The sequence below is a fragment of the Loxodonta africana genome, unplaced genomic scaffold, assembly GCF_030014295.1.
Source record: "Loxodonta africana isolate mLoxAfr1 unplaced genomic scaffold, mLoxAfr1.hap2 scaffold_138, whole genome shotgun sequence".
Classification (NCBI taxonomy): Eukaryota; Metazoa; Chordata; class Mammalia; order Proboscidea; family Elephantidae; genus Loxodonta; species Loxodonta africana.
The window spans coordinates 219,113-291,201 of NW_026974894.1; the positions used below are offsets into that span (position 1 = coordinate 219,113).

At 42.2% G+C, this 72,089-nt stretch overlaps 1 long non-coding RNA gene across 1 annotated transcript; it reads left to right on the top strand.

Moving 5' to 3' along the window:
• Window positions 1-13,903: 13,903 nt before the first annotated feature.
• LOC135229199 (uncharacterized) lies at window positions 13,904-40,903 on the top strand. The gene is made up of 4 exons (XR_010319976.1): window positions 13,904-14,522; window positions 33,176-33,323; window positions 33,576-33,676; window positions 40,420-40,903. It is a non-coding gene; the product is annotated as an uncharacterized LOC135229199 (long non-coding RNA).
• Window positions 40,904-72,089: the final 31,186 nt, after the last annotated feature.

Genomic DNA, 72,089 nt, shown 5'->3' on the forward strand with positions numbered 1-72,089 from the left:
CTCTGTCCTATAGGGTCGCTATGAGTCAGAATTGACTCGATGGCAACAGGTGTGGTTTTTTTTTTTAGGTTGGAGATGAGGTGTCTCTCGGGCTGACATTTGAAGGTCTGGAGCTGACGGTTTATGAGGGCTTGTAAGGGTTTTAAGCGCTCCGGCCATGGGCACCAACCCGATCTTCCAGCCCCTGCGGACGGGCCGCCCCCCCCCCCGGGGGGGATTGGCTGCTCTGGGACCCTGAGCCCAGAGGGCGGTGAGAAGCTGACAAACGTGAGTGATGCCCTGCAGGCTCCAGTCGGCGGGGCAGCCCTGCTCACATGGTCTGAATACGGGCAATCGGCTTCGTGCCTGGGGGGTGGTTTCCGAATGTTTCCTCGTGCCCCCCCCCCCGTGCGGGGCGACAACTCTCCCCTGGGCGGTGACCTAGTAGAGGCCTGCAGGGCATCAGGGTGTGGAGGGGCAGAGCTTGGGCGGGGAGGGCGCGGCCCTGCAGGTTCCTGTACGTGACCACGGCAGGGGGGTGCGGGTCGTGAAGGCTGGGCCTGGTCGAGGACCCACTAGATCTCGCAGAAGGAGTGGGTTAGGATAATCGTAGCATTAATGGGAGTATTGAGAGAGCGCCCTGGGGCGTTGGGTCCCTCGGGAAGAAAAGCTTCTGCTGTCGCCACTGGAGCAGTACCCAGGTCGGTCCCGGCTTAGGTCCAGGAGGTTCCCGTGCTCGGAGGGCCTGGTGGGCAGAACAGAACCGGCGGTGCGCACACCCTCTCGCGGCCTTGCACCGAATCGCTGAGGTTCAGTGTCAGGTGATTCTAAGCCATGGTTTTGGAACTCAATAGTGAAGCAGAGCAAATAAATGATGCAGTGCCTTGATGGGACCGGTGGAGACAACAAGAAGCAAAGCACAGCTGAAACTTCAAAATTCCACTGAGTGTTAGTAGGATTTGGAGGGAGAAAATAGACGGAGAGTTGAGAGGCCCAGAGATGCAGAAGGGTTAGAGGATTAGGGTTAGGGGTTAGGGTTTGGTGTTAGGGGTTCAGGTTGGGGGGTTAGAGGTTTGGGAGTTAGGTTTAGGGGTATAGGTTTTAGGTGGCTGGGGGTTGGGGTTAGGGCTGGGGTTACTAGGCTAGGGCACAAGTGGTTTAGGGTTATGGTTAGGGTTAGAGTGAGGCTGAGGTTGATTCCCAGTCTTGTGTACCGTCTCTTCCTTCACCAGAGTTACCACATATCTGTCGTTTGGTTGGAAACCCTGATGGCATAGTGGTTAAGACCCACCAGTGCTAACCAAAGGTCTGCAGTTCGAATCCACCAGGCGCTCCTTGGAAACTCTATGGGGCAGTTCTAATCTGTCCTATAGGGTCTCTATGAGCTGGAATCGACTCGACGGCGGTGGGTTTGTTTTTTTTGGTTATTGTTTAGTTAGCTTTTCTCTACCCACTCTCCGTCTGCCTGGTGAACATCAAGGATTGTTTCTGTGTGTAAATGTTTTCATGAGTTTTTATGATAGTGGTCTCTTAGTGTATATGTCGTTTTGTGATTGACTTAGTCAGCATGATGCGCTCCAGATTCATCCATGGTGTGAGATGTTTCGGAGATTCATCATTGGTCTTCATTGTCGTGTAGTGTTCCACTGTGTGTATGTACCGTAGGTTGTTTATCCATTCCTCTGTGGACGAGCACTTAGGTTGTTTCCATCTTTTTGCTACTGTGAATAATGTCGCAGTGAACACGGGTGTGCATATGTCTATTCCTGTGACTGCTCATGGAAACCCTGGTGGCTAGTGGTTAAGTGCTACGGCTGCTAACAAAAAGGGTTAGGGTTGCTAGAGTTCTGGTTGTTAGGGTTTGGGGTTAGGGATTGGGGTTAGGGTTTTGGGGTTAGGGATGTTAGGGTTAGGGTTGTTAGGGTTTGGGTTAGGGTTTTTCGGTTGGGGTTAGGTGTTAGGCTTAGGTTTAGGGTTTGAGGTTAGAGTTTGGATTTACAGGTTAGGTGTTAGGGGTTGCAGTTTGGGGTTTACAGTTTTGGGGGTTTAGGGTTTTGGGGTTTAGTCGGTAGCGTTTGGGTTAGGTTTTAGGGGTCAGGATTTAGGTTTAGGGTTGGGGTTGGTGTTGGGTTTGTTTGGGATATGTGGTTTGGGGTAAGAGGGTGGGTGTTAGCGGTTTGGGGGTTAGAGATTGAGGGAGTTAGAGGGTGAGGGGTTAGAGGGTGAGGGGGTTAGAGGTTGAGAAGATTATAGAGTGAGGGAGTGAGAAGGTGAGGGTGTGAGGGGGTGAAGGTTAGGGTTTAGGGTTAGAGGGTTTAGGCTTAGGGTTCAGAGGTTTAGGGTTGGGGGTTAGGGTTTCAGGGTTCAGAGGTTGGGGTTGGTGTTGTGGTTAGGGTTAGAGAGTTAGGGTTAGAGGGTTAGGGTTGGAGGTTTAGGGTTAGAAGATTAGGGGTATGGTTTAGAGGTTTAGGGTTAGGGGTTAGGGCTAGGGTTTAGGGGTTCAGGTTTAGGGGTGTGGGATGGGTCTGGGGTAAGGTTTTAGGGTTTAGGGTTAGAGGGTTATGTTTAGGGCTTAAGGCTTAGAGTTTAGGGTTTTAGGACTTAGGGTTTAGGGCTTAGGGCTTAGAGCCTAGGGTTTAGGACTTAAGGTTTAGGGTTTAAGGCTTAGAGTGAGGGTTAGGGCTGGGGGCAGGGGTTAGGGTTTAGGGTTTAGTGTTAGGGTATTAGGGTTAGAGGGTTAGATGGTTTAGCGTTTAAGTTTAGGGTTTAGGGGTTGGGGTTAAGGGTGTTAGTGTTTAGAGCTTTGGCATTTAGGGTGTTAGGGTTGAATGTGTTAGGGCTAAGGGTGTTAGGGTTTTGTGTGTTAGGGTTTTAAGTGTTAGGGTTTAGGGTTTAGGGTTAAGTGATAGGGTTAGGCTTAGACTCATTCTTAGGTTTAGGGCTAGGGATTTGAGGTTTAGGGTTTGGCGTTGGGTTTGGGGGTTGGGGTTAGGTTTAGGGCTAGGATTAGAGGGCTAGGGTTAGAGGGTTAGAGTTAGAGGGTTAGGGTTTCAGGTTAGCGTTAGAGGGTTAGGGTTCGAGTGTTAGGGTTAGGGTTAGGGTCGTTAAGGTTAGGGTGGTTAGGGGTTAGGTGTTAGGATTTAGGGTTTAGGGTATAGGGGTTAGAGTTTGGGTTAGGGTTAGAGTTTAGGGCCTTGGGGGTCTTAGGGGCTTAGGGTCTTAGGGGCTTTGGGACTTAGGGCTTAGGGGCTAGAGTTAGAGGGCTAAGGCTAGAGGGCCAGGGTTATGGTTTGATTCCTGGTTGGCAATTTTTTTCCTTCAATATTTTGTATAAGTCATCCCATTGCCTTCTTGCCTCCATGATTTCTGCTGAGTAGTCCAAGTTTATTATTATTTACTCTCCTTTTTTGGTGACTTCTTTTATCCCTAGCCTCTCTTAAAATTCTCTTTATGTTTGATTTTGGCAAGTTTGATTATTATATGTCTCGGTCACTTTCTTTTGAGATCTACCTTATGTGGAATTTGATGAGCATCTTTCATGATATCAGGGAAGTTTTCTGCCAACAAATCTTCAACAGTTCCCTCTGTATTTTCTGTTAGCCCTCCCTGTTCTGGTACTGCAATCACTCATAGTTATTTCTCTTGATAAAGTCCCACATGATTCTTTGGATTTCTTCATTTAAAATTCTTTTATCTGGTTTCTTTTCAAATATATTGGTCCCAAGAGTTTTATCTTCATTCTCAGTAATTCTGCCTTCCAGTTCTTCAATTGTGCTCTTCTTACCTTCTGTCGAGTTTTCTAATTCTGTAATTTTATTGTTAATCTTCTGAATTTCTGATTGCAGTCTCTCTATGGTTTCTTGCAGCTTATTAAATTTTTAATTATGTGCTTGAGTAACCTTTTTAATTTCTTCAGCTGCTTTATCTTTGTGTTCCTTGACTTGTTCTGTATTTTGCCTCATTTCCTTCCTGATATCTTTGAGAGTTCTGTATATTAATCTTTTGTATTCTGTATCCGGTAATTCCAGGATTGCACCTTCATCGAGAAGATTCCTTGAGTCTTAGTTCTGAGAGCTTGTTGAAGCAATCATGGGTCAGCTTTTTTTTTTTATTTTAATAATTTTTATTGTGTTTTAAGTGAAAGTTTACAAATCAAGCCAGTCTCTCACATAAAAACTTATACACAACTTGTTACATATTCCCAATTACTTTCCCCCCAATGGGACAGCCCACTCCCTCCTTCCACTCTTTCTTTCCGTGACTATTTTGCCAGTTTCTAAGCCCCTCTACCCACCCATCTCCCTTCCAGGCAGGAGATGCCAACATAGTCTCAAGTGTCCACCCAAACCAAGTAGCTCACGCCTCACCAGCATCCCTCTCCAATCCATTGTCTAGTCCAACCCATGTCTGATGAACTGGCTTTGGGGATGGTTCCCATAGTGGGTAAACGGAAGGTGTGGGGGCCATGATCACTGGGGTCCTTCCAGTCTCAGTCAGACCATTAAGTCTGGTCTTTTTATGAGAATTTTGGGTCTGCATCCCATTGTTCTGCTCCCTCAAGGGATCTCTGTTATGTTCCCCGTCAGGGCAGTCGTTGGTTGTGGCCCAGCACTGTCTAGTTCTTCTGATCTCAGGATGATGTAGTCTCTAGTTCATGTAGTCCTTTCTGTCTCTTGGGCTCGTTATTATCTTATGTTCTTGGTGTTCTCCATTCTCCCTTGATCGAGGTGGGTTGAGAATCATTGATGCATCTGAGATGGCTGCTTGCTAGATCCCAGATGCCACTTTTCAAAGTGGGATGCAGAATGTTTTCTTAATAGATTTTATTATGCCAGTTGACTTAGATGTCCCCTAAAACAATGGTCCCCAAACCCCTGCCCCTGCTTTGCTGACCTTCGAAGCATTCAGTTTATTCAGGAAACTTCTTTACTTTGGTTTAGTCCAGTTGTGCTGATCTCCACTGTGTTGAGTGTTGTTCTTCCATTCACCGAAAGTAGTTCTTGTCTATCTCTTTAGTAAATACCCCTCTCCTACCCTCCCTCCCTCCCCCCCTCATAACAACAAAGGAATATGTTCTTCTCAGTTTAAACTATTTCTCAAGATCTTATAATAGTGGTCTTATACAATATTTGACCTTTTGCTACTAATTTCACTCAGCATAATGCCTTCCAGGTTTCTCCATGTTATGAAGTGTTTCACAGATTCGTCACTGTTCTTTGTTGATGTGCAGTATTCCATTGTGTGAATATACCATAATTTATTTATCCATTCATCCATTGATGGGCACCTTGGTTGGTTCCATCTTTTTGCTATTGTAAACAGTGCTGCAGTAAACGTGGAAGTGCATATATCTATTTGTGTAAAGGCTCTTATTTCTCTAGGATATATTCCGAGGAGTGGGATTGCTGGGTTGTATGGTAGTTCTATTTCTAGCTTTTTAAGGAAGCACCAAATTGATTTCCAATGTGGTTGTATACCATTTTACATTCCCACCAGCAGAGTATAAGTGTTCCAGTCTCTCCACAGCCTCTCCAACATTTATTTGTTTTGTGTGTTTTGGATTAATGCCAGCCTTGTTGGAGTGAGATGGAATCTCATTGTAGTTTTGATTCGCATTTCTCTAATGGCTAATGATCGAGAGCATTTCCTTATGTATCTGTTAGCTGCCTGAATGTCTTCTTTAGTGAAGTGTCTGTTCATATCCTTTGCCCATTTTTTAATTGGGGTGTTTGTCTTTTTGTGGTTGAGTTTTAGCAGAGTCATGTAGGTTTTAGAGATCAGGCACCGGGTGGAGATGTCTTAGCTGAAAACTTTTTCCCAGTCTGTAGGTGGTCTTTTTACTCTTTTGGTGAAGTCTTTAGATGAGCATAGGTGTTTGATTTTTAGGAGCTCCCAGTTATCTGGTTTCTCTTCGTCATTTTTAGTAATGTTTTGTATTCTGTTTATGCCATGTATTAGGTCTCCTAATGTTGTCCCTATTTTTTCTTCCATGATCTTTATCGTTTTAGATTTTATGTTTAGGTCTTTGATCCATTTGGAGTTAGTTTTTGTGCATGGTGTGTGGTAGGGGTCCTGTTTCATTTTTTGGAGGTGGCTATACAGTTACGCCAGCACCTTTTGTTAAAAAGACTATCTTCTCCCCAGTTAACTGACACTGGGCCTTTGGCAAATATCAGCTGCTCATATGTGGATGGATTTATATCTGGATTCTCAATTCTGTTCCATTGGTCTATGTGTCTGTTGCTGTACCAGTACCAGGCTGTTTTGACTACTGTGACAGTATAATTTGTTCTAATATCAGGCAGAGTGAGTCCTCCCACTTTGTTCTTTTTTAGTAATGCTTTACTTATCCGCAACTTCTTTCCCTTCCATATGAAGTTGGTGATTTGTTTGTCCATCTTTTTAAAAAATGTCATTGGAATTTGGATCGGAAGTGCTTTTGATAGAATGGACAATTTTACAATGTTGTCTTCCTATCCACGAGCAAGATATGTTTTTCCAATTACGTAGGTCCCTTTTGTTCTTTTTGCAGTAGTACCTTGTAGTTTTCTTGGTATAGCACTTTTACATTTTTGGTAAGGTTTATTCCTAAGTATTTTATCTTCTTGGGGGCTGCTGTGAATGGTATTCATTTGATGATTTCCTCTTCAATGTTCTTTTTGTTGATATAGAGGAATCCAACTGATTTTGTGTGTTTGTATTGTAATCTGAAACTTTGCTGAACCCTTCTATTAGTTTTCTTGAGGATTCCTCAGGGTTTTCTGTGTATAAGATAATGTCTTTGGAAATAGAGATAATTTTATTTCTTCCTTACCAATCTGGATGCCCTTTATTTCTTTGTCTAGCCCAGTTGCTCTGGCTAGGACCTCTAGCACAATGCTGAATAAGAGCAGTGATAAAGGGGATCCTTGTCTGTTTCCCGTTCTCAAGGGAAATGCTTTCAGGCTCTCTCCATTTAGGATGATGCTGGGTATTGGCTTTGTATCAATACCCTTTATTATGTTGAGGAATTTTCCTTCTATTCCTATTTCGCTGAGAGTTTTTATCATGAGTGGGTGTTGGACTTTGTCAAATGCCTTTTCTGTATCAATTGATAAAATTATGTGGTTCTTGTCCTTTTTTTATGTGGTGGATTACATTAATTGTTTTTCTAATATTGAACCAACCTTGCATAACTGGTATAAATCCTACTTGGTTATGGTGGATTATTTTTTTGATATGTTGTTGAATTCTACTGGCTCGAATTTTGTTGAGGATTTTTGCATCTATGTTCATGAGGGATATAGGTCTGTAATTTTCTTTTTTTGTGTTGTCTTTTGCTGGTTTTGGTATCAGGGTTATGCTGGCTTCATAGAAGGAGTTAGGTAGTATTCCGTCCTTTTCTATGCTTTGAAATACCTTCAGTAGTAGTGGTAAGTCTTCCCTGAAAGTTTGGTAGAACTTTGCAGTGAAGCCGTCAGGGCCAGGGCTTTTTTTTGTTGGGAGTGTTTTGATTACCTTTTCAATCTCTTTTTTTGTTATGGGTCTATTTAGTTGTTGTACTTCAGTTTGTGTTAGTTTAGGTAGGTAGTGTGTTTCTAGGAATTCATCCATTTTTTCTAGGTTTTCAAATTTGTTAGAATACAATTTTTTGTAGTAATCTGATATGATTGTTTTAATTTCAGTTGGATCTGTTGTGATATGGCCCATCCCATTTCTTATTCGGATTATTGGTTTCTTTTCCTGTATTTCTTTAGTCAGTCTGGCCAATGGTTTATCAATTTTGTTAATTTTTTCAAAGAAGCAGTTTTTGGCCTTGTTAACTCTTTCAATTGTTTTTCTATTCTCTAATTCATTTAATTTTGCTGTAGTTTTTATTTTTTCTTTCTTTTGGTGCCTGACAGTTCCTTTTGTTGCTCTCTTTCTGTTTGTTCAAGTTGTAGGGACAGTTCTTTCATTTTGGCTCTTCTTTAATATGTGTGCCTTTATTGATACAAATTGACCTCTGAGCACTGCTTTCACCATGTCCCAAAGGTTTTCATAGGAAGTGTTTTCAGTCTTGTTGAATTCTGTGAATTTCTTTATTCCCTCCTTAAGGTCTTCCATAACCCAGTCTTTTTTGAGCAGGGTATTGTGCAGTTTCCAAGCATTTGATTTCTTTTCCCTGGTTTTTCTGTTATTGATTTTTACTTTTATGGTCTTTTGTTCAGAGAAGATGTTTTGTAATATTTCAGTGTTTTGGGTTCTGCAAAGGCTTGTTTTATGACCTAATATGTGATCTATTCTAGAGAATGTTTCATGTGCACTAGAAAAGAAATTATAGTTTGCAGCTGTTGGGTGGAGTGTTCTGTATAAGTCTATGAAGTGAAGTTGTTTAATTGTAGCAATTAGATCTTCCATGTCTCTATTGAGCTTCTTACTGCATTTCCTATCCTTCACTGAGAGTGTTGTGTTGAAGTCTCCTGCTATAATTGTGGAGGTGTCTATCTCACTTTTTAATTCTGTTAACATTTGTTTTATGAATGTTGCGGCCCTATCATTGGGTGCATAAATATTTAATACGGTTATATGTACCTGGTAAATTGTCCCTTTAATCTTTATGTAGTGTCCTTCTTTATCCTTTGTGGTGGATTTTATTTTAAAGTCTATTTTGTTCAAAATTAATATTGCCTCTCCTGGTCTTTTTTGATTGTTGTTTGCTTGATATATTTTTATCCATCCTTTCAGTTTTGGTTTATTTGTGTCTCTTAACTCTAAAGCGTGTCTCTTTTAGGAAGCATACAGACTGATCGTGTTTTTTTATCCAGTCTGCAACTTTCTGTCTCTTTATTGGTGAATTTAGTCCATTTACATTAAGTGTAATTATAGATAAGTATGAGTTTAGTGCTGTCATTTTGATGCCTGTTTTTGACAATTTCATTTTGCATTTACTTTTTTGTGCTGAGTTTTTCTTTGTAGAATGTGTGTTCCTCCTTTTTATAGTAGTTGAATTTATTTTGGTGAGTCGTTATGTTTATCTTGGTTTTTATTTTGAAGTATGGAATTGTTAGACCTTGTTGTGGTTACCTTAATATTTACCCTGGTTTGAGTAAGTAAAAACCTAAGTTGTTTCGCCCTGTATCGCCTTGGTTTCCTCTCCATATGTAATTTCTAAGCCTCCTGTATTTAGTCCCTCTTTTTTCACTATCTTAATCTTTTATATAATCACATCAATGATTCCCTCTTTTGAGCATTTTTTTTAATTAATCTTATTTTGTTTTTGTGATTTCCCTATCTGTGTTGATATCAGGATGTTTTGTTCTGTGACCTTGTGTTGTGTTGGTATCTGATATTATTGATTTTCTGACCAAAGAATTTCCTTCAGTAATTCTTGCAGTTTTGGTTTGGTTTTTGCAAATTCTCTAAGCTTGTGTTTATCTGTAAATATCTTAATTTCACCTTCATGTTTTAGAATTTTGCTGGATATATGATTGTTCGCTGACAGTTTTTCCTCTTTCAGTGCTCTATATATGTTATCCCATTGTCTTCTTGCCTGCATGGTTTCTGCCGAGTAGTGCAAACTTATTGATTCTCCTTTGTAGGTAACTTTTCATTTATCCTCGGGTACTTTTGAAATTTCTCTTTATCTTTGGTTTTGGCAGGTTTGATAATATGTCTTGGTGATTTTCTTTTGGGATCTATTTTGTATGAGGTTCGATGAGCATCTTGGGTAGATATCTTTTCATCTTTCACAATGCCAGGGAATTTTTCTCCCATCAGATCTTCCACTGTTCTCTCTGTATTTTCTGTTATCCCTCCCTGTTCTGGAACTCCAATCACACGCAAATTATTCTTGATAGAGTCCCCCATGATTCTTAGGGTTTCTTCATAGTTTTAAATTCTATTTGATTTTTCTTCAACTATATTTGTGTCAATTGCCTTATCCTCCAGCTCCCCCACTCTGCGTTCCAGTTCCTCTATTCTGCTCCTCTGACTTCCTATTGAGTTGTCTGATTCTGTGACTTTATTGTAATCTTTTGGATTTCTGAATGCTGTCTCTCTATGGATTCTTACAGCTTATTAATTTTTTCACTATGTTGTTGAATAATCTTTTGGATATCTTCAACTACTTTATCCGCGTATTCCTTGGTGTTTTCTGTAGATTGCCTTATTTCATTTGTGAGGTCATTCCTGATGTCTTGAAGCATTCTGTATACAATTTGTTTATATTCTACATTTGGCAATTCTAGGAATGTATCTACATCTGGGAATGATTTTGATTCTTTGATTTGGGGGTTTGTAGAAGCAATAATGGTCTGCTTCTTCATGTGATTTGATGTTGACTGCTGTCTCTGAGCCATCTATAAGATATTGTAATATTTTCTTTTATATTTGCTCACTGAGTCTTATCTTCTTATTTTGTTTTGTTACAATACACCCAGACGGGCTACTAGATTGTGGTATCGTGATTGATGTAGCTTTTGAATCACTTACGTCCTGTTACCAGCTTGCCTGAGCTGTTACCAGGTATATAAGTGTATGAGTCCATTCACTATTCTTGAATAGAATCAGCTCAGGTGTCGTGATAGCTGGTCACCTAGTGTGTGGTGTAGGCTCTCACCTATTATCTTAGAGGAGTAGTGGTGATGGTTTATGCACCAGTTTCTATGAGTGGCATGGGGTCACATTTCGAGGAGGGCAGGATGCTGACAGCCTTCCTTCAAGTGTCAGTGAGGTAGGTGTGGCTCTATTCTCTAGAGCACTCTGGTGGGTGGGCTTTGCAGCTGTATCTTAGGCACCCAATGCTTGGGTAGGCGTCACTATTCTCAGACCCCTCTAGCAGGTGGCTAGGTGGTGTGGGTGGAGTTTCAGCCCTCAGTTCGCTGGTGTGGATCAGCGAGGGCTCTGTTTAATAGGTAGAGAGGTATCTGACCTCCAAAACTTGCCTTTCCACTGCTGAGCTAAAACAATTATGGTCAGATCTCTATCAGAATTGCCTTTACATTGTAATAGCCACCTAGTTACCTGTAGGGTGAAAGCCAAAGACTATGGGTCTGTTAATACCTGGATGGAGCTGATTCTGTACTGTTATTTCAGTTTAGGGAAGTCAGGGAAGGATTTTTTCTTTGATTGTTAAATGCTGCTTTTCTCAGGCCAGGAGAATGGGTTAGAAAAGAAAGAAGAAAAAAAATCCAGCAGTGCACGTCACTCTCTGGCACAGAGAATTCCAATGTTAATGAAGCTGGCTGGGGCAATGAGGGGTGGAATCAGATATATAGAAGAGAGTAGCCTGGCAAAATATAGAAAGTTACTTATGTTGTTTGGTGAGGACTGTTTTTTCTGAGATTCCAGAGCATTGTGTCGCTCGTGTGTGCTGGCTGGATCCCTGCTGAGACTGTCCCAGAGGGTTAGGGCTGCATCCATGCTCACACCATCTCAGGAAGCCACAATCGGCTCCCCCACACTTAGTCCAAAGCCCAGCACCAGGGTTTCCTTTCTGGGATGCTGCACTCCAGGCTCCAAAACCAGTCGCTGCTTCCCTATAGTTTTTCGTTTCCCTGTCAGCTGTGTCTGTTTGGAGCCTGCGTGTGCTGCCTGGGTCCCCTCTGAGGTTGGTCCTGAGGGTTAGGCCTATATCTCTTCTTCCCTGTCTCAGTAAGCCACAATCAGCCCCACCACTCTGACATGAGGAAACCGCGAGGGCTCAAGGCTGCGGCGTGGGACACTGGCTCTGGAAGCGGTCCCTGCTGCAGCGTGGCTTTTCACTCCCCCGTCACTCAGGTCAGCTCCTTAGTTCTGTGTTTGATGGTCAGGGTTTGTAGATTGCCCTTTATGTAATCAGTTCACTTGTTTTTTCGAGTCTTTGTTTCAAGAGGGATAAGCGGAATCTTCTACCTAGTCAGCCATCTTGGTCCTGCCCCCGTGTCTGCCTCTTTATGTGATTTGATGTTGACTGTTGTCTCTGAGCAATCTATAAGTTATTGTACTAGTTTATTTTATGCTTGCTTTTTATATCCTAGCTTCTTGCTTTGTTTAGTTTTGGTATACCCAAATAAGCTGCTTGAGTGGGCTAGGTTGATTATTTTCACCTTTGAAGCTCTAATGTACTATCACCAGATGGCTAGCACTGTTACCAGGTATATGAGCCTAGGAGTTCATTTAGTTTTCTTGTATGGATTCAACTCAGGTGCCCAGGTAGTTGGTCATAAAGTGTAAGGTACAGGCTCTGTCCTGCAGTCTTAGAGGGGCAGGGGTTATTGGTGTAGGCAGAAGTATCTGGCTGCAGTAGGGGGTCAGACTCTGATCAAGGCAGGGGTCTGACAGCTGTCCTCTGAGAGTCTGTGAGGAAAGCGCATCCCTGTTCTGTAGAGCACACGGGTGGGTTCTGCAGAAGGGCGATGGGTACCCAATGCTTTTGGTTGTAAGTTCTGGGCGGTACTACTTATCCTTGGAACCCTGTCACAGGTGGCTAGGTATTGTGGGTGGGGCCACCAGTCCTTAGGCCCCTGATGTGGGGAGGTGAAGACCCTGTTTAATAGGCAAAGCAGTGTCAAACATCAAACACCCATCTTTCCACCGTCCAGCTGAAACAGTTGCAGTCTGGCAACAAGGGCCTATTCTCCTGAAATGGGCCCACACAGGTCCATGCTGGGGTGAAAGGTATTCAAAGCCCATGGACTGTTTGTTCCTGAACAAGAGCTGCTTCTGTCCTGAGCTCCCCAGCTTAATTGAGCTGGCAGATTATCTTTCCCCCAGTTGTGAACTTATACCTTCTTCAAGGATGGAAAAATGGCTCAGAGCGCTACCAGGGCCTATCTCAGGCCCAGGGAAGTTGACAGCCACTGAAGCCAGCTTGGGGGCTGGGGGCGTGGTAAAATAAACACAAGTAATTAGCTTTCGCTGAGAGTGCCGTTCTTCTCTTGTTCTGGAGGTGTGAGTAGTCTGTGCAACTTGCTGTCTTTCCCTGAGCTAAGCGCCTCTGGAAGGCCACTGCCAGCCCCACTGCAGTCGCTCCAGGGAACGGTGCCTGAGGGTTCCTGGCTATTCATGTTCAGTAACTCCTCTCCGCTTCTGAATAGTCTCTCCCTCCCTCCGCTGCCTAGTCCGTTTTCTAACTTTACCTTTGATGTTCAGGGCTCCTAGCTTGTCATAAATATAATCGCTTCACTTGTTTTTTCTGGTCTTTTTTGTAAGAGGGATCACTGGTGGCGTCTCAATACTCAAAACTTCATCATTTCTTCCTTTCACTTTAGCTACTCGACATTCAAGAGCAACGTTCAGAGTCACTTCCGACATCCGTTTTGGTCTTTTCTTTCTTTCCTGTCTTTTAAAGGATCTCTTGCTTTCTTCATGTGTGATGTCCTTGATGTCATTCCACAACTCGTCTGGTCTTCAGTCATTAGTGTTCAACACGTAAAATGTGTTCTTGAGGTGGTCTCTAAATACAGGTGAGATATACTCAAGGTCATATTTTGGCCCCTTTTGACTTATTCTAATTTTCTTCAGTTTCAACTTGAACTCCCATGTGAGCAATTGACAGTCTGTTTCACAATCGATCCCTGGCCTTGTTCTGACTGATGATATGAGTTTTCCCATCTTCTCTTTCCACAGATGTAGTCAGTTTGATTCCTGTGTATTCCATCTGGTAAAGTCCACGTGTATAGCTGCCGTTTATGTTGGTGAAAAAAAATATTTGCAGTGGATGAGTCACTGGTCTTGCAAAATTCTTTCATGAGATTTCTGGCGTCATTTATTTCAGCGATGCTGTATTTTCCAACTACTTTTCCTTCTTTGTTTCCAACTTTAACATTCTAATGACCAGTAATTATCAATGCATCTTGATTGCATGTTTGATCAATTTCAGGCTGCAGAAGTTGTTTAAAATCTTCAATTTCTTTGTCTTTGGCATTAGTGGTTGGTGCATAAATTTGAATAGTCATATAAACTGGTCTTCCTTGTAAGTGTATGGATTTTAGCCTATCAGTGACAACATTGTACTTCAGCCTAGATCTTGAAATGTTCTCTTTGATGATATGTAACGTCATTCTTTTGACTCTGGTGGAATATCCATGTTTGTAAGACTGCTCACAGACTGTTTGACCAGAGAGTTTTCTGGTACTGCAACATCTACCACTAATCTCTGTGATCCCTGTGAATTGGCAAAATAAGAATAGTGCTATAGATTTCTTCCAAATACAGAAAACATAAGTATGAAAATGTTCTTGCTGTTGATTATATTCTTTACCAATCTGTTTGTATGGGATTTTTGGTACTTCACTTGAAAAATGAGTCCAAGGTACTGTGATGTGATTGTTTACTTTGTGTGGCCTTTCTAGCCATGGTCTTATAACATCCACCCTGGTGCTTGGGCAGGACTGTGTGATAGGGTAATTGTGGCTCACCAAGGGGATTGTTTATTTTCCCTTCAAAGAGAACCAGTTCCAGAGCAAAGAGGAGGATTCAACTCCCATCAAGGAAGAACAGCCAAGAGCCGAGCGTATATTATGGACCTGAGATCCCTGCACTGAGAAGCTCCTAGAAGCAGGAGACTGAGATAGAGAGAGGAAGCTGTAACCCTGAAGATGGTAAGATGCCATGGCAGGAGAGACCGAGCAACAGGGACCTGGCTATAGGAGATGATGGCCCATGGAGAAGGAAAGCTGAGTGCCTTTGGAGAGAGACCGGCCCAAGGCCAGGCAGAGGCACGCCTATGAGCACAGGAGGGAAGAGGCTGTCCTGATAGAAGAACTGTATTCTGAGTGTCGTTGAGCCTGAGTTATAACTGTTACTTCCCTAATAAACTCCATAATCGTGAATATGGACTATGAGTTCTGTGTGGCCATTGCAATGAGTTATTGAACCCGGCAGAGAAGTAGGGAGTGCTGTGTGAGGGACAGTTGGTGTCAGAGTTAGTGAAGATGGTGGAGAGAGGATAGTTTTTCACCAATGCCTTCAATGCAGCTTCGATTTCTTCCTTTTATACCATCAGTTCTTGATCTTATGCTACCTCTTGAAATGGTTGAAAATTATCCAGTTCTACTGCAGTGGCTGTATTAATATCAGACAAATTATACTTCAGAAAAAGGAGTATTATTGGGAATAAGTAGGGACATAACATAATAAAGGTTCAATTCTCCAAAAAGATAAAACACTCCTAAATGTGTACGTGTCTAACAACAGCGCTCCAAAATACAAAAACTAATAAATCTGAAAGGGGAAATGGACAAATACGCATTTATAACTGGTATCAGTACTTTTCTATCAATAATTAATAGAGCCCTGCTAGTTGAAGTCCAGAGCATCTGTATGAACCACTCATGGATGTCTATGTGTGTGTATGTGTGTATGTATGTATATAGTATAAAGAGAAGTAACACAGAAATAAACATAGATACATGTTGTAGTCCTTGGGAGGTACAAACGGTTAATGCATTCAGCTGCTAACCAAAATGTTGGAGGTTTGAGTCCACCCAGAGGCACTTTGGAAGAAAGGCTTGGTGATCTACTTTTGAAAAATTAGCCATTGAACTGACACACTTGTGTGTCAGTACTACTCTGACACACATGAGGGGAGGGGTCACCATGAGTCAGATCAGCTTGATAGCAATCGAATGATTTTTTTATGCATTCTGCCAATGTTTGTCTTTTAATTGGTATCTTAGGCTGGGTTCTCTAGAGAAACAAAACCAGTGAGGTGTATATATATATATTTATATATAAATAGCTTTATATCAAGAAAATGGCTCACGAGGCTGTAGAGGCTGGTAAGTCTCAAGTCCATGGGTCAGGCTTGTGGCTTCTCCTGACTCACATAGATGCAGGGACTGCAGAACTCAAGATCTGCAGGTCATACAACAGGTCTGTGGCTCACAGGCTGCAAAGGCTGACAGATCTCAAGATCGGCAGGTAAGCTGGCAGGCCGCAGCTCACAGACTGCGGAGGCTGGTGAATCCCAAAATTGGAAGGTAAGCTGAGAGTTCAAGTCCCAAAAACTTGAGATCAGATGAAGAGGAGCCAGCTGCAGGATTCAGAGTTAGCAAAAGCTCAAGAGCCTTGCCAGAAAGTCCACCTATATTGGATGCATTCCACACCCCCGAGGAAACTCCCTTAGATCTGATTGGCTACTCACAGCAGATCCCATCATGGAGGTAATCACATTATATCACATCTCATCATGGAAATGATTGCATCGTTATACGACTGCTAAACTACATCATAACTGCCAAAGCACTGAGAATCATGGTCCAACAAAGTTGACACACAACTTTAATGATCCCAATTGTGAATTTAATCTATTTAAATTCAAAGCGATTAATGATAAGGAAGGACTTATGTCTTCTACTTTGTAGTAGGTCATATACATATTTTGTTTCTCATTTTCTTCACTACCGTCCACTTTTGTGTTTGACTGATTTTTTTCAAGTGTACAATTTTGATCCTCTCCTTATTTCCTTTCCTTATGTTTTTTAACTTCTTAGTGGTGACCATGAGGATTACAATTAATATCTTATGTTCATAACAATCTTCTTTTAGTTAATACAAATTTAGCTTCAACAGTATACAACATTCTGCTTTTATTCAGCTCAGTTACCTCCCCTACTTACGTTGCTGTTACAAAAATTGCATCTTTATACATTGTGTGTGCATTAAGAGAGATGTGTAAGTATTTTTATGCATTTGTGCTTTAAATCATATATGAAAAAAAGAGAGGCGTGATATAAAAATATTACCGACTTTGTTTTATCTAAGTAGTTACCTTTACGGAGTCTTCGTTTCTTTTTATGGCTTCAAGTTACTGTCTAGTGTCCTTCCGTGCCAGCCAGGATGATTCCCTGTAGCATTTCTCATAAGGCAGTTCTGCTGCTAACATACTCCCTCAGGTTTTGTGTATCTGGGCATGTCTTAATTTCACCTTCATTTTTTAAAGATAGTTTTGCTAGATATTGACATCTTGGTTCATAGTTTTGTTTCTGTATTTTTTTTCCAGTACCTTAAATACATCATTCGACTATTTTCTTGTCTCAATGGTTTCTGATGAAAAATCAACAGTTAAACTTGTTGAGACTCTCTTGTACATTAGGGGTCACTTATCTGTTGCTGCTTTCAAGTTTCTGTCTTCGTCTTTTGACATTTTGATTATGTCTGTCTGTGGATATCTATGTATTTACTGTCCTTTGAGTTTATTGAGCTTCTTGGATATCTAGATGACATTTGGGAAACTTCCAGTCATTACGTTTTTAAATATTCTTTCTGTCCTTTCATCTTTCTTTCCTTTCTGGGACTCCCTTAATGAGTATATTGGTATGCTTGATGTTGTCCCGCAGGTCCCTTAGGCTCTATTCATTTTCTTCATTCTTTTTCCTTTATGCTCCTCAGTTAGAACAATTTCAGTTGTGCTTTTTCAAGTTTACATTTTCCTGCTTTCTTGCTCAAATCTGCTGTTGAGCTCCTCTAATGAAATTTTTTTTTTTTTAAATTTTTATTAAGCTTCAAGTGAACATTTACCATTTCAATCAGTCTGTCACATGTAGGTTTACATACATCTTACTCCCTTCTCCCACTTGCTCTCCCCCTATTGAGTCAGCCCTTACAGTCTCTCGTTTCGTGCCAATTTTACCTTCTTCCCTCTCTCTCTATCTTCCCATCCCCCCTCCAGTCAAGAGTTGCCAACACACTCTCCTGTGTCCACCTGATTTAATTAGCTCACTCTTCATCAGTATCTCTCTCCCCCCCACTGACCAGTCCTTTTCATGCCTGATGATTTGTCTTCGGGGATGGTTCCTGTCCTGTGCCATCAGAAGTTCTGGGGAGCATTGTCTCTGGGATTCCTCTAGTCGCAATCATACCATTAGGTGTGGTCTTTTAATGAGAATTTGGGGTTTGCATCCCATTGGTCTCCTGCTCCCTCAGGAGTTGTCTGTTGTGTTCCCTGACAGGGCAGACATCGATTGTGGCCGGGCACCAACTAGTTCTTCTGGTCTCAGGATATTGTTGGTCTCTGGTTCAAGTGGCCCTTTCTGTCTCTTGGGTTCTTAGTTGTCGTGTGACCTTGGTGTTCTTCCTTTGCCTTTGCTCCCGGTGGGTTGAGACCAATTAATGTATTTTAGATGGCTGCTTGTTGGCATTTAGGACCCCAGGTGCCACAATTCAAAGTGGGATGCAGAGTGTTTTCATAATAGAATTGTTTTGCCCATTGATTTAGAAGTCCTCTCAAACCAAGTTCCCCAGACCCCAGCCCCTGCTTCGCTATCCTTTGAAGCTTTCATTTTCTCTCGAAAACCTCTTTACTTTTAATCCTGTCCAATTAGGCTGACCTTCCATGTTTTGAGTGTTGTCTTTCCCTTCACCCAAAGCAGTTCCCATCTACAGATTGATCAATAAAAAGCCCTCTCCCTCCCTCCCTCCCTCCCCCCTTTGTAACCACAAAAGTATGTGTTCTTTTCCGTTTTTTCTATTTCTCAAGATCTTATAATAGTGGTCTTATACAATATTTGTCCTTTTGCAACTGACTCATTTTGCTCAGCATAATGCCTTCCAGATTCCTCCATGTTATGAAGTGTTTCAGAGATTCGTCACTGTTCTTTATCGATGCGTAGTATTCCATTGTGTGAATATACCACAATTTATTTACCCATTCGTCTGTTGATGGACATCTTGTTTGCTTCCAGCTTTTTGCTATTGTAAACAGAGCTGCAATAAACATGGGTGTGCATATATCTGTTTGTGTGAAGGGTCTTGTATTTTTAGGGTATATTCCGAGGAGTGGGATTTCTGGGTTGTATGGTAGTTCTATTTCTAACTGTTTAAGATAACGCCAGATGGATTTCCAAAGTGGTTGTACCATTTTACAACCCCACCAGCAGTGTATGAGAGTTCCAGTCTCTCCGCAGCCTCTCCAACATTTATTATTTTGTGTTTTTTGAATTAATGCCAGTCTAGTTGGTGTCAGATGGAATCTCATCGTAGTTTTAATTTGCATTTCTCTAATGACTAATGATCGAGAGCATTTTCTCATGTATCTGTTGGCTGCCTGAATCTCTAATGAAATTTTTATTTCAGCTATTCAACTTTTCAGCTCTATAATTTCTATGTGGTTCTTTTGTATAATATTTCTTTATTAATGTTTTCTACTTCTTCATACATTTCTTCTCTTGGTTTCCTTTTTTTGTGTGTGTGTCTATGGTTTGTTTAGCTCTTTGAGGAAATTTAAGACAATTGGTTTAAAATCTTTGTCTAGTAATCCCAATATCTGTGTTTCCTTAGGGATGCTTTCTGTTCATTTCTCTTCTTTCTTTCTTCTTAACAAATGAACCATCCTTTTCTTTTTTCTTTTTATGACTTAGAATAGTGTGTTGCAAACTGGATATCTTAAATATTATAATGTAACTCTGGAAATCAGATTCCCTCCTGTCATTAGGGTTTGCTTTTTTTTTTTTTTTAATTGTTGAGGGCCAGTCATCCATTTGCTTAGTGATGTTTCCAAACTATTTCTGCAAAGATTGTATGTCTTCTCATGTGTGGACACTGAAGTTCTGTTCTGTTATCTCAGCAGTCAGTTCATGACATGACAGTGCTTTCTTTAAATGCTTGTAGCCAAAAAGAAAAAGTAACATTATCCCAGTCTTTGCAGATTGGCTCTGAACTGGCACGTTCTTTCAATGCTAAGCAAGAGTGCCTAAAACTCTGCCCTAGCCTTCACTTCCTGCCCCCATGGAGCCCAAAGATCAACCAGAGGTGCAAGCCTAAAGCTTTGTCAGGATCTTTATGAGCATGTCTTCATCCTTAGGCAAGAACATTGCACTTCAGATTCCTCAGTATATATGGTAGCCCTTCAAAGCCCTTAAACCACCAACCATTGTCCTCTCAGCCCTTTTTCCAAGCTTTTGGATGTCTCTGCTGTTTTCTCTGTCCTTCATCCTTTGACCCTGGAGGTAGGACCAATTCTTTTTAGCTTCGTACTTCTGAGTTTCCATCACATCATACATTTTTTCTTGTGTGCTGTTGAGTCAATTCTGACTCATAGTGAATATAGGATGGAGTAGAACTTCTCCAAAGGTTTCTAAGGCTGTAATCTTTATGGAAGGGAACGGTCATATCTTTCTCCTGTGGAGTAGTTGGTGGATCAAATCAAAAGGTTTAACAGCTGAGTGCTTAACCACTGCACTACTGGGGCTCCTTTTGACATCATGCATCATAATAGATTTTTAACACACCCCTCAGAAACATAGAAGTCCATAAATTATCAAGGATACAGAAGATTTAACATGTAAAAAAAATACCAAATTGATATATGTGTATGTGTGTGTATTATCTAACCAGGAAAGAATATACATTCATCTCATGCACATACATAGCGTGTATAAAAATTAACTGTATACTGTGTTATAAAGCAAGTCTCAACAAATTTCAAGAGTCTGCAATAACATAGAGGATACTATGTAAGTACACCATAATTAAAAAAAAAAACCATCTTAGAAAATGAAAATACAAAATCTCCATTTTTTTTTTATGTTAGTACATCATAATTAAAAAAAAAAACCATCTTAGAAAATGAAAATACAAAATCTCCATGTGCTTGGATATTTTAAAATACTATGAGTCAAAAAAGACATCATAATGAAAATTAGAATACATTTTGAAGTGAACAATTATGAACATAGTGCATATAAAAATTTGTGCAGTACAGACAATATAATATAGGAAACTTATAGCCTTAAAAATATAATTGGAAAGAACAAATCTTGAAAAATAAGTGAGTTAAACATCCGTTCAAAATGTTGGGAAAAAACCAGAAACAAACATTCATAGGAATTTTTGTTTCTATTAATGATTGAATACATGCAACAGACGATCAACAAAGACTAAAGTTGATTCTTAGAAAATGCTAGTAAAATTGACAAACTTTAGGCAAGATTGATCAAGTGAAAAAGAATAAAGATATAAAAAACGAATATCAGGAATTAGAAAGAAAATGACTACAGATCTTGCAGAACATAAAGATAATGTGAGAATGTTATGAACCGTATTAGCCAATAAATTTGCAAATTTAGGTAAAGTAGGCAAACGTATCATACCATGTAAGTTAATAACAACGATTCAAGAAGAAACAGGAAGCAAAAGTAATTCCACGACTGTTAATACAATTGAATTAGAGCTCAAACTATTCTCAAAAAGAAAACTTCATATCAGATGGCTTTTCCTGCAAATTCTGCCAAATATTCAAGAAATATTTCACAAATTCTTCAATATAAAAGGAAATATATACCCAAACTCATTTTATAAAGCTTGTAGAATGAATATTGATACCAAAACCTGACAAGAGCAGCACAAGATGGGAAAATTACAGGCCAATGTCACTGATGAACATAGATGCAAAATATAAAAATAAATATGCAAAACAAACCCAGCAATACTCTAAAGAAGAATATATTATGACCAAGTTGGGTCTATCCCAAGAATTCAAGGTTAGTTTAACATTCGAAAATGAATCAGTATAATTTGCCATATGTACAGGTAAAATAAATGTGATTACATTAATAGGTGTAATAAAATAAGTATTTGATAACCTTCAGCATCCACTCATGTTTTTTAGAAGAACATCTAGCATGCCATGAGACCAGAAGAACCAGAAGGTTCCCGGCTGCTGTCGCTGAACATTTTGATCAAAGAGTCCATAGAAAAGCCCTGATCAAAAGGGGGAAAATGCAGAACAGAATTTCAAATGAACCCTAGACTTTTTGGAGCCACTGAGGGTGAATGAACTCCTGAAACTATTGCCGTGAGATAATCTTTAAACATTACACCAAAAGCATTCCCTTGAATCATCTTAAAACCGAAGTATGAAAAAGAAAAAACCAAACTGTTGCTGTTGATTCCAACTCAGAGACTCTGTAAGACAGAATAGCACTGCCCCATAGAGTTTCCAAGGTGCAGGTGGTGGATTCAAACTGCTCTTCTTTTGCTTGGCTACCGTATCACTTAACCACTGTGCCATGAGGGCTCCAGAACATTAGCTTACTTAACTAATAAAAATGGTCTACCTTGAGCATATGCTCTTTTAAGAACTGTCTACATGGCATCAGATTGACAACAGCTACTGAAAAGATTAGATAGGAACCTTAAGGAGCAGTGGGTTTATGTTAATGACAGAGGAACAACTCGGAAAAGGAGGGTAAGAATGGTTGCACAACTTCAAGAATGTAGCCAGTGTTATTAAATTGTACAGGTAGAAACTGTTGAGTTGGTGTATGTTTTGCTGCATATATTCTCAACCAGAAAAAATACAGGTAATAATTAACAAAAAATGTCAAGGAGAGCTAAATATTTTGAAAATAAGACAGAGTTGCATGTGAGGGAATGAGTGGGGTGAGCTGTTTTAGATTAATAGTAAAGGCTTATGGGAGCAGGATATTTGAGGAGATAACTGACCTATATCAAAGGAGAGAATAGCTGTATGAAGTTCTGAAGGGAGGGATATTGCCAATAAAGGAAAGAGTTGTTTCTGAGGCCCTTAAATAACCAAGTGTTTTGGCACGTTTGAGGAAGCTCAGGAAATAAGTCATGGCTAGTGTGGAGTGAACCGAGGGAAGACTGTTAGGAAATGATGTTAGTATGGTGAGCAAGTCCCACATCATGAAAGACCATGGGAAGGATTTGGGAATTTTTCCTAATTGCCATGAGAAGCCACTGAAATGATGCTGTTATGTAGATTATAAGAGGGAAGATCGGTGCATGGAGTCCAGTTTTAACCAAGAGATGATGGTGGATGTAAGGTGGAGGTAGTGAGAAGTGGATAGAGTCAGGATTTATGTTAAGGTAGTGCCAAGAGTCCAGAATATGTCAATGGATTGGATGCAAGATTTGAATAAAGGAGAGAAATCAAGGATGATTTCTAGGTTTTTGTCCTGAACAACCCAGAGGATAGTGAGAACATTTGCTGAGATAAGGAAGACTGGGAGGTAGATAAGACACTTGGACGAAGAATTTTATTTGAACCACATTAAGTTTGAGATGCCTAGTAGACATTCAAGGGGAGATGTGAGGTCAGCCATTGGTGAAGGAACAGGGCAGAGTATGTAAATGAGGGTATCCTAGGGCTCAGGTGGAATTGACTGCCATGAATTGGCTCAGATAACCTAGACAGTGAGAAGTGATGAGTGATGTCACTTAAACAGGGCATGGAAATCAGTGAAAAAGATGTGGGAGTGGCAGGGAAGCTAAGGTAGAGAAGTTTCTCTCTCCCTAAACCTGATTAGCTGGATTTGAAGACATCATAAGTTCCTGTATGAGAAATATCCAGCAAATTACCAGTTGATTTAATAAATTGATAACAAAGTCTACCTTTCAGCCAAAGATTGAAAAGCAAACAAACCAATTGCCATCCAGTGAATTCTAACTCTTAGCAACCCTATAGGACTGAGTAGAAGTACCCCATAGGGTTTCTAAGGAGCAGCTGGTGAATTCAAACAGCAGACCTTTTGGTTAGCAGCTGAGCTCTTACCCACTGCACCACCAGGACTCAGACCAAGAATAACACATGTGAGGAACTTACTCCTTAGTTCAATCAAGTATGTAGAAATTGAAATTTGTAATTTTGGAGATTCCCCTCTTTTTTTTTCGAAATGGGGGGCATTGAGATGGAGGATTTTCCTATGCCCACCATCCTAAGGGATTTAATTAACCCATAGTTGAGACATTGTAAACATCTGAAGAAATTATTACCTTTGAGAAATTTGAGGGTGAGTAGGCATATCACCTGGCACCTCTTAAACTCCTTTTAAAAACCTGACTTGAAGACTCACCTGCCTTTTTGAATAAGTGCCAGCTTGAATAGGCAGGGTTCAGGGAATTGCCAACCAAAGGTATGGTTTCTCCAGAGGCCTCCAAGGGGTGTAAAAGAAGAGCGGAGCCAGACCCCGTGCTTGGGACACACCCTTGGTATGAAATATTTGAGTGTGTGTGTGGTGAGGGAGCACTGGGTGTGGGAGAGTGGGGTGGGTGGGTAATAGGGAAATGCCTGGTTTTTTTTAAGAAACAGTTTTTTACTTTTTTTTTTTTTTTGATTACAACGAACAGTTCAGTGGAGACACATTCCTTATCTGCAGGGGCTAGTGGAAGTGCTGATAGCTGAGAGTGTAGCCTGCTCCCCAAGTGCCAGTTGGCATTTTGGAGAGAAAACTTGATGTTTGGAGCACTGACTGGCCCTGCCCTTTCTAAATAATTAAGGGTGGTGGGTGGTGGTAAGAGAAAGAGGATGGTCTATGAACACTGACCCTGGAAAATTAACCCGAGTGTGTGGGTTGTGGATAGCAGGAAAAGAACATCACCTGCAAATGACAGCAGTGCCTTTATTTATTTATTTATGCTTCTTTTTAGTTCTGAGTTGTTTTTAAGCCAGAAATTAATGGGGCCACCATGAGTTTTCAGAGAATGAGTTTTACAAAAATCTAAGTGTTTTAAATATTGCCAGGATTTACTTATATATGCTGTATATGAGAAAAGTCCTTCCAGTTATAGGGAGGAGAAAGAAAGTATATTCAGGAATTAAATTTTCACAGTTCTCTGAATTCTTATATTTCTCCTGTTGTCCATTTTTCTTTTTTTGTCCTTCATCCACCCCTTCCACCTTGACCCACTGTCTTCATCATCTAGTGCTGCCATAACAGAAATACCATGAGTGGATGGCTTTAACCAAGAGAAATTTAATACCTCACATTGAAGTAGGCTAATAGTCCAAATTCAAGGCATCAGCTCTAAGGGAAAGCTTTCTCTCTCTTTCGGCTCTGGAAGAAGGTCCTTGTCCTTAGCCTTCCCATGGTCAAGGAGCTTCTCAGGTGCAGGGACCTTGGGTCCAGAGGACATGCTCTGCTCCTGGTGCTGCTTTCTTGATAGTCTGAGGCCCTCAACTCTCTGCTTGCTTCCCTTTGGTTTTATCTCTGGAGAGATAAAAGGTGGTGCAGGCCACACCCCAGGGAAAGGTGACCTGAGTGAGGGTGGTGTTACAATCAATCCCACCCTAATCCTCTTAAAGTAAAATTACAATCACAAAATGGAGGACAACTACACAATAGTGGGAATCATGGCCTAACCAAGTTGAGACACACATTTTTTAGGGTCATAATTCAATCCATGACACCCACCAAACCAAACTTGTCACCATCAAGTTGATTCCAACTCATAGAGACCCTAGTTGATTCGAACTCATAGAGACCCTATAGCATAGAATAGAACTATTCCATAGAGTTTCCAAGGACTAGTTGGTGGATTCGAACTGCTGACCTTTTGGTTAGCAGCTGAGCTCTTAACCACTATGCCACCAGAGCTCCTCTTGATCCACAGTCCACCCTAATTCACCACTGTGTTAGAAACTAAGGTTTTGCTACTCTGAAATAACGTTTTACTATACTTTTGTGTTCGTGGTTGCTTTTGGTATGTCTTTAAGCACTGCACAGTTACCTCATACCCGTTAAAAACCCATTGCCACTGAGTCTATTCCAACTCATAGCGGCCCTATAGGGCAGAGCAGAACTGTGCCATAGACTTTCCAAGGAGTGCCTGGTGGATTTGAACTGATGACCTTTTGGTTAGCAGCCGTAGCTCTTAAACAGTACACCACCAGCGTGGAAGGGGTTTAATTGATAACATGATGTCTGGGCTCCAAGGGAGATGGAATGGATGTGCAGGAGAAGGGCATGCAGAGTCTGCCTGTATAGTCCCCAGAACTCTGTTCAAGATCATAACACACCTCAGTAATCACTTGAATCTAAACATACAACTTTAACAGTTGATGTAAATGACTTTACACATGAATTTTGGAACTCAGCTCTTTCTCAATGGAAGTTCCTTCAACCTAGCCGTTTGTTTGTATTCCCTTAATAATTATGAAAGCTAACAATTATTATGTTCATTCTGTGTGTAAGGCCTTTTTCTAAGTGCCTTGTGTGTTTTATTTAACCTGCGTAACAACCTTTTGAATAAGACCCATTTTAGAAATGGGAAACTGAGGCAGTGAGAGGTAAAGTAACGTGCCCAGATCACCCAGCTGATAAATTGAGTTAGGATTTAAACCCAGGCAGTTTGTTTCAGAATTTGCTTATGTAATCACCGTACATGACAGCAGTGAGCCCTAGTGGCTCTGTGGTTAAAGAACTTGGCTGCTAACTGAAAGGTCAGTGGTTCGAACCCACCAGCCTCTCTGTAGGAGACAGACGTGGCAGTCCGCTTCAGTGAAAACCCTATGGGGCAGTTTTACTCTGTCCTTTGGGGTCACTGTGAGTTAGAATCGACTTGATGACAGTGGGTTTTGGCACATAATACTAATGTGCAGTGTATTCTGTATGCCGCGTATATGTTCAGAAACTAATTTTCCGAACATTTATGCCATATATAGATTACCAATCCAGTTGCCGTTGAGTAGATTTTCACTCATGACGACCCCGTGAGTTTTCAGAGTAGGACTGCCCTCCATACGGTTTTCAATAGCTGTGACTATTTGGAGGTAGATTGCCAGGCCTTTCTTCCAAGGCAACTCTGAGTGTATTTAAACTGCCAACCTTTCAGTTAGTAGCTGAGCACTTAACTCTTTGTGCCACCGAATACATATATATACTAGGAGGTTTTCCTCCTTATTTGTACTTTAACGTTTTTTAGACTCTTACGAATACTTGTTCCTGGCAGTGAACTGGATGCTAAAGAACAGAATAGGCACATGTAACCCTCTCTCACCTTCTCCCTCCCCTCTTTCACAGAGATGAAATGAAAAGGAATTAATGAAGACAGATCACTGGATTAGGGCCCATACTCAGGGCTGTAACAGCATGGGGGGTTTCTCCTGTCATTTCAGTTCTTGTTCAGGAATTGGTACCTGCTTTTTGTGAATCACAAAGACCAGTGCTGTATATCAAGCCATTTAGATTTGGGGTATGGAGCAGTGATTTAAAAAAATTAAATTTTATTTTCAGAGATTTTTTCTAAAAATTGTTTACATTTATTTATTTATTTTTAAAGTTAGACCCTGCTTTATTTTAGAGAGGAACAAACTTTCAAAGTTTTTAAGCAAACATTGGTCAGGGCTGGGCTTTTTTTTTATATTAACTTTTATTGAGCTTCAAGTGAACGTTTACAAGTGAAGTCAGTCTGTCACATATAAGTTTGTATACACCTTACTCCGTACTCCCACTTGCTCTCCCCCTAATGAGTCAGCCCTTCCAGTCTCTCCTTTCGTGACAATTTTGCCAGCTTCCAACTCTCTCTATCCTCCCATCCCCCCTCCAGGAATTGGCACCTCCTTTTTGTGAATCACAAAGACCAGTGCTTTATATCAAGCCATTTAGATCTGGGGTATGGAGCAGTGATTTAAAAAAATTAAATTTTATTTTCAGAGATTTTTTCTATTAATTGTTTACATTTATTTTAATTGTATATTCTAAAACCCCTACAAAAAGGCATGAAATAATTGTTTAAATTTTAATTCATATGGGTCAAAATGTATGTTAAACTACCTATCGTCACCTTCACAGTCATCGTTATGTTTGAGCCGATTGTTGTGGCCACTTGTTACCAAGTATGACCTGCTTCTCCAGGGACTGATCTCTCCTGACAACATGTCCAAAATATGTGAGATGAAGCCTCGCCATTCTTGCTTCTAAGGAATATTCTGGCTGTACTTCTTTCAAGACAGATTTGTTCATTCTTTTGGCAGTCCATGGTATATTCAATATTCTTTGCAAACACCGTAATTCAATGCCTTCAATTTTTCTTTGGTCTTCCTTATTCATTGCCCACCTTTCGTGTGCGTATGAGGCGACTGAAAGCACCATGGCTTGAGTCAGGCGCACATTAGTTTTCAAGGTGACATCTGTACTTTTGAGCACTTTAAGAGGCCTCTGGCAGCAGATTTGCCCAATGCAATGTGTCGTTTGATTTCTTGACTGCTGCTTCCGTGGGTGTTTATTGTGGATCCAAGTAAAAATGAAGCCCTTAATGACGTGAACATTTTCTCCGTTTATCATGATGTTGCTTATTGGTCCAGTTGTTAGGCTGTTAGTCTGTAGTCTTTGATCTTCAGCAGTAAATGCTTTAAGGCCTCTTCACTTTCAGCAAGCAAGATTGTATCATCTGCATATCTCAGGTTATTAATGAGTCTTCCTCCAATCCTGATGCCTTATTCTTCTTCAGACCAGCTTCTCAGATTATTTGCTCAGCATACAGGTTGAATACATATGGTGAAAGGATACAACAGTGATGCACACCTTTCTTGACTTTAAACCATGCTGTATTCCTTGTTCTGTTTAGATGACTGCCTCTTGTTCTATGTACAGGTTTCTCATAAAAACAGTTAAGTGTCCTGGAAATCTCATTCTTCCCCATGTTATCCATAATTTGTTATGAGCTGGAGTAGGTCTCAGAAATAATGTGCCATTTCTTCCAGTTGGTCCTGCACGGCTGCCTACTTCCCTAGGTGGTAGCAGCTAAGGCCTGTCTCAGAAACGCTCTCCTCCCCACTTAGCATGAGTTTTCACACTGCTCCATCTTCTTTCCCTTGTGTGTCTCCTGCCCTCCTCAGTGGCTGGGGAAAATGATAGTAGTCCACTGATGAGATTTATTCTTTTATTATACTTTATTTTATTATTTGTTTTTATAACATAGTTCCGTTAAAATCAAGGGTAATAAAGATGTTTGTATGATGGAAGTGGATAATCCCACCCACTGTGTCCATCTAAAGTTTCATGAGAAAACTGTGCCCACAACAGAGGGCTCCCACTCCTCTGGCTCACTGTATTTTCTCCTTGTTTATTTGCTCTTCCCTCTTTCCTGATGGATGCATGGAACCACTGAGCTTCAGGACTCCACAATTCTGCTTTTCATACCAGTGTTACTGTAATCTTGGGTTCATGGGCTGCCTTGCCACAGATTTACTCATTCTGTTTCTGTTAATTATTTCATTACTTAAAAATCTCTCATGAATTTTTCCAGAAGTACATTCTATTCCTCAAAAACTTGGAAGCAATGGGAAAGTATGCAAAAAAAAAAAAAAAAACAAGAAAGCATACGTAATGCATCGAATAAATTATTAACGTTCCGATATGTCTATTTTCTTGCTTATATTGGCATGTATGTGTATTAGAGTCTCTGGTTGATGCAAATGGTTAATATCTTGAGCTGCTGACAGAAAGTTGGAGTTCAGGTCCACCCAGAATTGCTATGAAAGAGAGGTCTGTCAGCCTACTTCCGAAAACTCAGCCATTGGAACCCCTATGGAGTACAGTTCTACTCTGGCACACTGGTGTCATCATGAATCAGAACTGACTCAATGACAACTGGTTTTATGTGTGTATTCGCACACACATTTATGTATATTAACACAGATATTATATCCTGATATTTTCATTCAACATTAGTCTTTTCATGGTAATTTTTTTTTGTTTTTTTTTAATGAGGGCATTAAATTACTTTGTAATATTCTGTGTGCATGTACTATATGGTTTTTAGCGATTTGACTATAGTTGCAATAATGTGCATGTTTCTAGTAATCTTTAAGCTATACTTACATCTTTTTAACATACATCTCTGCCATTAAATCTCTTTGTTTAAGTGTTGTTTAACACTCATTACGCCTAAGGGATGGTCTCAGAAGCAGCCCTGATCAATTTTTCTCCCTCTTACTCATGAAGCCCCTTAATGTATTTCAAGGTATCAACTACGAAGGATTTTACGTACTTATCCTTTGTTTATTTTTCATTCAGTCAGTATATTCCATGGGCCAGAAGTAGTCTATGTTATGCAGATACAGTGGTGAAAGGTACACACTGTCCCTGTCCTCATGAAGGGGACAACCCAGTGCAGGTGGGAGGAGCACTGGGGAAATGCAGCTGAGAGCAAGGACAGACAACCCTCCAGGAACCACACTGGACTTCAGAGAGGCTTGTTGGCTGCTGTTCACCTGGCAAGCTTCTAGATACCCGAGTACCCTTGGGCTTGGTGCCTGCTCCTCTCTCTACTGACACCCTCCCTCTAGGATGCCTCAGTGAGTTTACTGCTGTCTATTTGTAGCTAAGGACGTGAGGTTTATACCTCCATCCATTCAAACTCCTCCTGGGTCCAGACTCATATATTCAAATGTGAGCCTAACTCTCTGTATTGACCTCTTTATGCATTATAATGATACATTCCTCATATGGCCATCATGAAAAGCAAACATGAAAGAAAAAGCACAGGAGTGCCTGGCACCAGTGTAGGTACTCAATGAACATTAGCCGTTGGTATTATCCTTGACATCCCCATGTGGGGTGAAGTTTTATTACCTGACATCTCCATGTGAATATCTAACAGCTGCACCATGTTATCTAGGCTATGAAACAATTCTTGGTTCCAACCACCATTCCGTTCTTATCGATGAATTTCTCAAGGCTTCGGTGATGGGAGTGTGTGTTTTTCCACACAATGGACATGATTAGGAATGGTAGGCCAGGTCCTGCACAATAAATTGCTCCAGCATTCCTATGGGTGACCATTGAGACAGGTTTCAGCCACTGAATGTAGCAAAGAATTGGAACTACTCTCAGCTGTTCATGTGAGTACTCTCAATCCAGAATATCTGGTAAATCAACTGTTAGGGATTGAATTGTGTCCCTCCAAAATGTATGTGGAAATCCTAACCCCTGTACCTGTAATTCTGACCTTGTTTGGAAATAAGGGGCCTGCTTTTATTATGTGAATGAGGTCATACCAATGTAGGGTGGGTCCTAAGCCTAACTCTTCTTAGTTATAAAAGGAGCAGAATACACACAGACAGACACAAACAGGTGAAAAGGAAGACAGACAAAGAAGACAGATGCTTCTAGAAGGCCAGGAACACAAATGATTGCTGGCATCTACTAGAAGCTGAGTTAGACAAGGAAGGACCTCCCACTACAGCCATGCCCTGAATTCGAACGACTACCTGCTAAACTGTGAGAAAATAAATTTCTGTCCTTTAAAAGCCATCCAGTTGTGTTATTTTTTGTTATGGAGGGACTAGGTAACTAACACACCTACCCGTGCTTATAAGTTCAGCCCAGTGCAGAATAATTTTCTTCCCTCCTTGGTCTAGCCCACCCGAACCTGCTCTTTCCGTATCAGTGTCCTTTGCTTTCACCTAAGAGCTATGACAGAGTCCGCTTGATGCTGACGCATTGAAATTTCAATTTATTTTTTATTTATGATTACTATTAATTCCAATATTTTCTACGGTTTTCAATGGAGACAGTCCTATAATCTATGAATAGCAGTTATACTTTTTTTGTACTAGCTTACACTTCCAGTGTTAAATGTTTAATAAAAATAATGATAGAAGCATCCTTATTTTATTTTTTATTAATTTTAAAGAGAATGTCCCACACATCACCATGAACTATCATGCTAGTTGTAGTTTTCCACGTTCGGGAACTCCTTTTCTGTTCCATGTTTGCACCTAGTCCTTATCTCTCCGTGTGATTGGATTTTATCAACCTGCTTTGCCCCCATCTCTTGAGGTGAGCATATGTCTTCTCCTCTTTCACCTATGCATGTGGTGAATGAAATTACTAAATCTTTAATGTCCACTCAAATTTGTATGCCTACAATAAACCGCCTTGATCATGGCATGTTACGTGGTTTACCCTTTGCTGGATTTCCTTTGCTGGCATCTTATGTAGGGTTTTGCATCTCAGTTACTGAGTGTGCTTGTCCTCTAACTCTTCTTCTACCTTCCTTCTCTAATTTGTTATCATTTTTAAACTAGCCATAAGGATCAAGTTAGGGGAGTATCTCATGGTTTTCTAATCTCTGTTGACTATGTACAAGATTAAAATGACTGTTTCTTGCATGTTTGCTGGAACCTGACTGGAAACGATCTAGGTCTGCCATTTTCTTTGTAGGGAGATCTTGAACTACTGACCCATTTTATTTAGTGGTTAAAGGCCTCTTCTGGTGCTAATTTACTTGTAAAAAATTCTGATGCATGTTCTAGATTGCTCGAATCTCATCTTTAAATATTGATTATCAGGGCTTGTAGCCTCATGCAAGCCAATTAATCAATCCCAGATTTCCCCAAAGTCAGGCTCTGCAACTCTTCCCGGTACCAAATTCCCTCATCTAAGACGTATTTGCAAAGAAAGAGACAACAGTATGCTATCTACGTAGTTGTGTATCCGCAGCCTTCTTGAGTCCATAACGTGAGGTTACAGTCTTCTAATACTTTTTTTGTAATTGTTCTCTTTCTTATTTTTTTTTTCCTTTTTTCACTGCCAATACCCCCCCTCCCCAGTCTAGTAGTTTTAAAGTTGTGCGTTTGAGGTTCAAGTCTGTAATCCAGCTGGGATTCTGTGTGTGTGCATGTGTGCATCAAAAGAACACGCTTCTAGAAGCAGAAAGCAGGCAGTGCGACTGTTGGGTGGTTGGCGGGGCGGGGGGAGGGGAGCTGCTGCCCAGAGAGGGCGCCCGAGGGAGGCAGGAGATGCCGGGCTGCCCGCCGCAAGCCCGCGGGCTCTAAGGAGGTGGAACCTGCGTGCGCCATGAGCCTTTTGAGACAGGCCCAAGCCCGCCCAGCCGGGTGCTCACCTCGCACCCGCCAGGCTTGCGGGTTCCCCCAGGACTAGGGGAAGCCTAAGGCCAAGGAGGGCAAGACCTAGGGTCTGGACCTGGGAACTGGTTCTGCCACGTGTGATCGCAGCACTTATGCTGGGAAGGAGGGCAGGAAGCATATCGCAACGTGCGTCCGGACGATGACCCAGAAGGGCAGGAGTTGTGGTCACCCACGGACTCTGCGTCTGCATATGGAGGCCCCCAGGGTGCAATTCCAGGAGCAGAAGGCAAATCCACAGAGGCCACAGTGCACCTCGCCGATGCTCCCCAGGGGCATTGCCCCAAATTTGGGGAACAGTCCCTCCTCTGGGCTAGGGACTTTGTTTCCTCCATTGTCATCACTGACTGTGAGCAGACTCTTGTCTAGGCAGACTAATGAGGAGTTATCAAAATGAGCTTCAAAGTCCGGATTTGAGTTAAGGATCATAAATTAACACAGAGAAATACGACTTTAGCAATAAGTGCCTGCTTGAAGCCCAAGTTGCCTGAAAACGCGGAATTTCAGTCTTTCAGCTCCTCTGCTAATCTAGGGACTAAGAACAGGATCTCACTGGAGCTCAAAGATGTGGGGCACTGGAAATACTCCTGGGTCTGTCTGCTCATGGCTGATTGCCTGATTCCCAGTTTTATTATACAGCTTAAATACAGACCAGAAGAGGAGTTTGGGGCTTGACACCTGACATCTTAACACCAGTTCCTGTTTCTTGAGGAAGGAAGAGGTAAAATAAATCAGCGTTTACTGTGTCCTTCTCCATCCCCGGAAGTCCTGATGAAGACCCTCTCAGGTAAGGATTGACAGGGAGTGGCTTGGTTTACTATTCAACTTTGTCCTTCAGTCACTTTGTTTATGTCCTGCATGTAAACTATTGTGCATTGAGAAGCATTCTAATTCTTGTGCAGAAGGACTAGACCTCCTGCAGAATGACTATATTGTGCCTCCCTCGGGCACCCCTGTCTGCGCAGCACCCCCCAACGCCAACTGCCCAACCGCCTCTCTCCTGGCATTCTGCTTCTAGAAGCATGTTCTTTTGATGCAGAGATGCAGCACACACAGAATCCCAGCTGGATTACAGACTTGAACCTGAAGACCTTATGCAGAATGACAATTTATGAACCACTAAGCTCAGTACTAAAGCAGGTACTTACCCCTCAGAGAAGGCCCTGGGGGAGGTTGACACCTGCATTCCCCAGTGCTCCTGCTGCTCTAGAAGTGCCTGAAATGCCTCTCTGGGAAAGGCTTTCAGAGTAGTAGGCTCATGGCCCACGTGGGAATTCAGGCCTATTTTTCTGTTAGAACATCTCATTTCGCTCTGAAAATATTATTATCCAGTTTATTCACCAGGCATGAGTACAGACATCTCATATTTTCAAAATTAACCCCATTCTCTAATACTAATTTGCCACCAAGAGTATATTCCAAAGTTTTTCCAATAGGCTAGAAAGTCTATCCAAAGAGGGGAGTCCTGCACCATGTTGTGCAGTGACAACAGGGTTGGCATAATATGTTTACCGAGACACCTACCACTTTTTTTTATTTTTTATTGTGCTTTATTTGAAACTTTACAGAGCAAATTACTTTCTTGTTCAACCATTTATACACAATTGTTTTGTGACATTGGTTGCAATATTCATGATGTGTCAATATTGTCCTCTCCTATGCTCCAGTTCCCCGTTTCCATCCGCCATGATTCCTGTTCCGTCCTGCCCTCTTTTCAGTGCTTTTGGGCTGGTTTTGTACTTTTGGTCTCATACACATGATTGAACTAAGAAACACTTTCTTCACGTGTGTTGTTGTTTGTTTTATAGACCTGTCTAATCTTTGGTGGAGGGCGAACTTCCGAAGATACTTTCCACTTTGTTGCTTTCCATAATTCCTGAAATTCCAAGCCTGCCACCTGAAGAACTTCCTTTAGTGTTTCATTTAGAGCAAGTCTGGTGGCGATGAACTCTCTTAAGCGTCTTTCACCTGAGAATGTCAATATTTTTCCTTTACTCATGAAGGAAATAACAGCCTATAGAACACTGGGTTAATGTTTCTTTTCTTTCAGTGTTGAAAAAATGTTGTTTTCACAGCCTTTTGGCGTCCATGGCTTCTGATGATGAACACAGAGTCATTCCAATTGTTTCTCCTGTGTGAGATGAGTTGTTTTCTCTCTAGCTTCTTTGAAGATATTTTCTTGGTCCTTGTTATTCCACAATTGACAATGAGGCATTTGGGCATAAAATTATGTGAGTTTAACTTGTTGGAGTTTGCATAGCTTCTTGAATCTGTAAGTTTATGTCTTTCAACAAATTGGGAAAGTGTTGAGCCAGTATTTCTTCAGATACTTTTTTCTACACCACATATTTTCTCTACACCTTATGGAATTCCAATAAATAAATGTTAGATATTTTTGAGGCTCTGTTCATTTTTTTTCAATATTTGTTCTCTGTTTTCAGATTGGATATTTTCAATTGAACTGTTTTCATCTCATTGATCCTTTTGTCTGTCAACAGCATTCCGCTGTAGAGCTGATCAAGTGAATTTTTTATCTCCATTTTTCTGTTTTTCCTGTCTAAAATTTTCATTTGTGAATGGTTTCTGTGTATTTTTCTATTTTTCTAAGTTGTGCCTGTTACTTCTTTGAGCATGGTTAAAGTAGCTTTTTAAAGTTTTTGTCTGTGTTTCCAAGACTGTGTCTTACTTCAATCTTACAGAAAATGTCGATGTTGTTTGTTTTAGGAATCACTTGACCCAGTTATGTTCAGGCTGCAGGTTCTTTCCCAACTTCTGTGTGCTGTGGCTCAGATGTCAGTTCAGATTTTGAAGACTTTGCAGTGATATTTGGATGTAATCTATGGGAGTGTCACTCAGTCTGGGACCTTGTTGGTGTTCTAACCCATAATGCAGTTCTCAAAGGATTGATCTACTTTTTAGGGTCAGAGCAAAGCATATGCAACTGTGGGAGTGGGGAGGGGTATGAAAAACAACTTTATGGTATCCCTCTCTTGAGCCGCCTGGTCTCTGTCTCTCTGAGGCTCTCTGATGTCTGAGCAGCTACCTTCCTGGTCCACTGGCAAGAATGTTGGGGCTTTAATCTCTTCATTCTGCTGCGCAATTAAGTGACTGGGTCTGCGTATGAGGCCAAATAATGGTAAGATGGAGAAAATGTAACAGAGATTCCTGTACATTATTTGGTCCTTATATACTTAGGTCAGAGAGAAGGCACACTGTTTCTGGTGATACTTCGAAACAGGTATGGAGAAAAAGGCATTAACAGGTCGATAGCTGCATACTAGGTGTTACAGATTAAATTCTGTCTTCCCAAAATGTATATATCAGCTTGACTAGGCCATGCTTCTCAGTATTGTGCGATTATCCACCATTTTGTCAGCTGATGTGATTTTCCAATGTATTGTAAATCATACCTCTATGATGTTAATGATCGAGGATTTGAAGCAGTTATGTTAAGGAGGCAGGGCTCAGTCTACAAGATTAAGTTGTGTTTTAAGTCAATCTCTTTTGAGATATAAAAGAGAAAAGAGCAGAGAGACAGGGGGACCTCAGTACCACCAAGAAAGAAGTGTCAGGAGCAGTGCATCCTTTGGACCTAGGATCCCTGTGCTCAGAACCTTCTTGTCCAGGGGAAGATTGGTGACAAAGACCTTCTCGTAGGAGTGACAGAGAGAAAAAGCCTTCCCCTGGAGTTGGCACCCTGAATTTGGACTTATAGCCTCCCAGACTGTGAGGGAATAATTTTCTTTGTTAAAGTCATCCGTTTGTGGTATTTCTGTTACAGGAGCACTAGATATCTAAGACGCTAGGTACCAGGAGATGTACATTTCCCAGCTCTTTCACTCCCAGGGACACTATGACTAAGTAGCCAATGCCATAAATCCACGTGAGCAGACTGTTCTGATTACTGCTTTGACTCTACTGTCTGTTACGGTAACCACACCCACCTTGTCTTTGTTGATTGAGTGCCACCACTTGGCTGCTACCACCATGGGGTCCAGTCAACTGCATTGTAGTCAGGTGTCTTCATTCAGTTAGGGCAGTTCTCACTGTGGACTCTTACTTACATAAAATAGCAACCACAGAAGTCTTCAATAATGCTGGGGCTTGCTTCCCAAATTTGTACCTCACTGCTATGGTAAAAAGAGAGCCCTCTGGGCACTCCGTGTGTGGGTCTGTGGGTCCAGCCTAATAAATCTATTCTAACATTCCAATTTCCCTCAGCCTTTGGATACCTTCTCCTACAGTATACAATGGCAGATCTGCCATTTCCACTTGATTTATTTTAGGCCACCACTTAATCCATGCTTCAGTAAACCAGCCAAATAAACTATGAGATCCTTTTCTAACCTCTGAAGCTGAAACACTGAATGAAGAATCTATGCTTCCTGGGTCTATATCAATAAACTCAGACTAATCCACCTTTATGTTGCTTGCACCGTTATCCCACACCCATAATAGCCATTCCCACACATATTCACCAGGTTTCTGTATGTATATATTAGAAAAATCAAGCAGTTCTTTTGGAGTTTAGCATAGCTTTTCCTGGGTCACACTTCATAGCTCACCTTTTGGGGCTTGTTGGGACTGAAGTCTAGGTATAGGTCTAGAAGCAAAAATGGACAGTGGCAGTGGGATGTTCAGCCGTGTCTTATAAGGCATCTGCCTAAGGTGATACCCCAGGCAATGCCCCAGACACCACCCCAGGAGACAACTCAAACAAGACACTTCAGGCACAGCTGGGGTAATCTCATCAGATGGAGGTGGAAGGGATAATTGTTTTACTGGGAAGGGTGGCTTAGCAGGCAAAGTTAGAGAATCTCTTCAGATGGGAGTAAGAGGTCTGGTTCTGTTAGGAAGAGCGATTCAACAGAAATTGGAGGTTCATTGTCCCCCGCTTCCTGACTATCTGCCCATATGTCCTCATCCCAAGTTTCAGGATCCCATTTCTTCCCAATCAGTGCCCTTACTTTAACTTCAGAAAGCATTTGAGGTTGGATATTCAACTGGCGCTTTAATTCAGTCACTCTTATGATAAGAATCTGAGTTTATTTTTGGCAGCATTAGCCTTGTTACTATAAGAAATATGGTTTTCTTTCTGGGCACAAGTGGCAGCTTTCAGATCTTGTATGTGGTGCTTGAGCTTTGAGTCCATTTCTTTCATTCACCAGTGTGGCTAGCAAAAGCAGGACCAACCAAGCAGCTTCCTTATTATTCTTATTCTGACAAAATTATAGAAAAGTATCAAATATGTAATCAGGCAGAGCCTTGTCTCTCACAAATATTTGATCCAGTTGTAGTAGTATTTTGCGTATTTCTATTGTCACCTCCCACCATGGATTAGCAATAGCCTATTTACTACTGGAGACAGTCATCAGTGCCTTTAAGATTAGCCAGACTTGAGAATCAATTCAGAAAACTCGTCCTTAAGATTTGGTTCCTCTGGAGCCAGTGTCGGTACCAAATGTCTTACCCTGGGATCTCTAGAGATGCAAAACTGGTGAACAGAATATATATATACACACATATATATGAAAAAAAAAAAGAGTGTGTGTATATATATGTGTGTGTATATATATATATAAAAATTTTTTTTTTTTTTATATGGAAACCCTAGTCGCATAATGGTTAATAGCTATAGCTGCTAACCAAAAGGTTAGCATTTCGAATCCACCAGGCGCTCCTTGGGAACTCTGTGGGGCAGTTCTACTCTGTCCTGTAGGGTCATTATGAGTTGGAACCGACTTGACAGCAATGGGTACACACACACACACACACACACACACACACCCCCATATATGCTTACATATGTTACTTGTGACTGTTAGAGGCCATCGATCCTGTGTAAAACAGAATGAAACACCGCCTGATCCTGAACCATCCTCACAATCATTGCTATGTTTGAGCCCATTCTTGCAGCCAGTGTGTCAGTTCATGTTGTTGAGCGCCTTCCTCTTTTTTTCTGACCCTCAGCTTTTCCAAGCATGATGAGCCTTTCCTGGGACAGGTCCCTCCTGAAAATATGTCCAAGGCACGTGAGACGAAGTCTCTCCATCCTTGCTTCTAAGGTGCATTCTTGGTGTACTTCTTCCCAGATGGATTTGTTTATTCTTCTGGCAGTCCATGGTATATTCAGTATTCTTTGCCAACACCATATTTTAAATGAATCAGTTCTTCGGTTTTCCGTATTCATTGTCTAACTTGCTCAAGCATGTGAGGTAATAGAAAATATCATGGCTTTGCTCAGGCACACCTTAGTCCTCAAAGTGACATCTTTCCTTCACAACACTTTAAGGAGGTCTTTTGCAACAGATTTGCCCAATGCAATACATTGTTTGAATTCTTGACTGCTGCTTCTGTGGGCATTGATTATGGATTCAAGTTAAATGAATTGCTCGATGACTTCAGTATTTTCTCTATTTATCATGGTGTTGCTTACTGGTCCAGTTGTGAGAATTTTTGTTTTCTTTATGTTGAGGTGTAATCCATACTGAAGGGTGTAGTGGTTGCTCTTCATCAGTAACTGCTTCAAGTCCTCTTTACTTTCAGCAAGGAAGGTCGTATCAGCTGCATATCATAGGTTGTTAGTGAATCTTTCTCCAAAACTGATGCCATGTTCTTCTTCTTACAGACCAGCTTCTCAGATTATTTGCTCAGCATACAGATTGAGTAAGTATGGTGAAAGGATACCACCATGACACATAACTTTCTGATTTTAAACCACACGGTATCCCCTTGCCCTACTCAAATGACTGCCTCTTGGTCTACATAGATATTCCGCATGACTACAGTTAAGTGTTCTGGAATTCCCATTCTTTGGTAAGCTATCCATAATTTGTCATGAGCCACACAGTTGAGTGTGCTTGTATAATAAACAAAAATAGGTAAACATCTTAGTTATAGTCTCTACTTTCAGCCAAGATCCATCAGACATCAGAAATGATATCCCACGTTCCATGTCTTCCTCTGAATCCAGCTTGAATTTTTGGTAGATCCCTGTCTGTGTACTGCTGCAACTGTTTTTAAATTAAATTCAGCAAAATTTTTCTTGCATGTAATGTTAATGACATTGCTCGATAATTTCCGCATTGCGTTGGACCACCTCTCTTTGGAATGGGCACACATATAGATCTCTTTCAGTCATTTGGTCAGGTAGCTGTCTTCCAAATATATTGGAATAGACAAGTGAGCACCTCCAGCACTGCGTCACTGTGTTGAAACATCTCATTTGGTATGCCATCAATTCCTGGAGCCATGTTTTGTGCCAATGCCTTCAGTGCAGCTTGGAGTTCTTCCTTCAGTACCATCAGCTCTTGATCCTATGCTACCTCCTGATATGGTTGAACGTCGACCAATTGTTTTTGGTGTATTGAGTCTTTGTATTCCTTCCATCTACTTTTGATGTTTCCTCTGTTGTTCGATATTTTGCCCATAGAATTCTTCAGTATTGCACCTAGAGGCTTGAATATTTCCTTCAGTTCTTTTAGCTTGAGAAATGCCAGGTGTTTTCTTCCCTTTTGGTTTTCTAACTCCAGATCTGTTCACATTATTATTATCATGCTTTGTCTTCTCCAGCTTCCCTTTCAGGTATTCTATTGAGCTCTTTTACTTTATTTTTCCCTCCATTCTCTTTAGCTACTGTACATTCAAGAGCAAGATTCAGAGTCTCTTGTGACATCCTCTTTGGTGTTTGCTTTCTTTCCTGTCTTTCTAATGACTTTTTGTTTTTTTCATATATGATGTCCTTGCTATCATCCCACAACTAATCTGGTCTTCGATCATTAGTGTGCAGTGCATCAAATCTATTCTTGAGATGGTCTCTAAATTCAGGTTTGATATACTCAAGGGCATACTTTGACTCATGGACTTGTTTTAATTTTCTTCAGCTTCAACTTGAACGTGAATATGAGCAACTGATCATCTGTTCTGCAGTCAGCCCCTGGCCTGATTCTGACTCATGATATTGACCAAGTGAAGAGTGATTCAGAGAAAAACATGGGTAGAGTGTGACCTAATTTCCATAAAAACAAACAAATGAATGTACTTACGTGTGTCCCGGCAAAAAGAAGTGTGTAAAAGGGTACATATGTATCTTTGGACACTGGACACTTCAGGGGAGCAGGTACAATATACTTATGTGGGGATGGCTCTTATTATAACTTCTATATACAAATCTCTATTGTTAAATGTGTTATAAGAATGTAAAAGCTTTTAAAGTTTAATAACATCATACGTGTATGTGTGTGTATTTGAAACTTTTTTTCTTTTGACTATTTTATATATGTGTTTTTTAGTTATCTAGTTTTTTTTTTAGTGTGGCTATAGCAGAGATACCGCAAGTGGATGGCTTTAACAAACAGAAACTTATTCTCTCACAGTTTAAGAAGCAACAAGTTTGAAGTCAGGGCGCCAGGTCTAGGAGAAAGCTTTCTCTCTTTGTGGCTCTGGGGGAAGGTCCTTGTCATCTATCTTCCCCTGGCCTAGGAAATTCTCAGCGCGTGGACACTGGGTCAAAAAGACGTGCTCCACTCCAGGCACTTCTTCCTTGGTAGTATGAGGTCCCTCTCATTTCTGCTCACTCTTCTCTTTGTATCTCAAAAGAGACTGACTCAAGACTCACCCTAATCCTGTAGATTGTGTCCTCCCTCATTAACCTAACTGCCTCTAATCCCACCTTATTAACATCACAGAGGTTACAATTTACAACACATAAGTAATCACATCAGATCACAAAATGCAGGACAACCACACAATACTGGGAATCATGGTCTGGCCAGGTTGGCACACATTTTGGGGGACACTATTCAATCCATAACAATAGAGAAAACACTGTCTTCAATGCCAGATTCAGAGACTTTTATCAATCTATGAAGGGCAAACACAGATATTGAACAAAATTCAGACCAGCGAATTATTGCTTGCTCTTGTAACTAATGACTTCTTCTGGTCTCTGTACCTGGAAATGGCCAAAAAGAATTCTGTGAGGATTAATTCGGTTATTGCTAAAACATCTACTGCATTTACATGTCTACAGATAAGGAAGAATGCTGGACACCATGTGTGATTCATTAAGTAACACAGGGACTATTAGACTGTTGTTCTCCTTCTCTGATATGCCACTATCACCTTCTCCCCTTGTTGCTCTCCTGAAAAACCCACACTTGTATATTCTAGGCTTTTTTCCAGGATTGAATTTGCAGGAAGTTGAAGATATATCTTTGAAAGATAAAAAAGACTTTGGCCACATTGTCTTTAGACAGTCGAACTTCCCAGCCAGCCTCTGTGCAGGATGGGAATTCACAATCCCTCCTACTCAGTACCTCTGAGCAGGACGGGATTTCTGTTTCATTATCAGGAGACTGTGGAATTCACCCCTCTTCAGAAAACTTACTTTCCTTTGCCTCAAACTGTCCCTCTCAGGATCTGTCACGGTCACTCTGAGAAATTCACATGGGCAGCCTGTATGGAAGTGCCCATCCTAGAGTCCCTGCCCTTCCTTCCTTGCTCCGTAGGGCTTCCTCTGACACTTGGGGTCACATCTCCCAGGGAGTACACACCTCTGGCACTTCCAGGGATTCCCAGGCCCTGGGATACTGTGGATGGGACTTGGAACTCAATCTCTTTCTTCCCATCCTCACCTTTGGTTATCTGTGTTCTGTCTTCACCAGATTTAGGAGGCCTTGTCTTCTCTTTGCTCATTTCATTTCAGTCAGGCTTTTCTATTCCAACTCTCTGATCTCAGGACAGATCAGGTTAGACCACAGAAAAGAGAAAGACCAAGCAAACATCACTGATCTGTGCAGAAGCTGCTGGGAAGGGATTCGATTCTCATTGGTTTAGGGTTTTAAGCCCACTGCTCACCGGCAGGCAGGTTCCCTCCAGAGTCTGGCTTCTGTCTGGTACCTTGTACTACAAAGAACTCAGTGACCAGCCCACCTTCACAATCACACCTCCCTTAGAGCTATCTTTGCAGAGGCTCTTTGTCAGACTTCCATGTCCCACTGAAATCCCATTTCTCTTTCCTTACAAACATTGTGCTCATTCTCAGGGCCCTGAGACCTCATCTGCAGGTGAGTCTTGTCCTCTTCTCTCCTTGGCGGGGGGAGCTTTGGAGTGGACCTCATGTCTTTGGACAGCTATCCTGGGGCTTCTTCCACCCTGGTGCTCTAGGGCTGGATCTCTCCATGTACTTGAGGGGTCATGGAAGGGGCACAAGGCTAAAAGAGTGGATCTTCCAGGTGAGGTGGGTTTAAGAAGCCTGAATGAAGTTCTTCCCTGAAGGGTGCATATTTTGCAGTCCAGACATCCTGCTCCTCTCAGTCTAAGAGTCCTAGCACGTCTTCAGGCGCTTTCTCCTTTGACCTTGAGGCCATGCCTGCACCCTCTGCAGCCAGGTCTCCGACATGTGTAGCAGCACCAGTAGGTGTGGTAGCCTCTTCAGCCCCTGTCTCCTCCTCCAGATGCTCCTGGAGGTGCCTGGCTCTTCTTGACAGGACTCCAGGATGCTGACCAGGAACTCAGTGTTGGTTAGACTGAGGGCAGACCTGATGGCACTCACTTTCTTCAAAAACTCAGCCTCAAGACCAGGGGCCTTTTCCCGACAGGGGTGTGAGATGTTTTGGTCTGGTCTGCCAGACCATGGCTAACCCCTTGACCTTACACACTTGGGTAGAATACTCATACTTGACCTATGGATCTCTGGAGTAATTTGATGAGTGGGAATTCTGCCTAGTGGAAGCTGATGCAAAAGGCCTCACTGATACTTGGGGAATCCTCCTGGGCTTGGAACTTGGGCTTTTTGTTCTCATGTTCTACCCTGAGTGACACTTTCCTCTTGGGTTGAGACTTGCAATAGTGGAGAGTTAATTTACATGAGCCCTCTGGGCTCTGGTGTCTCAACTGTGACCTAAGTCTCTGGTCTAGGGATCCCTGGAGGCCTCTCCATCACCACCATCCTCCACTTCCACAGTCCCCATGGTTTCTTTCTTCTTCCCCAGGCACAGACCATACTTTAGGGAATTTACTCTGGGCAATAAAGTCTCCTCCAGAAAATTTCAGTGATGGTGCTACCTTATAGCGAAATTCTATCGTTTTTAAAAAATTATAATACATTGATTTAAAAATAAAACTCCCAGTTTTCTTTTAGTAGATTCCAATTCATAGCAACCCTATAGGACAGAGTAGAACTCCCCTTAGGGTTTCCAAGGAGCGGCTGGTGGATTCCAACTGCCAAACCTTTTAGTTAGCAGCCGAAGGTTTATCCTGTGATAGTTTATAATATAAACAGAGGATCGCCACATTAAAAAAAAATTTTTTTTTTTTTGCGTTTGTTGGATGGAAGTGAATTTGCTCCTGTGGAATATGGAAGTTACCTCATCCTCTGCACCTTCATGATAATACATGGTTTCTCTAAAAACTGTTTTCTATGAAAGTTATTTTTTTTAGTAAATTTAGAGTGTAAACATTGAAACAGGAGAATCGGTCTCCTCTTTGTAACTTGTTTTCATCCTCCTTTTAAGGGAAGGATTTTCACAGAAGGAATTATACTTAAAGAGACAGCGTAATTTGTACTTTTCTGTGTGATTTAAAACTTCTCCTCGTACCCTTAACTAGCCTACACCAGGAGATTAAAATTGCCTTTCTCTGAACAGAAGCCCATTACCATGTCCTTCAGCGTGAGGCAGAAACAGATGTCCGTATTTGAGAGCCTGATGGCACAAACCGTAGTAGCTGAATCACAACCATGCCTCCTGTGTGGGCGAGCGGGGCTTGTATATGTCAGCTGAAGGGTCAGTTTTTTTCTGAGTTTGAGGGAAGGATTGGCGAGTTAAGGAAGAAAGAGAAGGAGTTTGGGAGGGGAGTGTAAGCTCCAGTGACAGACAGAAGATGGGGTGGGGGATCTCTCAAAGGGTATTAGAGGCCAGTCAGAAAAGCAGGAAGCAAGCAGCAGGAAGCAGGGCCAGTGGAGGGCAGCACTGGGTGGAGGAGGACAGCAGAGGTAATAGTAGTGGGGAGGGCAACAAAACTGCCCTGAAAAGAGTGATAGATGACTGATCCTAGATGAAGCTCAGGTTGAGAAAAGTAGGAAAAATAAAAAATTCTATCCTGTAGCCATCTTTGTGGTTAGGGGTTGTTAGGCTCTTGAGGGAGGTGGGCAGGAGACACAGGAGGGGAAGGGGAGTTCCTGGATCTAGGAAGGAGTCTACAGCCCTTCTTCTGCCCTCAATGATGTGGGTTCTGGCCTCTTCAACCTACCACTCCCAGAACCTCCTGAGAAATTTCCTTAGTTCTTCACATGGTATATTAATTCCATCTCATTAGAAAATATAATAATGACGTACGCTTCTTGCAACCCACCCTTTCCACCATCCTATACTCTCTGCCCCAGTTGCCCACTGGCTTCCTTCCTTTCCACCATGTTCAGATCCAGAACAAAAGAGTGCCTTTTCTGCAGCTATTCTGGAAAGCTCTCAAACTTACAATTGAATTCTTTCATTTCATCCCTCATTTATTCCTACATTTCTTATTGACAAAATAAACTTTGGTTAATTATCTACTAAATGACAGAATGTGCTTTCTCAGGAGAATCTTCCTTATGACCTTATCCATTCATCCCAAATCCTTCATCTTGTCCTACCATGGCTCTCTTTTCTGCTGGAAGTCAGACCTTTTGTTCTGTAGCACTCATCAGTCTGGGACAACTTTTCCTCACCTTTATCTGGAGTCTTAGAGAAAGGCCTTTTCCTCGTGTGTCACTGTTTCATCCTGCTTGGGTGAAGATGTCCAAACATAATGATCTGAGGGACCTTTATCCCTTCTCCCAGCAGGAAGCTTTAATAACCTGGGGACTCTGCCTTGCCCCTGAATTTCCTTGATTCAGTAGCTACAGTTTCTCTCCCACAAGACCTGAGGTTGGCACCCTTTTCAAAATGCAGCTGAGATCTGAGTTAGCACCAAGGCTTCCGTAATCCTGTGTGACATCATTGCTGACAGTGCTGAGTTCCATGGGCCCAGTTTGAAGCTAAACACGGCAACCAGAAAAACATGAAACTGTCAGGTAGGCGCTTGAGAAGTGCTAGGGCCAATGTGGGAAGAATGAGATTAGATACTAAAAATGAATTGAAACTTTTCGGTGCCCTGTAAGGGGTTACTATCCCTTGGTGGGTAATGAGAGCACAGGGAATGATAACAGTATCATGGGCAGCTGCTTTCTCCCAATCCTCTCATTTGACTCTGTTGGAATCATGTCTCTCCAGCTCTGGTTATAAAATGTCCACTCTGAGCCCCTCTTAGGTCTCCTTAGCCTCTGAGTCTTCACACAGGCTCTGCTCTCTGACTAGGAAATGTTCTCTCCCTTCCCATCTGCTGGCCTGCTCTCCCTGGTGAAGCGTGGAGGTGAAGAAAACTGACCCCATTGGAACAGATGAGGTTTATGACTTACCAAAAAGCCCTAAGACTCAGGAATTTTGTGGTCAGCCAGAATGGGAAGTTTGGGAGTTGACTTGGGGAAATCCCATGACAGACTCTGTTTTTGTTTAGGAGGCCATTTAGAAGAGAAACCAGCAAATGGGGAGACCATTTCAGGAAGAAATTAAGAAGGTTGGGGTGGTGATGAGGAAGGAGCAGACTTCTCCAAGGAAAATAAAAGTTCCAACATGGGGATGGTAGGGGCTTGTTTTGTGTGACCCCAAAGGACAGAAGAGGCAGGAATGGTAGGGAAACAATAGAACAAAAGATAATCTGTGCCTGTTCACAAAAGTAACAAATCCCCCAGTGCTTTTACCCTATTTCCTCAGACTTTTCTCATCAAGCCATCCTTCCCCTTTTACTGAAGCCTGTGGAAAATACCTGGGGCTTCCTGGATGCTCGGCCTTTTTTCATCCCTTAACTATTCAGTCATATTCCCAACTTGGTTCAGGCATGACTTCCTGGTTGTAGTCTTCCCTGAATCTTCTCCTGGTAGATGAGTCCACTTCTTGCTCTGTACTCCATTGTACCCAGGAAACCCTTTACCACAGCATAAAACACAATTGCATTTACTACACATTCTTCCCCTCTCTGTGCCCATGCCTTCTATGAGACTCCAGAACACCTTTCATTAGCAGTAGGAGTCTTCTTCTACCTGTTGAAGGCCGACCTTACGGTTGCTTCAGCCATTGAAATAGTAGCAGAGATGATAGAAGGAGAGAATTGAAAAGATTTTGCATTGAGTCTTGCCCCTTTGTTGCTCTTAAACCCTGAGAACCTGTGGGAGTGACCCCAGGCCAGCCTGCTGAATGATGAGGGACCATTGGAAAGAGGATCCAGCGGTTTCACTGAGTTGATTTTAGGCAAACTGGCTCGCAGGTGACCTGGAAGCAAATTGTAGACAGATGAATAAGCCCTGCTGCGAGCCACTGTGGCTGGGCCAGATCAGAAGAACCCCAAAGTGACAACCTGAAAAATTGTGAGCTTAGTAAATGGTTGTTTTTTTAAGACACTATATTTTGGAGTCATTTCTTACACAGCAATACGTGACTGATACACCTGTTAACTTGGCCGTTTCTCTTACCAGGCAGTGAGGCAACTTCTCTAAGTCATTTCATCACCAAGAGCATCTGGCCTAGGGTCTGACATGTAGCTGTTTATACAGGAAATCTTTGTTGACTTAATGCATGAATGAGTAATACGAATTTTATGTGCGAGTCTGCACAAAATCATGTATGAATAAAAGCATGATTTTTTAAAAAATAAAATGAATTGAGGCTCAGAACTACCTGCTTACAAAATTGAGGGGAGTTTTTAACCTCACTTACTTTTAGGGTACTCCCTCCTCCAGATATGCAATAATTCCCAGGGTCTAATGAAGGACCAGTGCTTGGAGAAGACCTTCAACACTCCCGTTGCCTCAGCCTATGTGGGTGATCTCTCTAGAAGCATTCGTTCTGCTGTTTCCATTCTCAGCTGGAGCATGAGAACCTTGGTGGGGCTGTCAACAGCATAACAGGGTTTGTCTACTTATGTGCCTGCATCAGCCTTTGAGGTGCTGTAACCTACTCCAGGGCACTATCAAGAAGGAGCTCCTACTCCTCCCAATGTCTAGGACCCTACTATCTGACTGTCACTCTTCCCCTGGGCTCCAGTTCCCTCAGTGTGATCACCCCAGTGAGCTGAGGCTTTTACCACAGACTCTTCAGAGTCTTGAACTTTCAGGGCTTCAACACCGTGACTCCAGCTATCTCCTTGAAATGAGGTAGGGAAGGAGGAAAAATGTAGAAAGACTTTATTTTCCATTTAATGTTGCAATAAAATTTCTTGCCCTGCGTTTTTGAAGGGTCCTGCCTAACAATTCCCTCTGTTCTCTTCCAAGATGTAGGACGATGAAGAGTGAATGTTTGTTGTGTCATAATCTGCAGAAGGCTGCAAAGTGCACATGGGGTCCATTCCCCCGATGCTCACACTAGAGCACCCCACCCATGTGGAAATCTCTGCAAGTGTTACTGAGTCCCTCGCACATCCACAGTGAACAGCTTTCAGATTCTTATAAGAGGGAATTGTGTCCTAACACCAGCTGCTCCCTGGAAACCCTATGGGGCAGTTCTACTCTGTCGTATAGGGTCTCTGAGTCAGAATTGACTAGATGGCTACAGGTTTGGTTTTTTCTTTCAGGCGGGTGGTGAGAGTTTGATGTCAGCTCCATAATCGTGTTATTAAAAAATGATGACAAAGTACCAGGTGAAAGTAACAAAACAAAACTGAAATGTAATGGCTTTTTCACATTTATTGGCCCCACGGAGTTCCTTCGAGGTGTTTACTTTTCACTAGATTCGGAGAAATCTTTGTGAGAGAGACAACAGCTTGAGATAGCTCCAAAATTACGTTTCCCTCCTTAATGTTAGGTTACATTAAGAGCTGGTTGGCTGGTTTATGATCTGCCTGCTTCACAAAAATAGAAGGCCCATGCAGGCAGGAACTTATCTGTTGTGTTTGTCAGAGTATCCTGGTACCTGGTGCCTAAGAAGTGCTAAAAAATGATTTGAGTGAATGTGGGTGGGTTTGTATAAAAAACACTGTGTTGCTGTCTTTATTTAGTTAAATAGTGAAAACAGGGATAAGGAAAATGGAGACAATTATTTGTATAATTTAGAGTTACATAAGATGAGAATAGAACTTGAATAATGAAGAGATAAAAAAATAAGCTGTACGGATGGAATGTACCCCCTTCCCTTTGCTTTGGAGGGAGACATTTTAAAATTGGATTGTTTTTTCCCTACTGATTTATAGGTTCTATATGTTAATTGAAAAGTTAGTCTTTTAGGAATCACAAATACTTCTATTGAGATACAATTCACCTGCCGTAACACTGCCTTTGAAAATATGCACAATACCGTGGCTTTTAGTATATGGGCAGACTTGGCACAACAGTCACCACTGTCTAGCTTCAGAATATTTTCAGTGCCCAGTAAATAAAGGCCCTTGTTAATAAAGGCGTATTAACAGTCATCCTCATTACTCCTTTCCTCCAAGCCGTAGCAACCACTAATCTACTTCTGTCTGTGTTGGTTTGTTCTGGACATTTCATGTAAATGGAATCATACACGATGCGGTCATTTGTGTTTGGCTTCTTTCATTTAGCGTAATGTTCTCAAGGTTTGTCCGTGTTGTGACATGTATCAGTACTTGGTGCCTTTTTGTGGCTGAGTAATATTCCAGTCTATGAATATACCACATCCTGTCTATCAGGTCATGACATTTGGGTTCTCTCCACAGTTTGGCTGTTATGAATAACACTACTAGGAATACTCTGTGTGAGTTTGTATGTGAACATGCTTTTGATTCTCCGGGTGCAGACCTAGGAGTGCAACTGCAGTGTTGTATGGGAATTCTCTGTTTAACTTTCTGCAGAATTGCCAAACCATTTTCTGAAACAATTGGATCATTTTACATTTCCACCAGCGGTATTCCAGCTTCTCCACATCGTCGCCGACACTTGTTGTCCATCCTGTTGAGTTTAGCCATCTTAGTGGTTTTGAAATAATAGTGCACTTTAGTTTAGATTTGCATTTCCCTGATGACTAATGAGGTTACGCTTCTTTTCCTGTGCTTGTTGAGAGTTTCTGTATCTGCTTTTGAGAAATCTCTATTCAAATCCTTAGCCTGCAAACTTTTTTTCAGCTTTTTGCCTGTATTTTTACTCCCTTCATATACTTTTTGATATGCCAAAGATCTATAGATCTTAACAGTTTTAGCCTTCATATTTTGGGATTTTTAAAAAGTCTTTCTCTTTTATCAATAAAAAGAAAATAAAAACTTCTAAAATTTTTATGGTTGCATATTTTAATTTTCAATATTCTATCCATCTGGAATTTTGTTTTGTGTAAGGTATGAGAAAAAGGATGAAAACATTTTTACAGGTGGTCTGAGTGATTACCAGATTGCTACAAACGCTCCTTTTCCCATGACCCATATCTTCACTGCATTTTCCCGTAGTCTGTACAGAGACGCCTTTTTACAAAGGGAGGCCACCATTCCCAGCCATTTCATTTTAAGGTTTGTTTTCTGCAATTAAATCCCTTGTGTATCTTATCTACACACCTTTTCTTTTAAGCTAATACAAATTTTGTGTGAGTAGGACCTTGTCGAGTGTAAGATGGGCTTGAATTTCATAACTGGTTCCGTGTGGTGCAGCCCAGCAGACGGACAGACAGAAGCAAGGGCTGCAGAGGCGACAGAAGCTATGAGAACATGAGCCTCTAGAGATTTGCTGTGGAATTTCAGATAAAGATTCCACGTGCCAGGAATAGTCTACATCATGTGGACGCAGTGGTGAAAGTACACATTGTCCCTGCCATTGTGAAGGGGACACCCAGTGCGGGTGGGAGGGGGACTGGTAAAATGCAGTCCAGAGAAAGGACAGACCATGCTGCAGGAACCACACTGGACTTCAGAGAGCTTTGTCGGCTGCCGTTCATCTGTCCGGCTTCTAGATGTCAGAGTGCCCTCAGGCTCAGTGCTTAGTCCTCTCTCTCTATTGACACCCTCTCTCTAGGATGCCTCAGTGAGTCGGTTGCTGTCTGTCTGTAGCTGAGGATGTGATGTTTACACCTCCATCCATTTCAACTCCTCCTGGTTCATGACTTCTATTCAAATGTCAGCGTAACTCTCTGTACCGAGTTCTTCATCTGTAAAATGTGCCTTATAATGATACATTCCTCACATGGGTATCATGCAGAGCAAGTATCTTAAGAGAGGAGAAGCCCTCACAAGAGTCCTGGCACCAGTAAGTGTTAGCTGTCAGTATTATTACCTGACATCTCCACGTAGATGTCTAACAGCTATGCCATGTTATCAACGCCATGAAACAATTCTTGGTCCCAACCCCATTCCATCCTTATCGATGAATTTCTCAGGGCTTCAGTGATGGGAATGTGTGCGTTTTTCCACATAATGGACATGGCTAATAAAGGTTGGCCTGGTCCTTCATAATAAGTTGCTCCAAAGTTTATATGGGTGGACTCAGACAAGTGATAGCCAACTAATATAGACAAAAAATAGAACTCTCAGCTGCTCATATTTGTACTCTCAGCCTAGAATATCTGGTGAGGGTACTATATGGACTGAATTGTGTAACCCCAAAGGTACGTTGAAATCCTAACTACTGTACCTATAAATGTGACCTGATTTGGAAATAGGGGATTTTTAAAATTATTGTAATGAGGCCATACCAGTGTAGGGTGAGTCCTAAACCTAATCCCTTCTGAGTTACAAAAAGAACAGAATAGACACAGACACAAACAGGGGAAGAGGGAGACAGACAAAGGGGAAGATAATCTACAAGGCCAGGAACGCAAAGGGTGGCTGGAAGCTGCTAGAAGCTGAAGTAGACATGAGCCATGCCCTGAATTCCTACTTCTAGCCTCCCGAACTGTGAGAAAATAAATATCTGTTCTTTAAAGCCACCCAATTGTGTTATTTTTTTCTTATGGCAGCCCTAGATGACTAACACATACCCATGGTTATCCATGAAGCCTGGTGTAAAATAGCGTTCTCCCCTCCTTGTCTAGCCCACCTGAATCCTGCTATTTCCCTATCAGTGTCCTCTGCCTTCACTAAGAGCTACAACAGAGTCGGCTTGATGCTGATGCATAGAAATGCAGTTTATTTTTTAGTTTATATTTATGATTGACTAGCATTAATTTCAATGGTTTGTAAATTTTTCTGTGGAGGCATTTCTGTAATCTATGAGTAATAGCAGTTGCAGCTTTTCCTTCTTTTTGTTGTCATTTTGTTCTAGCTTGGGCCTCCAGTGTTAAATATTTAATATAAATTATGATAGAAAGCATCCTTATTTTTTTAATATTTTTGTGTGTGCTTTAAGTGAAAGTTTTCAAATCAAGTCAGTCTCTCACACAAAAACGCGTATACACCTTGCTACACACTCCCAATTACTCTCCCCCGAATGAGGCAGCCTGCTCTCTCCCTCCACTCTCTCTTTTCGTGTCCTTTTCGCCAGCTTCTAAACCCCCTCCACCCTTTCATCTCCCTTCCAGGCAGGAGATGCCAACATAGTCTCAAGTGTCCACCTGATCCAAGAAGCTCACTCCTCACCAGCATCCCTCTCCAACCCATTGTCCAGTCCAATCTATGTCTGAAGAGTTGGCTTCGGGAATGGTTCCTTTCCTGGGGCAACGGAAGGTCTGGGGGCCATGACCACTGGGATCCTTCCAGTCTCAGTAAGACCATTAAGTATGAATTTATGAGAATTTGGGGTCTGCATCCCACTGTTCTCCTGCTCCCTTAGGGTTTCTCTGTTGTGTTCCCTGTCAGGGCAGTCATTGGTAGTAGCCGGGCACCCTCTAGTTCTTCTGGTCTCAGGATGATGTAGTAGCTGATTCACGTGGCCCTTTCTGTGTCTTGGGCTCGTAATCACCTCGTGTCCTTGGTGTTCTTCATCCTCCTTTGATCCAGGTGGGTTGAGACCAATGGATGCACCTAAGATGGCTGCTTTCTAATGTTTAAGACGCCAGACGCCAGTCTTCAAATTGGGAAAGCATCCTTATTTTAATGCTAATTAATTTTAAAGAGAATGTCCCACATTTTCCCATGAACTATCATGCCAGTTGTATTTTTCCAACTTAAGGAACTCCTTTTCTGGTCCATGATTGCTCAGAGTCCTTATCTCTCAGTGTGATTGGATTTTATCAACTGCTTTGTCCCCATCTCTTGAGGTGAGCATGTCTTTTCTTCTTCCATCTATGCTTATGGTGAATTAAATTATTAAATCTTTAATGTTCACTCAAGCTTGCATGCTGACGATAACCCCCCTTGATGATGGCGTATTACCTGGTTTATACTTTGCTGGATTTCCTTTGCCAGTATTTTATGTAGGTTTTTGCATCTCAGTTACTTGGTGTGCTTGCCCTGTAACTCTTCTTCTACGATCCTTGTCTAATTTGGTGTCAATATTAAACTAGCCTTAGGGATGAAGTAGAGGAGCATCTCATCTTTTTCTCTTCTTTTCTGACTTTGCACAAGATTAAAATGCTCTGTTTCTTGCCTGTTTGCTGCAACCTGAATGAAAGTGGTCTCGGCCTCCTATTTTCTTAGGGAGATCTTGAACTACTGACCCATTTTGTGTAGTGATTAAAGGTCTTTTCTGGTGCTACTTAGAAAAATTTCCACTGCATGTTCTAGGCTGCTAGGATTTCATCTTTAAATGTTATGTTGTTATCACGATTTTCAGTCTCATCCACGTCAATTAATCAATCCCAGATTTTCCCTCATTTTTCCAAAGTCAGACTCTACATCTATTCCTGGCAGCAATTCCCTTATCTAAGACTTGTTTGCAAACAAAAATACAACCCAGCATCTTTGAGTCCATGATGTGAGAATATAGTCCCATATAACTTTTTTGTAACTGTTGTTAAGTGTTTCTCCTTTTTTTTTTTTTTTTTGTTCATTTCCCACCTATCTAGCAGTTTCAAAGTTGTGCACTTAAGGTTGAGGTCATTAGCTGGATTGACTCCGTGCAGGGCCATGGGGTGCTAGTTGCAAATGGGCATCAAAAGAGCACTCCTCTAGAACTAGGAGGCAGGAGGAGGTGGTTGGGCGGTTGCGGGAGGGGGGAGGGAACTGGGCAGGGCTGTGTGGAGAGGGACGCCCAGGGGAGGTGCCAGGTCAGAGGCTGCCCCACCACAATGCCCCACCACAATCTCACGTGCATCAGGAAGGAGCTGGCTGCAGGAGCCTTTCGCGAGAGTCCCAGCCCACCCAGCCTTGCCCTGAACTCAGATCCGCTAGGCTCACAGGTCCCACCAGAACTAGGGGGACCTGTGAGCTACCGATGTCAAGTCCCAGGGTACACCCCTGAGCCCAGTCACAGTGCTTATGCTGGGATAGTAGGGCAGAGGAGGCGTATGGGGACTTGGGTCCAGAGGGTGACCCAGAAAGGGTGGGAGAGTTGTGGTCACTCTAGGACTCTGGCTCCGCACGTGAAGGGCCCCAGGTTGCACTTCCAGGAGGAGAAGGCGAAGCCACAGAGGCCACACTGCTCACACAGCAATCCCCCACCCCCCTCTGCCCTTTCTCCAGGCGGGACGCCCCTCCTGTGCTGTCCTCAGAAGGGCTCTTCAGGGACCACACCCCTAGTTTGCGAAGCAGCAGAGCCTGCCCCAGTCTGGACCAGGGACTTTATTTCTTCCACTCTCACCACTGGCTGAAGGCAGACTCCTGTCTCCACAGACTAAAGAGGAATTATCAAAATGAGCTCGAAACTCTAGATTTGAGTTAAGGATCATAAATTAACACAGAAAAATACAACTTTAACAACAAAGACCTGTTTGGAGCCCCAGTTGGAATTAAAAAAAAAAAAACTTGAACAGAGGGAGTGATAAAGTCTTCCTTCTTTTGCCACCCTCTCTCGGTGGTCCCAAGCTTTCTCATCTCCTACCTCACAAGACTCTATCAACTGCTTTGAGACTTTTAGAATAAAGATCCCCAGGCATATCACTGCTGTTACCCTGTGAGGATTTCCCCAGTGCTGGGTTAGACTAAGACAGAATCCTTCCAAGGCTTCCAGGGCCTGTGTACTGGACAGTCAACACAAGGAGCCTCAGAGCCCACTTCGTTTTTCCTGTAGTTGGGCATGACCCCAGGGACATGACCCTTGAGAGTGCTGACACTTCCTGAAGCCAGTGACCCTCCCCCTGGGCTTCTCTCTGCCTGGGTCTCAGAATCTCTGAGGCCAACTTGTACCCTCGGAAGTGTTTCTGCTGAAGGACATGTAAACAGCAGTGTGGATTTGTGTCCTGCAGTCTGCAAAACTGCCTCCCCTGAGTGGGGTGAGGAGCTACTGAAATACTGAAATCATTGAAACTAGCAGAAGCCACAGCTCATGGTGCTGGGAGAAAACTGGGAAGGACGGAGAGGTGAAGAGGCTATAAAGGCCCAGTCATGAAGGTGACCATGGGCCAGGATGTCCTGAAGTCGCAAAGCTGACCAATGCTGAGTGCCCTAAAACCTGCCACTCCTGTGCACATCTTTTCTTTCAATGGACAAAGTCTTCCCCTGCTCTTATGTGCCTGGGCTGGAAGGGCCTTTGACTTATAACATGAAGCAGCCTCCAGAGCCTCTTGGGGCAAGTGATGGTCAAGGAGGCTCTGCCTAACCCCACCCTGCCCTTCCCACTTGTCAGAGGACCAGGAATTTCAGTCTTCCAGCTCCTGGGCTGATCTAGTGACTTGTAACAGGATTTCGCTGGAACTGGAAGGTGTTGAAGACAGGAAGTACTCCTGGGTTTCTTCACCCAGCTGAATGCCTAGTTCCTGGTCTTATTACACGGCTTACATTCAGGATAAGAAGAGGCATTTGGAGCTTTACGCATGACCTCTTAGCAGAGGTTTCTGTTCAGGAGCGAAGAGGTAAAAAGAAAGCAGTGTCTACTAAGTCCTTTTCCAAGAGTCTCAGGAAATTCTCACGAAGACCTTCTCAGGTAAGGACTGACGGGAAATGCCTTGGTTTAATATTAAACTTTGCCCTTGACACATTTTGTTTATGGAGGGCATATACAAGGTTGTCCGCTCAAGGAAGCACTGTAGTTCTTATCTAGACTTTATGTAGAATGAGTATATATAAAACCTAAACTTGGTCCTTAAGCAAGGGGTTACCTCTCAGAGAAGGCCTATGGGAAGGTTTCTACCAAATTCTGTGGTGCTGCCATTGCTCCAAGGATCCCAGGTGGTGCCAAGTTTGAGCACTCGGCTGTTAACCGAAGGTTAGTTTTTTGAACCCACCAAAAGGCTCTAAGGAGTAAAGACCTGGCGAACTGCTTCCGTTAAGATTACAAACCAGGAAACCCTATCGGGGAAGTTCTCCTTTTACACTAGGCCACAATGACTCAGAAACCCACTCGATGGCACCTAGCAATATCAACAGGAAGTCGTTGCCCCCCATGTGCTTGAACTGCCTCTCTGGGGAAGGTTGGCCTTCAGAGCCAGCTCATGGCCACACGGGAACTGAGGCTCATGTTTTGTTACCACACCTTAGTTTCAGTCAGTAAATTTATTTTCCAGTTTATTCACTAGACTTGACTACAGACATATCTCAGGTATTGTCAAAATTAATTCCATTCTCTAATAATGATTTGCCAGGATGTATTTCCAAGCGTTTCCAAGAGACTGGAAAAACTTTCCAAAGAGGCTTGTTCAGCGCCATGTTGTGCAGTAACTACAGTGTTGACATAGTATATTTATCCACATAGTTTCCACGTTTTCTGCTTTCCATAAATACAACTGAAATTCCAAGTCTACCACCTGAAGTACTTCCTTTAGTGTTTCACTTAGAAGTCTGGTGGTGATGAATTCTCTCAGTTTTCTTTCCCCTAAGAATGGCATTACTTGTGCTTTACTCCTGAAGGTAATGATTGGACATAGAATTCTGGGTTAATATTTCCATCTTTCAGGGTTGAAAAAATGATGTTTCACAATCTTTTTTTTTTTGGCTTCCATGGCTTCTGATAGTGAATACAGAGTCATTCAAATTATTTTTCTCAGGTGAAATGTGTTGTTTTCTCTCTACCTCCTTCCTGAGTATTTTCTTGACCTTTGTTATTCTGCAGTTGATTATGATGTATGGTATTTTTATGCAAGTAACCCATGTTCTATATATATATATGTGTGTCAACTGTTTTTCCCCTCCCGGGTATGTCTGTGAGTACAGTATACTGTTTTTTTTCTTTTTACATGCTGCTGTTAAAAAAAAAAAAAAATTAGAGTAATGTACTTACAAATATACTTGGGATGTGGGGTAAGGCCCACTGGGTTGGCAAAAAACCCATAACCCGCAGAATATTTTTGTGAAAATTCGGTATTGGGGCATGGAATTATTTAACTTGCTGTGGTTTGCTGAACTTCTTGAATCTGTAAGTTTATGTCTTTCACCACATTTGGAAAGTGTTCAGCCAGTATTTTTTCAAATACTATTTTCTTCACCACACGTTTTGTCCACTTCTTCTGGAGTTCCAATAAATAAGCTTTTTGTCTAGTTCTTGAGGCACTGTCCATTTTTTTCCATATTTTCCTCTCAGTTTGCAGAATGGATATTTTCTACTGATCTATTTCAAGTATTTAGTTTTTTTCTCTGTCATCACCATTCTGCTATTGTGAAAATATCAACTGAAATTTTGATTTCTACGATTGTACTTTTAACATGTAAAATTTTCATTTGCAAATAGCACCTATTATCTTTCCATTTATTTAAAAAGTGTCCCTGTTATTTCTTGGATTAGAATAGCATTTTAAAATCTGTTTCTTATGATTTTGAGAGTACAAGTCCTGCTTAAATTTTATGGAGAATTTTTTTGTTTTTAGCAGTCAATTGACCCAGTTATGTTCAGGCTCCAAGTTCTGTCCCATCTTCTGTATTCTATGGTTCAAATGTTAGTTCAATTTTTGAAGGCTTTGCAGGTGTATTTAGGTCTAATCTATGTGAGCGCCACTCAGTATGGAACCTCGATGGCATTCTAACCCATAGTGCGGGTCTTAAAGGATTTGATAATGCTTCTTAGGGTCAGGGCAATGGATACGCACCTGGGGGGTGAACCAGGAGTTCATAGCAAGTCTGCAGAATCTCTTTCTTGCACAGCCTCCTCTTTCTCTTTCTCTTCTGCTCTCTGAGTTCAGAAGGAGTGCTTTCCTGGCCCACTGGCGGGAATGCTGGGGCTTTAATCTCCTCATTCTGTTGTGCACATCAGTGACTGGTTCTGCCTATGGGGCCAAAGCACTGGACAACCAGCCAAAAGGCTGGCACTTTGAACGTGTCAAGAAGCGCCTCAGAAGACAAGCCTGGTGATCTGCTTTTGAAAAGTCTCACCCTTTGAGGCAGAATTGACTAGGTGCCAGTTAACAGCAGAGAGAGAGAAAATGTAATGGAGCTTTCTCTACAATATTTGGTTCTTCCATACTCTGGTCAGAGAGAAGGATTCTCCTCTGCCAGAGTTTCAGGCGTGTGCCCACCTGCCCAGCTGCTTGTCTCTCTCCTTTACGGACCTTCTATCCCATTTATATGAGAGAGGGCTTCTCTCGGGGCTGTTTCTGTCCACAACGGGCGTGCAGCTGTGAGATTTGGGCTCATTTAATTTCAGCCTCTGGAATGTTCATACTTTATGTTCTCTTCCCACCCCGCCCCCATCCACCTTCAACACTTTCCTTTGCAGAGTCCTGAGATAGTGTCCCATGCATTTGTCCAGATACTTAGTTGTCAGATACCAGCATAGCCACCGGGGGCAGTGCTGTTGTGGTTGAGGGGGGAGGGACTGTACACTGAAGGAGCTGCAAGACCTGGCTGCCTTGTGTGAGCAGGACGGGGGTGTGCTGAGGAGTGGGTGCTGAAGGTGCTGAGTCAAGGGGAGTTTAATATAAAGTTGGGTCAAGGATAGTTTGTTGACAAGGATTTATTGCCGTAGCAAGGGTTCTGGAAATGGGTTTAATATGCTGTGGGATTGCTTTTGGAAGCTTAGAAAAGGCAATGGCCCACATTCTCTGAAATGGAAATGCCAGACCTGCTAGGTCAGATGTTGGAAGAGGGATTAAAAGCCTCCAATATGTGGGCATGTCTGAGTTAGTCTTCTATAAGACCATTTTTTGGAGGTCCTGAAGGATACCCATTTCATCAAAAGAATAAGGAATGCGGAGATGAGGGGAGCACCAGCAACATAGAGCTTACCAATATGTATACTTTGTAGGGAGTCCCTGGACGCCACAAACAGTTAAGTGCTTGACTATTATCTGAAAGTCTGGCAGTTTGAACATACTCAGAGGGTCCTTGGAAGACAGTCCTGGCCATCAACTACTAAAGGATGAAAGCCTTAAAAACACTATTGAACAGTTAGTTCTACTATGCCCACATGGGGTGGTCATGAGTCAGAAATGACTTGATGACAACTAACAGCAACAATCGTCTATAGGCTCAGGTTGTTAGTGGGAGCTGGGCTGCCTAGTAGCAATGCAAATCATGGGATCCCAGCTCCACAGAGGCCAGGTGGAAGTACTTAACCGTCAGAAACAAGTTGTGTGTGATTCCAATAATGGTCAGCAGGTCAGAGTAGTAGTTATCTATTGGGGCATAATAGATTCTCCCCAAACTTAGCAGGTGTGAGATAAATGGAAAATTAATATTCAACTCATTCTGATAAATTTGGAACTAGACAAAAATTTTGGCATCACTCAACATAGTTTTCAGGTGAAGGAATAAACTAGAAAATTTAAATAACTAGTATAATAAGAGATTTTTCAAATAATGATGATATAATTGCATACCTGAATAAAAGACGAATACATCAAAATCAATGGTTTGTCTCCAGTATAGACACGAGGGTCTCAAATTGGCAAGGGTGAGAAGGGCAGACCGTTCTCTTTCCCCTACTACTTGACTGGATCAAACTGTGTTCAAAACTGTAAAATATTTAGGAAAACATTGTTTTGACCAGAGCATCAAAGGACCTCTATGATGAAAACTAATGTACTAAAAATACATAAAATGAAACCTGAATGTATGCAAAAAATATGCCATATTTTCAAATCAGAAGTCTTGTCAATCAAATGGAGGTCCCTAAAACTAATATATAAGTGGAATGTATTTCCAGTCGGAATATTAAGATAGTTGTTTTTGAATTGTATACAGTGATCATATGCTACAAATAGTACAGTAGATAGCAGAGGATGTTGCTGGTGTTAGGAGACTTGGAGTCCATTTCTGACTCATAGTGATCCCATTTCACTGCCCCATAGGGTTTTCTAGGCTGTGATCATTATGGGAGCAGAACAACAGGTCTTTCCCCTCAGTGCCCCCTGGTGGGTTCGACCTGCCAAACCTTCTTTGGATTAGCAGATGAGCACTTAATCACTGCAACACTACGGCTGCTTTAAAAGGTATAGAGAAGAAAAACATGAAAAAGCAGGATACTGACAGGTGTCTACCTCTTCAGGTAACAGAACAAATTGATATTACATAGCATAGAAACTGACAAGTCGACCAATGAAACAAAATCTGCTAAGAAGTCACAATAACCATTGATATAAAGGCGGTATTTTGAGAAAATTATATTTATTTAATAAACGGTGCTGACTCAAGTGACCGTTCTGGGGGACAAAGCTTGCAAAAATGTGATACACAAATGATAGATTTGGAAAATCATGTGAAATGGAGATGACAAGACTTAATAACAATTTCCATTTTACACAGAAGGATAAAAGTTAAGCACTTGAAAAATGAGCAGTGAATTCAAAAAGATCGTTCACAGGAAATCCACATGCCCAATAAACATAGTCCAAGTTGCTCAAAAACACTGGTAGTTAAGAAAATATCAAAGTCCCAGTGAAACTGGCACAATTTAAAAATCAACACCATCTATGACTGGCTGGGCTGTGGGGAGAAGGATACCCTGAGACATGGCTGGAAGGGTGCTTTAGGACAGCCTCTAGGGGAAAGACATGGCCATGGCTCTGTACTTTTAAAACATACTTTGAGCTGGAAATCTCACTCTATGGAGTCTATTGCACAGAAACAGATCCTGTAGTACACAAAGGATAGTTATTATTAGTGTTGACCAAACATTGACTGTACATTGATGGTTGAATGATAGATAACTTATGGTAAAGCTACATCATCAATAAATGAGTTGTAGTAGTTGAGTGGGAAAAATATCTGTGAGGTATTATTGAAGTATTACTGAAAAAATCTAGTTGCAGAGAAGTGTATATAAAATGAGCACATCTGGGTTAAACAATATCAATTGTTTGAATATGCTTGGATACCTGTTTATGTTTATGAGTGTGTATAAGTCTGTGTCCTTGTTTAAGCAAGGATAAGAGAGACTACTTACCACATTGTTAACCTGAATTATCTTGGATTCACTTGCAGGAAAGAACAGAGGGAGGAGAGGTAGAACACGCAGGAAGAGTGGACTTAAAAAGCATGGATGATAATGTTTCCATTTTAGTAGTGTTATGTATGGATGAACAAATCTGTCTTAAAGGGAGAAAGCCAGAATATTCCTTAGAAGCAAGGATGGCTTTGGCCATGTTATCAAGAGGGAGGGACCAGTCCCTGGAAAAGGACATCATGCTTGGTAAAGGAGAGGTCCAGTGAAAAAGAGGAAGACCCTCAATGAGATTGATACAGTGGCTGCAACAGTGTGCTCAAATATAGCAAAGATTATTAGGATTGCACATGACCGGGTGGTGTTTTGTTCTGTGGTGCAAAGGGCCACTGTGAGTCAGAACTGACTTGATAGCTTCTGACAAGAACATGTAAAAGTCCAGATAAAGTGTACTGAATTGATATCATCTATTTAAATTATTCATGTAAGTTAAAAGATCAAAAAATATAGTGTCAGTGCCATATCTAATGACTTACAGAGAATCAAGGTAGAATATCAAGTGAAATAAGGGGCGAGAGCAATGTGGGTGGAGTGTGACCAGGCTTTCATAAAAGTAAACACCCCAGCAGATATACCTGTGTACCTGTGACTGTGTATATGTGTCCCTGCAGAGAGGTGTAGGGAAGGTTACACATGTGTCTATTAACATTGGATACCCTGGGGGAGCAGGACCAAATTACATATGAGGGTGGGACCCTGACATAAATTTTTTTCTCATACAAATCTGTGATCTTGCAAATGTGATAAAAAACAATTTCAGAGCTTTGGAAATTCATAAACATCATAGATATATGTATATTTTAACGTGTTTTGTTAGATGTTTAAAATAGGTGAAAATTCTCCAGAATGACAGACAAAAGATTTGAATCACTGGCCGGAGAGCACACCGCAGAAAGTAATAATCAGATCCAGTGGATTTCTTGTTGTTCTTGGAGCCAGTGAGTTCCTCTGGTCTCTATAACTGGAAATGACCAAAAATAATTTTGGGAAGTCAGTAGAGTTACCCCTCAAACACGTCTTGCAAGCACACGTCTACAGCTAAATGTAGAAGGCTGGACGCCATGTGCAATTCACTAGGTAACTCATGCGCCTCTAGAAGATTCTCTTTCCTGGATATGCTGCTTCCACCTCCTCCCTGCCTAGCCCCACTGGATAACCCACCTTTGTGCATTTTAGGCCCCATTCAGGTCTGAGCATAGATCATAGAGGACATCAACTGGGAAGGTAGCTTTTAAGAAGAAAGATGTTGATGAAAAGATTTCAGAAAGCAGCACCTCCCCAGCCAGCCTCTCCCCAGCCTGGGAATACCAACCCCTCCCACCCTGATACCTCTGAGAATCTCTGAGTTTTCGTTTTGGATTCTTAGGAGACTGCAGAATTTACCTGGTCTGAACACCTTGGTTCTTTTCTGCCTGTGACCCTCTGCCTCGCAGGAGCCGTCTCTGTCACTCTGAGGAATACACACAGGACAGACTGTGGACGGAGATGCCCATCCTAGAGGCCCTGCCCTCCATTCCTCTGCCCCTGGGGGTTCCCTGTGATACTTGTGGTCTCATTTCCTAGAGAGATGGATACACCCCTGTCATGTCCAGGGCTTCCCCAGACTTGGGATTTGATGTTGTGACTGAGACTGGGGCTTTGTTGTCCACTGTTGAGTCTGGGCCTGAATCTGCCCCTTCCCACCATTACCTCTGATCACCTGTGTTCTCGCTCTTCTCCCTGGGTTTGAAGCCTGTCCTCTCTTTTGGTTCTTTCACCTCAGAGGGCCTTTTTCTTCCAGTTCTTTGACCTCGGGACAGGTCAGATTGACCACAGGAAAACAAAAAAAAAATTAGCATGTTTGTTTGACATGTCAAGAACCGGAATGTACAGCTTGATTTAGGAGAAGAAAAAGTTCCAAAGCTCTACCCCTTACCCTAGGACATGCTCTACAGGAAATATCCTGCAAGCCCTGGACCAACTCTTATCCAGAAATGGTTAACACCCAGGGGGATTTTTCTACACCACCTCCCACTTACATTCCCCTAATGTGGCAAAAAGGATGCATCCCAATCATAAACCCAAATTCACCCTAGGAGACCAGAAGACATGGATGGGGTGAGTTCATTTTCCTTCCACCTGCCCTCCTCTCCTCCTACCAAGCCCTGTCTCTTTCTCTGCCTCTATACTGCTGGGAAGGGACCCAGAGTTGTTTGTTTAGGGCTTTATGTCCACTGCTCACCTGCAGACATGTTTCCCAACAGCCTGCCATCTCTCTGATTCCTTCTCCTCCAAAGAACTCAGTGACACCCCCTTCACCATCACACCTCAGCAGGGCCCCCCCCAATCCTCCCAAGTCCCCCGAAATCCCATTTCCCTTTCCCTATTTATGCTGCGCTCATCCTTAGGGTCCCAAGATCTCACCACCCAGATGAGGCCTGTCCTGTCCTCTCCTGGGCCAGGGGAGCCTCTGAGGGGACCTGGTGTCTGCGGTCAGCTATCTGGGACTTCTTCCATCCAGATCCCCCTTAGGGCTGGAGTTCTCTGTGCACTTGGGTTGGGAGGGTTGGGGTCACAGGGGGAAGGACGGTATGATCTTCCAGGGGAGCTGGGTTAAACGAACCTGAATGGAGGTCTCTCCTGAAGGGCCCACGTGTCCAGCCCAAAGGCCCTGCTCCTCCTAGTCCCGGGGTTCTAGCTCGTCTTCAGGCGCTTCCCCCTCTGGCCTCGGTGGTGCGCCTGCGCCTTCTGCAGCCTGGTCTCCTGCCTCTGCAGCCTGTCCAGCTGGTGCCTCAGCCTCTTCAGTTCTTCTCTCTGCTTCTCCAGCTGCTCCTCGAGGAGTCTGCAGACCGCTCTCTTCTCCCTCACCTTCCTCTTCTTGGCGGCCATCAGGCAACGCCTGGCCAGCTGGTGGCAGCGTCTGGGCCTGCGCTGCACTGAGCGTGGCAGCTGCCTCTCCAGCAGCTTTTCAAAGAAGACCCGGCAGCTGAAGCCCTGAGTCACACCATGCTCCGCGTGCGCAACCAGGGCCTCCCGGGACTCGAACACGCGGCAGCAGGCCACGCAGCGGAAGCCGTGCTTACGGGTCACCAGCCACTCCGGGGTGGTTGCGCGGGGTCTCTCCCCATGCTCCTCCCCTTGGTCGGTGGGCTCCTGGGTACAGGTCTGGGGCCCCTCCTGCCAGGGCTCCAGGTTGCTGACCAGGGACTCAGTATTGGCCAGACTTGGGGCAGAGCCGATGGTGCTCTCCTCAGAGAGCTCGGCTTCAAATACCTGGGGCATCTTGCCCACAGGGGCAAAGGAGGTTTTGGTCTGCCAGGAGACCGCCACCCCCTTGACCGTGCGCACCTTGGTGAAATATGCACACCTGACCCATGGCTTTCCTGGGGCAGCCCCGTAGCTGGAGGAGTGAGAGGTCTGCTCCGTGAAAGATGACAGAAAAGAGTTCTCAGATTGTTTTGGAATCTTCCTGGGCCTGGAGCTTCGACTTTTTTCATGGGATGTTGTTGACTGTTGTGCATTTTCCTCTTGGATAGAGACCTCTGAGAATAGAGAGTTAATTTCCTTGAGCTTTCAGGGTCCTTATTCTCACCTGTGACCCCAAAGCTTTGGTCATAGGGACCCCTGGAGGCCTCTCCATCACCACATCCTCCACCTCTGCAGACCCCATGCTTTCTTTCTTCTTCCCCAGAGACCCACCACCCTTTGGGGGCACTCCTGTGGAAGACAAAGTCTCCATTGTAAAGTGACACTGTTTATGGTAGTTCATTTTTTAAGAAGTTATTTTTCTTTAATTCCACATTTATTGAATTCCAATGAATTTGTTCCTTTGGAACTTAGAAATGACCTCATTCCCATGAAGCTTCATAATAAATGTGTGACTTGATGTTTTGTATGCGGGTGATATTCTTAGTAAATTTGGAGGGTAAACACTCCAGAGCAATGGTCACCTCTTTTCATCCTCTTTTTACTGAAAGGCTTTTTATAGAGGAGTTATACGTAAAGAGAAGAATGTGTATATTTAGTTATGATTCTTACATGTGTACCTCTTCCTTGCACCCTTCTTAACCCAGCCACAGTAGAAGATGAAAATTGTTTTTCTCAGAATAGAAGCCCAGTCCTTAGTAGATGAAGTGAGGCAGAAAGAGATGGCCGTATCTGAGAACCTTGATGCAAGAACTTCAGAGAGAGAACACACAGCCTCCTCCGCTGTGTGTGTCTCAGTGGGTTGTCTGTGTCAACCTAAAGGTCTGTGTATGTTTCTGAATCTGTGGGAAGGACTGCAGAGTTCAGGATGCAGAAAGAGATGGAGCTAGGTCGGGTGCGTTGGATGGAGGGAAAGCTCGAGAGAGAGACAAGATTCAGAGATGGAACATGCCAGCAGTTGGTTAGAAGGATACAGAGATCAAGGAGGGGGCAGAAAACAGGGCTCAGCCACTGAAGGGCAGAATGGGGCAGCAACCAAGAAGACAAAGGGGGGGCAGACTAGTCGGAGAAAGAATGGATAACTAAGAATGATAGCAGAAACTGAGGTTAGCTATAGTTGGAATTTTAAAATTCTTTCCTGCTAGACTTTGAAAACATCATGCTAAATGGAATAAGTTAGTATTTGCCCTAAGTATAGGGCAAATACTGTACGATCTGACTTACATGAAATAAGCAAATATATAGAAAGCAAGGATTATTGGTCGTTGCCAGGTGTGGGCAGGGGGAAGGGGAAGTTTTTCCACTGGGGCATTGAGGTTGTGTTAATGGTTGTAGAAAAGTTTGGAGAAGGATATTGAGAATGGTTACACGACTTGAAGAATGTAATGAGTATCACTGACTCATACATTAGAAATCATTCAGTTATGTTTTATGTATATTTTCAACACAATTTAAAAAAATAAAACTTTGCAATTACAGGAGAAAAAAAAAAACAATCTATACTATAGCTGTCTTTACCTAGAAGAAATGTTAAACCCTTAGGTAAAGATGGTCAGGAGACCTTGGAGGAGAAGGGAAATCCCTAGAGCTAGAGGGGCAGGGCCTTCCTGGACCTTCTTCCGCCTGAGTCCAGGCTGAGGACTGTGGCAGCTTACATTGACTGGGAACTCTGAATGAATGTGTCGTACTGTGCTCCATCACACCACCCACTCCCAAAACCTCCTGATAAATTTGATATATTTTTTTAATTCGCATGATATATTAATTCATTCTCTTGAAAAAATTAAGTACAAGTCTCTGTAACCACCCTTCTCCCTGGTTCTATACCCACTGCCCCAGTTGCCCACCTGCGTTCTTTCCACTAACAAAGCAGGAGAGTTCACAAATCTGACTTGTCTGCTACTGTTATGGAAGCCCCTCAGATGACAGTAGAATTCTATACTTCACTCACTTATTTATTCCTTCATTTATTTATTCACACTATAATTTCTTACTGTTTACTAATAGACAGGAAGTTTTTTCAGGTGAAAGCCTCGGTGATCCCTTGTGGTCCTTGTCTCCGGGGTGAATCAAACCCCTTGCTGCCCAACACCCATCACACAGACTGAATTTTCCTCCCACCCTTACCTCGGGCCTTGGAGAAAGGCCTCTTCCTCATGTATTGCCGCTCCATTCTGGCTGGGTGAAGATGAACCACGAAGGATGGTCACCGGCAAGATGTTTCTTCTCCTCCCACGTAGAGATGATGTCCCAAACTCTCACAAGTTGGGGACCTTGATTTAGGCAGAACCGTTTGTAATTTGGTATCCAAAGTCGCTCTCCCACAGGAGACCTCAGACCCACAAAGAGCAGTTGGGATCTGAGTGAGCACCAAGGTTTCCAGTAACTCTTGTGTGACATCATCGCTGACATCGCTCAGTTCCAAGGGCCCAGTTTGAATCTAAACAGCGCACTAGGAAAAAATATGGCAACTGTTGTGGGAGAGGCTAGGAGGCTGGGAGGAGGGAAATTATATCTTAAAAATGAATTGAAATGTTCACTTAAAGAAGTCAACATCTAAGAGGAAGGAAACTGTGAGTTGAGGAAATAGAAGAGTATAATGAGTCGCTATTTCTCCCAAACCTCTTCTCTGGCCCTGAATCAAATCTCTCCAGCCCTAGAAACACAATGTCCACTCTGAACACCTCTCAGGCCCCCTTTGCCACTTAGGCTTCACACAGGCTGTTCCCTCTGACTAGTAGACGTTCTCTCCCTTCCTGTTGACTGGTTCCTCCTCCAAGGTACCCAGTCTGTGCTTCTGGTTTATGTATTCAGAGGACCTAGTAATCTTTTAGTAATCCTCCATCATAGCACTGAGTCATAGGAGATGCTCAATTTCCCATTTGTGTCTTCCAAATGTGTTGTAAATAACTTGGGCACAAAGACGAGGTCTGCCTCATATTTGGCAGTCCCAGAAACTGAGACAGAACCCCACCCATAGGAGATACCCAATATATATCTATTGATTAAATAAAAGAAAACTCTTCCAAAAGACTCACCCTTCGTAGCCATCCGTGCAGAATGGAGTTTTTGGTCTGTTGCCTGGAGGTACCATCACTCAGTGGTGGTGTCTAGGCCACTCTCTCTTGACCTCCTGACTCTCAACCCTGTGAAGCCTCTTGGCCTGTCCACATGCTTCTCCCTTGGGGCCACTAAAAAGGGTAGGATTACATCGTCACAGAAAAGCACTGAGACTCCGGACGACGTCTATGGTCAACCTGCCTGGGAGGCTTAGGAGAGCCCTCGGGGAAAGGTCCACTGTCCTCTGCTTGATCTCCTTTTTTGTCCAGGGGGCAATTAGAAAAGGAAGAAGCAAATTGTTGAAACATTTTAAGGCAGGGTTTGGGAAGTTGTGCTTGGTAGGTAGAGGAGAGCCTGAGGATTTGAAGGAAAAATAAAGATGTCAACATGGGAGCAGAGGGCTCGCTTTGTGTGACGACAGATGGTAGAATGTGGGCAAGTGGTTGGAAATATAAAAAAAAAGAAAATCTCCTAACCATCCACTCGTATTTCACAATTTAGGTCAAGCATCACTTCCTGGTGGAAGCCTTTCCAACCCTACACCTGGTAGAATTTCCCACCCTGCTCCACACTCTATTGTATTTAAGAAACGCTTCTGCCACAACTAGGGACAAACTTGATTGCATTTACATGTTGTGATGGATAGCAAAAATGGCCACATGTTCTAATATGTATGTATCCATACATATTATATGACCTACAGCTCCCTTTCTCAAGAGCAAGATTCTTCCTCCAGTCCTTGAATTTGGACTGATCTATGATTGCTTTGGCCTTTGGGACAGTGTAAAGACCAATAGAAGCAGAGACCGAATATAATTAGACACATCGTGACTTGCTCTCTTACCAAAAACGAAACCCATCACTCTCAAGTATATTCTAACTCATAGTGACCCTGAAGGACAGAGTAGAACTGCCCCATAGGGTTTCCAAGGCTGTAATCTTTACAGAAGGAGAGTGCCATGTCTTTCTTCTGCAGAGCAGCTGGTGGGTACAAACTGATTACCTTTCCTTTAGCAACTGAGCCCTTAATCACTGCACCACCAGGGCTCCTCCTTGCCCTCTTGCTGCTCTTCAAACACTGAGAACCCATGGGAACATCCCAGGGCACCCTAATAAATGACAAGAGACCATTAGAAAGAGAATCCAGCAGAGAAGATTTCAGGCCCTCTGCCTGCCAGCTGACATGGTGGCTGATTCCCGATACATGAGGGAGCCCAGCCGAGAGCGGCTGAGTCTGCCCCAGACCAGAAGAACCCCAAACTGCCAACCCGGAAACCTGTGAGCGAAGTAACTGCTTGTTCTTTTAAGGCACTTCATTTTTGGGTCATTTCTTATACAGCAATTGATAACTGATTTGTTAACTGGGCTGTTTCTCTCACCAGACTGCAAGGAATCTTTTCTTAATCATTTCTGTATCAACAGTATCTGGCAGAGGGTTGTTCATGTAGTCATTAGACAGTAGAAATTTCTTCATTTACATCATTTAAAAGTTTCTAACATTATGTTTTAACTTTCTTTTATAAATAAGATATGGGTGGATTTGCAAGTCTAACCTGAGTGTACATGTTTTTTCCTTAGGTATTAATCCCTTTTTCTTGCTATTACTCATACATTTAGACATAATTCCAATATTATACTTCATATTCACTGTTCTTTTTTTTATTATTATTATTCTGCTTTTCCTGTTTCTTTTTTTATTGGAATGATGAAATTTCTCTTACTTTCTTTTTCCTTCTAGAGATTTGAAAGTTGTATTTTCAATTCCTATTCTTTTATAGTAAACATGAGATCTTTGAACATTTTAATATTTGGTATATTGTATCAAGTTCATATCTCAGTTCTCCTCTCAAACAGTAATTTTTTGCTAGCTGCCATTGAGGTGACTCCGACTAATGGTGAACTTAGGTAACACAGAACTAAAGGTTGCCAGGTCCTGTGTCATCCTCACAAGTGCCAGCAATTTAGATTCCATCATTATGGCTAATGTGCCAGTCCATGTCACCAAGGGTCTCCTACAGCCTTGTTGGCCTTCTTCTTCACCAACCATGATATTCTCCTCTAGGACTGATTAATCTGTCCTGATGACATGTCCAAAGCAAGTGAATTGGACAGTATTCTCTTGTGATCTGTAAGGGTTTAATTGTCCAATTTTCAGAAGTAAATCTCCAGGTCTTTCTTCCTAGTGTGTCTTAGTCTTGAAGCTCCACTGAAACCTGTCCACCATGGATAACCCTGTTGGTATTTAAAATACTGGTGGCCTAGCTTCCAGCATCATAGCAACATCCAAACCACCACAGTACAGCAAACTAAGAGACAGGCAGTGAGCCGAACAGGGTATTGTTGTTGTTAGGTGTCATCAGGTCAGTTCTAATTTATCGTGACCCTATATACAGCAGAACAAAACACTGGCCAGTCTTGTGCCATCCTCACACTTGTTATTATGCTAGAGCCCATTGTTGCAGCCACTGTGTCAATCCATCTCACTGAGGGTCTTCCTCTTTTTCACTTTCTACTTTACCAAGCATAATGTCCTTCTCCAGGGCCTGGTCTCCCCTGATAACATGTCCAAAGTATGTGAGACAAACACTCACCATCTGTGCTTGTAAGGAATATTCTGGCTGTACTTCTTCCAAGACAGATTTGTTTGTTCTTCTGGCAGTCTATGGTATATTCAATATTGTTCACCAACACCATAATTCAAAGGCAGCACTTCTCTTCGGTTTCCCTTATTCATTGTCCAGCTTTCACATACGTATGAGGCGTTTGAAAATGTCATGGCTTGTGTCAGGCACACCTTAGCCTTCCGAGTGACATCTGTGCTTGTCACCAGCTTAAAGAGTTCTTTTGCAGCAGATTTGCAATACATCATTTGATTCCTTGATTGCTGCTTCCATGAGCATGGACTGGGGAACCGAATAAAATGAGATCCTTGATAACTTCAATCTTTTCTCTGTTTATCATGATGTTGCTTATTGGTCCAGTTGTGAAGATTTTTGTTTTCTTTATGTTGAGATGCAACCCATACTGAAGGTTGTAGTCTTTGATATTCACCACTAAGTGCTTCAGGTCCTCTTCACTTTCACCAAGTTTGTGTTATCTGCATATCGTAGGTTGTTAATGAATCTTCCTCTAAACCTAATGCCACATTCTTCTTCATAGAGTGCAGCTTTTTGGATTATTTGCTCAGCATACAGATTGAATAAATGTGATGAAAGGATAGAACCCTGACACAAACTATTCCTGATTTTAAACCACATAGTGCCCCTTGTTCTCTCTGAAAAACTGCCTCGTGGTCTATGTACAGGTTTCAAATGAGCAAACTTAAGTGTTCTAGAATTTCCGTTCTTTGAAGTGTTACCCATAGTTTGTTATGATTCACACAGTATAATGCGATTTCATAGTCAATAAAATGCATGGAAACATCTTTCTGGTATTCTGGTATTCTCTGCTTTCAGCCCAGATCCATCAGACATCAGTAATGATATTCCTGATTCCATATCCTCTTCTGAATCTGACTTGAATTTCTGTTGCAACTTCTTTTTAATGATCTTCAGCAAAATTGTACTGGGTTTTGATATTAATGATATTGTTTGATAGTTTCTGAATTTTGTTGAATCACTTTCTTTGGAATGTGCACAAACATGGATCTCTTCCAGTCGGTTGGCTAAATTATTCAGCCAGTGCTACATCTGTTTGTTGAAACATCTCAATTGGTACCTGTCAGTTCTTGGAGTCTTGTTTTGTGCCAATGCCTTCAGTGAAGCTCGGAGTTCTTCCTTCAATACCATCAGTTCTTGATGACATGCTGCCTCCTGAAATGGTTGAACATCGACCCATGCTTTTGTGTGTGTGTGTATGTCTGTGCCGTGACCCTGTGTATTCTTTCCATCTTATTTTGATGCTTCCTTGTTGTTCAATATTTTGCCCGTACAATCCTTCACTACTGCATCTCGAGGCTTGGATTTTTTTCTTCAGTTCCTTTAGCTTGAGAGATGCCAAGCATGTTCTTCCCGTTTGTTTTTCTAACGCCAAGTCTTTGCACATGTCATTATCATACTTTGTCTTCTCGAGCCGCCCTTTGTAAATCTTCTCTTCAGCTCTTCTACTTCATCATTTCTTTCATTTCCTTTAGCTACTTTGCGTTCAAGAGCAAGTTTCAGAGTATCTCTGACATTCATATTGGTCTTTTCTTTCAGTATAAGGGCTGTATTTGAGGGTACCATCATTTTTATAACTTGCTAGTATCCTCTGTCAGGGCAGTTATTGACTGTAGCTGCACGCCACCTAGTTCTTCTGGTTTCAGGCTGATGGCGTCTCTGGTTTATGTGGCCATTAAGGGAAGACCTGTTATTCAAAGAATTATACGTAGAGGAAAATTTGTATATTTATGTATAACTTAAAGCTTCTCCTTTAAGATTGCCTTTCCCTGAAGAGAAAGCTCTCACCATGTCATTATGAGAAATACTCTTTCAGTGTGAGGCAGAAAGAGATGTCCATATTTGAGAGTCCGATGGTACAAATCTCAGTAGCCAAGACACAACCACATCAACTGTGTGTGTGGGTGGGTTGTATATGTCAACATAAGGGTCTGTATTTTTCTGAGTATGAAGGTAGGATTGGCGAGTTAAGGAAGAAAGAGATGGAAGCATCTTGGGAGTGGAGTGCAAACTCCGTGAC